This window comes from Vicugna pacos, chromosome 5 (genome assembly GCF_048564905.1).
Source record: "Vicugna pacos chromosome 5, VicPac4, whole genome shotgun sequence".
NCBI lineage: Eukaryota > Metazoa > Chordata > Mammalia > Artiodactyla > Camelidae > Vicugna > Vicugna pacos.
This window is the reverse complement of record NC_132991.1, coordinates 10,371,626-10,443,714: the sequence shown is the minus strand read 5'-3', so window position 1 is coordinate 10,443,714 and position 72,089 is coordinate 10,371,626.

Genomic DNA, 72,089 nt, shown 5'->3' with positions numbered 1-72,089 from the left:
ATATTGAGAGTATCAGGCAACTTGTTAGTTTTTATCTGGACTGGGGAGAGGGAAGGGAAGTCCTGTCCGGGAGAGCATTTGCTATAGTAAAAACATAAAATCAATCGTATGGTTCTAATTTAATTTTAATTCACATTTTTATACTTGGAGTTCCTTAGAAGGGCTGACATGTCGCTGTGAAAATCTATAAGGGCTGAATTGTCCTCGAATTAGAAGATTTTTAAAGGAAGTTCTTTGCCACTGGGTTGCAATTTGTTAAAACAAACAATAGCATAACCACGGGTGCAATTGGACGCCGGGATATTACTGGACTCAGTGAAAATCAAGTAATCTTTTCTCGGTTCTATTCTCTCCCATTCTAAGCTCCCCAGCAATGTCAGAACATGACAAATTGCAGGATGAATCTAAGAGCAGTGCCTTCAAAAATACAATAGTTATACAAGCCATCTATTGTTAATGAAGAATATAATGCAATTTGCCTGTCTGTAATACAATTATGCAAATCAAAGGAGGAACTATCCCGAAATCTCTTTACATTCCGATTAAAATGAGATAATTTATCAAACAGAATATTACTGATTATGTTTATGTGTTGCACATTAATCCTGTTACAATAAGGTATCCTTCTCTCTAATGTAATGGATTTGTGCAATCTAACAGAAAATGACTTTTATACTACCCACAATTATAAAAATATTCAAAGCATATCCATCCCGGTGTAATAGCACATGTCTGCAACTGTGCAATAAACCTATTAAAACAAGCAGAGATTGTGAATGTAACCTTCATCCCAGCAAAGATGACAGTGCCTTCAATTCTATTGTGCTCATTAAATGAACAACTCCATAGGTAATAAATATTAGGAGTGAATCAGTTTAACCTTTTTTCTTTTTCTTTTTCTTTTTTTAATCAATGGCATTAAAGTCCCCCCTCCCCTCCCTATCTGGATTGAAATCATTCATAAATGAGTTACTCCTGTTCCGCTCTTGTTTTCACAGTCAGGACATTGACACGATACATCATGTCCTATGTTTCTGTGTTCGTGTGTATTGGGAAACACGGATGCTTTGGACGGAATATGACTTGCACCGCAGCTATCCAGAGGGGCACATGAATCTCCGTTCTAACATGTACGTCAGAGCCAAAAACTAATGAGGAGTATTGTCAGGAAAAACAAGAGCCCAAATAATTGGCTAAGATCTCACTTGCGCTTCTCTTGCCAAGGATAATCATTTTTACGTTTAAACCAATCTCTTCCACCTTGAGGAGAGTCATTAGCATCTGACAGTGAGCGATAATGTGCTTAAATTTCACACCTCTTGGCCTTGTTTGTATTGTCAACATTTCCCATATGCATACCTCCACACCAGGCAGACAGGTCGACTTAAACAAATGTTTATCTTTTGTGGTAAAATTGTAAACCCCAGTGTATTGCAAGTTCTCAAATTGTTTTCCATGCCTTTAAATACCTTGAAGCTAGTTTTGCTTCAGATTATGCCTGAAGTATTATTTTTCCCGTAATGCCTGGGGTTCCCTTCCCCATTTGATTGGATTGACCTGCCAGATCCAGAAAACAGAAAAACCCTGTGAACAGTAGCCATTTTTTCACTTCTAAACAGTTGAGTGTGCACTGATATTCACATACATGAACACAAAGTACAGTGGCCAAGTCCATTAGCCCTTATCTCAATTAGCCAGCATTTTTTGCAACTATAAGAGTATTTGCTCTCTTGGAGATTTGTATGAGGAAGGAAGGGATGGAAGGAAGTAAGAAAGAAAGGAGGAGGGGATGGAAGGAAGGGAGGAAGGAGGAAAGGAAGGAAGGATGTCACTCATTGTTTAATAAACAGTGGTTTCATAGAATCTCTTGTCACCCAGTTTTTGAATGGCTTTTCCATGGAGATTATTTAGAAGTGAAATCTTGGCTGCTAGCCACCATTCCCACAGGGCAGAATCCTTACAGCAAAGGAGTGGCAGAGTTGGAACACGGCTGGCAGTGGCTAGTGGGTATGCTGACCACTTCATGGCTGACCAGTTGGTTTGGAGAGCTGTTGACTTTTCCCCTCTGCTCAAGTGTAGACTGTCCGAAGAAAAGGCATTCGGTGAAGAAAGAATGCGTATCACCCTTGGGCTTTCTGGACAGACTTTCCATCCCTGATCAGGATGTGTAGCAAAGGAGCATCTTTCACTCAGTAAGATTCCCTACGCTAGAGCAAAGCTTTGACCATCAAAAATGGGGGCATTAGAAATGTAGCCGTAACAGTGGGAGTGGGAAGTCTGAGGAGACAGCACATATGGAAGAGATCAATCTCCCCGCTGCTGGCCCAGAAGGAGACCACGCCTCCCTTTCAGACCCGAATGCATTTGAGGGTGTACTTAAAGCTTGGGGTTGGAAGACGATGGCAGTGAAAGTCAGGGTTTTGATGGGTGATCTAGGCTCATCAGAGCTGTGCCGGGGTGTCTGACGGTGTTGTAGGCACTGGGACAGGGATTCCTAGACGTGACGATGAGCTGGAGAGAATGGATGATTATCTTTTAGGGTCATCGAAACCGGGCTGAGAACAAACACATGTTTGGTGGGAGATAGAATGATGACATTCCAGACAAGATGAACAATTGTGAAGAGATCATTTTTGTGTTCCATGAATGTGAGCTGAGTGCCGACTGTGTGTTGGGCAACATTTGGTAGGTATTAGCGAACAAATAAACATATCTACCTTCACGAAGATTACAATTTTAGAAAGCGAAACAGAAAGTAAATAAGTAAACCAGGTAGTATGTTATTAGGTGACAAATGCTGGATAAAAAAAAGTAGAGCAGCGTGAGAGAGATCAGTCAAGAGTGTAGGGGAGTAAGATTTGGAATTTTAAAAAGAAATTAGACTTTTGTTGTCAAACTTAAACAAAACTTTAAATAAAGCATTTTGCCTGGCTGAGGACTCTGTTGCTGTGAGACTAGGCAAACAATTAGCATGTCCAGAAAAAAGTGTGAATTTTGACACACAAGTCTTTTAGTGGCCTTTGTTAACGGGCAACATCCTAGAGTTTACATCTGAAATTAAAATATAAGAAGAAAATCTTTTTTTTTTCTAAATTGATGTACAGTCAGTTTACAATGTTGTGCCAATTTCTGGTGTACAGCATAATGTTTCAGTCATACATGTACATTCATACATTCATTTTCACATTCTTCTTCATTATAGGTTATTATAAGGTATTGAGTATAGTTCCCTGTGCTGTACAGTAGGACCTTGTTGTTTATCTATTTTATATACAATAGATATAATGTATCTGCAAATCTCAGACTCCCAATTTATCCTTCCTCATCCCCTCCCTGCTGGGTAACCATAAATTTGTTTTCTATGTCTGTGAGTCTGTCTCTGTTTTGTAAATAAGTTCATTTGTGTCATTTTTTAAAGACTCCAAATGTAAATGACATCATGTGATATCTTTCTTTCTCTTTTTGGCTTACTTCACTAAGAATGACAATCTCCAGGTCCAACCATGTTGCTGCAAATGGCATTATTTTGTTCTTTTTTATGGCTGAGTAGTATTCCGTCGTAAGAAGAAAATCTTGATTCATTTTTTACTAGTTATTCTCTTCTGCTTTGGACATTAATCAATAGTTTAAATTGGAATAAAATATCCATAATTGGTTTTAGCCTGATTAGACTTAGCTAAGGCAATTTAGCTAGAATTCTTTAGAGGGAAAACGGTTTAGGGAGCTCAGAAGAAAACTTTAGAGACTGTGTATGCACATGTATGTGTTCAGTTTCTTGGTGGAATTTTCCATCTCAGCTGAGGATGTTGACTTTACCCTGTGCTCCTGAACCAGACCAATTATCCAAATATGTATATCACTGATGACCAATCACATTGGACCCAGGGTATAGCCCCGAAGCTGCAGTGGGCCACCCGGATGCACCCAGATCTGGGTTTGCGATAAGGGCACTGATTTCTTACATTGCTGGGAGGACTGGCAGTGCTAAAAGTCACAGCCTCTTCTGGGGCCAGCCCTCTTCGGTGGTTGGTCAGCCAATGGGGATCCTAAATGCCTGGTTCCCTTGCCTCAAGGAAGGATAGCTCTGAAAGGCCCTCTGGGCTCCAGAGCTCCCTGTGGGTCGGTTCAGTTTGGGACTCTCTGATAGTTGAAGCCCTCCCTCTGCCCAACTCTGCTTCCTTCACTCCCCCGTCAGCCTCATGCCTGCAAATTGCCTTCTCAAGGTCTGTTTCCCAGGGTACTTGCTCAGTTCTGTATGGAGAGATCAAGTGGAGAATCAACAGTTTATAGTGGTGTGACCTTGTTCTTACACGCAATTCAATTAAATTTCCATCAATGTCCCATCTTCGGCTCTCTCTCCAGGATGCAGTTTCACTCTCTTCTTTTAAACCACATGATCGCTTCGGCTCCCTGGGTTTTAACCTCTGCTCCTACTAATTCTGGCTTTTCCTCTGCAAACCCCATCCAGTCGAGCCTCAGTTACCAGGACCCAAGCCTGAGGGCCTGCCTTTCCTTCTCCTCTGACCCTGAGCATCTCACTTCAGGAACTCCCTTCTCTTACAGGTCACACAGCACTCTCTTCATCCAGGCGTGAGGCTCTTGCAGGCTGGAGGAGGAAAACACTGCAAGATTAGGACACAATGACCATACAATTATGGGCTCTTCCCAACAGCAACGGGGTCATTTCCTTATAGACTCTGGCTGGTTTTATGTGTACATACGGCCATCAAAGCATAACGTCCTCTAAGGGAAAGTGCGACAATTGTGGCTTTCAATAGTGTTTTCACGATGATGGGTTTGGATTTGAACTCCTGGCTCAGAGGGTCATAACTGACTTAAAAACACACTTTGATTTTTCTGTAAACTATCCCCTTCTTGGTATAATATTACCCAGGAGGTTTGCAGGCACCATTTTTCTTGTTGTGTTATTTATTCTGAGGGAAACCCCACCCCCTCTGTAAGTGACTGTCGGTGCCCCTTAATAGCTCAGGAATTTTTTTTCAGTGCCTGTCTGTCTAAAATTATCCATGGCTCCTGCACGGGTGGGGAAAGTTAGTGTCTCTAAAGAGTTATAAATCCTGTGTCCCCACTGAGCCCATTGTTTTTGGTCCAAAACTGTATGAATTGCAGCCCCAAGATTTTTCTTTATTCTTTGTTATGAAATAGGTAACCAGATCTCGCTGAATGGAAATTCTCCTTCGAAGACTTTCTGGCATCCAGCTCTGCTTTAAACTCTTGCAAACCTTATTTTGGAAAAATGGTCATTTATAATATCAACATTTCTAGCTCATGTTTTAAAGACGGTTACAGGCGTTTGGAGTAACCACATGCCAAAGCTGTCTACTTCTAATCTAACAACCCCCTAGGTTGAAACCAGAGCGAAACTTAGAGACAGGAGGCCAAGAGCTGAAAAACTCTTGGGGGATATTTATAATCCCCAAATTCAACCAAAATTGTTTCCACTCAAAATTAATACTTGGAAACAGATTTTGAAGCCCAAATTTAGTCTCTGCCTTTAGTTTCTTGGTTTGTCGTGGAGCCAACTGTTTGAAATAAATGTATTTGAAACTGATTGAACATTAAAATGATTGTCTGTTACATCTAAAAGACAAATAACCCTAAATATTTAGAGAGATAACCCCCTTTATCCCAGAGCTCTCCTAGTCAAGGACGAAGGGTTGGATAAAGTCCACAGTGAGAAAGGGTGGTTACCAAGCGTGTGGACGCACTTCTCTTTACACGTGTGATTCCTCCGTAGCCCGACTAAGAGTCTGTTTGGTGAATGTAGTTGCAGCTCATATTTATGAAGGGAATGCGATACGCTGGAGAGCATCTTGGCCTTGGAGTTAAAAAGTCTAGGTTTTAAGCACTGCTTTATCAGTTCCAAGCTGTGTGATTGTAACAAATCATTTAGGTGCTTGGAATCTCAGTTTCTCTCTATGTAAAATGAAGCCAGCCAGCCCTGCTCTGCCTCTCTTTTAGAGTGGTTACAGGCTCAAATGAAGAAATATGTGTAAAAGTGCGTTATCACTCTTACAAATGGCTGGTGTTACTCTGTGGTTCTGTATTTTTGTTTGTTTTGTTTTGCTCTGTTTTCTCGTTTCCCAATGTTTGCCATCTCAAATCAGAGTATCAAGTAGACCTTATCAGAGTCTCAAATCAGACCTTATTTAACTAGTAAGTTGCTTTGGAAAAAAGCATAGATATAAAGGAAATGGACTTGACATAGTTGATCCCCTAGATGGACATTAATTTGGGCATTGTGACCTGAATATCTAGAGGGACCTTTTTTTTTTTTAACCCCCAGAGTTTGAAAGCTGTTTCCTGGCCACTCATCATAATTGATCTGAAAAGTCCTATATTTTAGTTATTCATTTGTTTCTGTATTCATGCATTGCACATTCTTGTTAGAATTCAGATTCTTTTTCAGAGGGTATGGAGGAAAGATTCTGAATTTCTAACAATCTCTCAATGCCACCTCTACAGCTGGTTGCAGATAATACTGTGAGTAGCAAGGTGTTAAGGCATTATTCTAGTAATATTGGTGAGAGATGATGGTGGCTTGGACCTTGGAGGTGGCGATGGGCACAGAGAGAAGTGGGCAGATTTGAGATGTAATTTGGAGGCAGAATTAACAGCAGAGTTGATGGAGGACATACATATAAGTGAGGGTTAAGGAAGAAAGAATGAAAGGTTATTTAGAGCTCTAGCTTGAATAACTGAATGGGTGTTAACTGTCACTTATTAAAGTGCACAAAACGGGTGGTACAGGGTTTTTTTGGTGGGAGCAGGAAGAATGAGGAGCCCTGCTTTGGACATATTAGAGAGAGAATGCCTATGAGACAGTCCTATAGACTTGCCAAGTAGGGAGCTGCATATATGAGTTTGGAGCTCAGAGTCAGTCTCTAGGCTTGAGCATCATTTTGTGAGTCAGAAACACACACAGAGTATTGAAAACCACGGGACTAAATGTGCTAATCTACAGAGAGAGTGCAAAAAGTGAAGCGAATATGGCCCAGAATTGAGCTGAATGCAATGTAGGTGTGTATATCATACCTAGGAAAGCTCTAGATAAACTATAGGTCAGGGGTCAAAATCTTAAAAGCCCACCAATGCCAGGCGTGTCAGATAAATGAGAGAAGAGGGCTGGCTATCAGGCAATAGGGTGTAGTGAGGACTGTGGATTCCAGGGATGAGTAAGACTCACGTAAATGGGTAGCTACTACCCACTCTTCTGGCTGATTGGTGCCAAGCAGTAGGGCTAGATCCACCTCAAAAGAGGGCAGAAATCCAGATAGCTTATGGCAAACCCTTCATATATTGGCAACCAAGCCAATGTTTTCAAGTACTATGTTGGCCTAACACAATACGTCAGTGGGATGGACCTAGCCCATGAGCTCCTGGTTCGCAGCCTCTGACATAGACCAGATTCAACATTAGCTGTTTTGATGACTTTGTGGGGGAGGGGAGTGGCCCAAGAGGTCTAGAACATGGAGGAATTTCTAATTGTCCTGAGATACAAAGTTGAATCACAGTCACCGACTGGCAGAGTCAGTGAGTGACTGAGGCTGAGCACAGAGCATCGCACCAGAGCTTTGTAGCTCTCTACTCATCACAATGCATAATCCTTGGGATGCAGAAAAAGCAGACTCAGTGCTTTTGTGATGAATAGTTGCCTGTAGTTTCAGTTTAAGCTGTCAAGTGGTGAACATTTGGTGGAGACTATGTATAGGCAACATGTGGTTCTAGTTGGAAATGTAATTCAGGAAAAAGCCAACAGCCTAGATAGAATTTCCACAGCCACAAATTTGAAGGTTTGGGAAGGTCTCTAGATGTTTCTTCGGCGAATACTCAGGAAGATTACTGAATATGAAATAGAGATAAAGTGTGGCTTAATTGAACACTGGGACAAATGAAGGAATCAGGCAGGAAACTATTTGCTTCCTAACAACAGCACAAATCTCCTCTAAACTCTGTGCTCCAGTGAAAAGAATGACATTCTCTGGAAGAGGAGGCTTGTATTTGGTGATGAGATGCCTGTCTGTTCATATGTACGTAAAACTTTACTCCTGTAGGTCACAGTAGTCTTGCAATTAAGGGTGTGGGTAATCAACTCAGCTTGTTTTGATCCCATTGGTTCTTTATTCCCTCTTCCAAGTTCTCCAAGTATGTCACACACCGGTGCACAGACAGCTCCTCTAGTTAGCATCAGTACTCCTGTTCTTTGCTTCTCAATATGGTGGTTCCAGCCTGTGATTTAATGGCCAACACCTTTGGCAAAATGACGAAGAGTGAGCTTGCCTTTGGCAAGAGGAGGCCAGTGCAAATCACTTCTGCCCATTTCCTTAAGGAGAACTTATTCTCTCGGCCACGTTTTCCTCATCTGCAAACAAAAATAATAATACAAGTTTCACTGGGACGAGAGTGCCCAGTGTAGTGACTGGCATTCAGTAGGTATTCAAACAGATTTTCTCCTCCCATTGTCCCCTGTTAATTTTCAAATTTTAACCAAATCTCAAAGCCTTGGAATCTAAATTGTACATCTTCAAACCCTCCCTCATTTGGTCTGGGAAGCCAAGGGTAGGCTAGAGATTGACCTATGTCCTGCTCCAATATCCCAGGATTCTCTAGATGGGAATGCACATTGAGTGTGTGTGTGTGTGTGTGTGTGTGTGTGTGTGTGTGTGTGTGTTTTCCTGGAAACCTTGACCCTTGCTACACTTAATAAATCAATTAGTAAGCATGGCCCATTTATTCTACAAACTTTTACTTACTTACCATATGCTCAGTGTAAGATATGATCTTGGCCCATGAGGGTCTAGCCCTCCAATGGGGAAGATCTGACTTGTAAACAAAACGTGCCATGAAGCATTGCAAATATATACTGAGTGGCAGATGTTGGAGGCAGATCACCCTCACATCTGGAAAAAATATGGCTTGCAACATTCTCTGAACGGTGTCTTCCCCCCAAACTCTGCAAAAGTACTCAGCATTCTGGGCACGCAGGGCATGATGGTGTCCCTGTGTTGCCTTCAAACTTGTTGAGCTCATCTTCCTTCCAGCTTGGCGAGTCCCTCTCCTCCTGTAACTACAAGGCAGGAGATTCTGGAGATCATTAGGTCCAGTCTCTCCACGGTCACCTCTGTGACCTCTATGGGAATCTGGTCTCAAAGTGGGACCAAGCCACCCCCGTAAGAAGGAATCAGGGCTGGGGACGTGGTACCATTTGGCGAACTGACTTTTCTCGTGATGGTTCCTGAGGGAAACACCGCTCTCCCAGCTGACAGGGCTGGGAATGAATGGCCTGCAGACTCCTGTTTTCACACAGTACATCAGGTCTAAGTGAAAGGTTTGTGCTGCTGCCAAGAGCAGAAAATGATGGCTCGGCGTCACTGTTGGAGGAGAGGATGCTTTAAAGCAGACCCTGGCTCCCAGAGAGCTTTTCAGGCTGAGACGCTCACCCAGGGCCTCCCAAGACATCTGGCCTGCGAAGCCCACCCAGTGTCACTCCTTCCAGACAATCTCAAGGCTGGGGGATGCCTCGCGTGCTTCAGACATCTGGGATGTTACTCAGATCCTTGCTTGCTACCTCTTCGTGAAGAGAAATGTGGTCTAGAAATGAAGATGAAATAAAAATACAAGCTGGTCATTTATCCAAGCAAGCATAGCATGGGCTACTTTTTCTTTGGAGCTTCCAGGATCTTAATACAATTGACTATTGTCTGACCTGGTCATTAAACAGGTTACCCTGGCTTGTGTCATGGTGCAGCAGCCAAGGGGGCAAATGCTCAGCATTCCCTTCTGGACCAGAGCCTGCATCCTGGACCGCTCTGTTTTGCCAGGCTTGAGCTCTCCTCCAGACCTGCTGCTACTTGTCTTGGGTTCTAGGACCCACACTTGGCCCTTGCTTTTCACTCTCCATTCTGCTAGCCCTGGTGCAAGCTTTGTTTTCTTCCTTGGATGTCCTTCATCTCCAGGTCTCTTTTGCTCATTGGCTGTCTTCCTTTCTAGCCTCCTCCAGTGGTATTTTCCTTTCCTGACAGGGCCTCAGGATTTCCTTGTCATCTGCCTGGACTAGCTTGTTGAGGTTGCCTCATTTTTCTAGATCTTTTTCTTTCCTCCTCCTTGAGTAATATTATGGATATGTCTTTATTTCTAGGTTCAACAGACCCTAAATTAGACTACTAAGATCTTGGACAGCAACTAGGCAGGCATGTGGGAGTGGTGGGGATTGGGGCAAATTTAAGGGCACATTAACTCCAGAAATTGTTGCCTTCTGGAATACTTTCCCTGTGATGCCAGTGTTTCAGATTTTCAAAAAAAAAAAATCAGAAATCTGAATTTTTCATTAAAGTATTGTATTAAGTTAATATTTATACATGCTAAAAAAAACTCCTATTAGTGTTAAAGATTTATGATAAAAACATAGTGCAATTCTGCCCCACTCTTCCCTACCACTATTTTTAATTTATCAATTTTCAACATTATCTGCCAACCTCTAACTTTTTTATGGTAGTTACATGAACTTCCTTTCTTATCATCATAATACTATTATGTCCTCATTGCTGGTTAAATCAATCATCAAAATTTATATCATTATCACTGTACAAAAACCAATGGGTTAAGTAGTTTACTATGATTATACTTCCTTTTCCAAACAATTTTTATTCTTTTCTTCCTTGGAATTAGTTATTGCCTTATAATTCAGTTTCAACTATTGCCTTATAATTTAATTTCTTTGGTTTTCTATGTATTTTTTGAGGCTAATTCTTTTCTCATTTCTCCCCAAAGGTTCCAACAGCTCTCAAATACCCATCAATATTTTTATATTTTGTATTTTTTCATATTTACAAAAGTGTTGATTCCACTTTTTGTTTGAAGAACTATATACTCTCCTGCTCCCCATTCATATGAATTACTCTCTAGCTCTGCAATAGAACTGTCATCTTGAGATTTCCCTTTGTGACTTTAAAGTTACACCCTTGTATGCTTTCTTCATTTAGTCCCTATTTTTTTTTTCTGGAGTACAGACTCCAGTAACTTTTCCAGAAAGGGTGCATGAGAAGTACATTTTTCATCCTTACTTCTCTAAAAATGCCTTTATTCTAGCTATTCACTTGAATATTTTGACTAGGCATAGAATTCCAAGTTGAAAATTCAAGATAATTTCCTTCTGAATATTGAAGGCATTGCTCCATTGTCTTTGCATTTCAGTTTCCAGCCTTCATTATGTGATTTGGTATTTTGTTTTCCTATAGACTTTTGGTATCTTATCTTCATCCAAGATATTCTGAAAGTTCAGTTATGAGTCATGGTTATCTTACATTCACTGCGTTTTGTACCAGATGAGCCCTTTCAATTTGGAGACTAGCTCTCTTTACTTCTGGGGCATTTTCTTAATTTCTTTGATAATTTTCTTTCGTCTGGTTTATTTGTTCTGTTCTTCGAGAACTTCTATAATTTGAATACTGGACCTCTTGGACTAAATCTCAAACTTTCTTTGCTCCATTTTCCCTTTATCTCTTTGTTCTACTCTCTGCACAATTCCCTCGTCTCTATGCCAGTTTTGTACTGGCATCAGCTTGGTTATTGATCTATGTTAGTGATTTATATTTTCTAGAATCTTCTACCATAAGTGGCCCCACAGTGTTGATTTTCTACTGTGTCAACTTGGCTAGCTTGGAACTGCATTTCCCCCCAGGTCAACTTCTCAGTATGGACTGGAGTTTTGGCTTGCACAGAGAGAAGTTTGTGCACGATTTGGGAAGTCAACAGAAAGCAGCAGCCATCACTGCTGGAGGCCATCATGGTTAGAGCTGATGAGTGCTGAGACACAGACAGAAGCGCCAGAAGGTTCCAACTTTTCTTCTTTCCCACTCAACATGCTCTTCCCCTCCCTGATCCAGCTCTTTTCCCTAGTGCTGGCTCTGCCACAGTGACTTCAAGCCCCAGCCAGATGCTTGGCTAAAAGTTGACTGCAGCAGGGGCTATAAAGAAGAAGTGGTTTCCATGGGCTTCGACCCAGCAACACTTCACAGCTTCACTCCAGTAGCTGATTGTGCCTGACGTCTCAAACTCGTCCCCCTGCACCTGTGCTTCATGAGGGCTGGTTATGGCTGTTTCCAGATCCTCTGCTTTCCCTTTCAAGATCTTACTTCCCCAGCTCTTTCCACAATGTGTAAAGTCCAAATTCCTACAAAAATACTCTCATTCCACAGTATTCATAGTAGGTCAGCTTCTCTGTGCGAACCCTGACTAATAGAACGTTTTACTGAATTTTTCACTTTGGCTAGTCTAGGTTCAGTTTCCAGGTGTGCTTTCCTATTCTGTTTCCTTGCTGTCATTGCTGTTTCGGTACAGTGCCTGTACTGGGTTGAAGAGTGTCCCCACCAAGTTCGGCTCTACGTGGAATCTCAGAAGAGAAGCTCATTTGTAAATATCATCTTTGCAGATGTAATTAGCTAAGTTAAGATGAGGCCATATTGGATCAGAGTGGGTCCCAAATCTAACAACTGGTGTTTTTAGAAGAAGGCCACCTGAAGATGCAGAGAGAGACAAAAGGGGGAAGGTCATATTACAGCAGAGACAGAGATTTGAGTGACGCAGCTACAAACCAAGTGATACCAAGGACTGTCAGGAACCACCAGAAGCTAGGGGACTGGCATGGACCATATTCCTCCTCACAGCTGACAAAAGAACCAGCCCTACTGACATCTTCATTTCAGACTTCTGGCTCCTGAACTGTGAGATAATAGATGTCTATGTTTCAAACCACCCAATTTGTGATAATTTCTTGGTAGCAGCCTTGAAAAACTAATATGGTGTCTTTTCTTGTTTCAGACTATTGATTACATTTTCAAGTTTACTTTTGATTCCTTTCTTCTGTTGCGTGTGTATGTGTGTGTGTTTGGCTCTTATTTTTTGGTCTCTGATTTTTCATGGTGAGTGATTTCCTCAAATTACTGGGGATCTTTGGCTGTTCACATTTAGGAATGGGGCACTGAATGTTAGCTGGAAGCTCTATGCATTAAGTGAGACATGTTAGCTGGTGGGCTTCTCTGTAGAGCAGTTAAGTAGTGAGCCACCATTTTCACTGAGGGGGAACCCTTAATGTCCGCCTATCAACATGGTATTTCCATGAGACCACTCAGTTTACCTCAAGAATTATCCCCAAACCTCCTACTGGTAATCATAAGCAAGCTTTTGGGATTTTTAAGTGGAAAGCATGGAGAGAAATTTCATCAGCCCTATGTCCCCATGTCTCCTACACCAAACTTGGCTTGTGTCTCCAAGTCTGGAGATTCTCAGATTCGATTTCCCCAAAGAGAAAGCCACAGTGCCCTGTGGAGGCCAAGGCTCTTTACAAGGAGAGGGAGCTAGTTGTCAGGTTCCTTAGGTGTCTGCAAGGAGGACCTCCAACTCACCCATATACAGGTATCCAACCAATTATGTGGCTTTTGGCCTTACACCTCATGTCTTCTTTATGAGGTCTCATGTTCAGAAGCTCTGAGCCTTTCTAAGGGTGTTCAGGACAAACTGGGTCACGATTAATGAATATAATCCTCCGCAGGTCCCCAAGGCTAGCTTCCTCCACTCAAAGTCCATTGTCACTCTTCCAACTGCCTCTAAAGAGATTTCAGATTGAAATTTCTTGTCTGCTATTGTCTCTTCTCCATGTCTTTTGGCCTTTGTAGCCCAAAACCTTAAAACGTTTTCTTTTGCTGTGATTTTTAACGTGTGGGAGAGAAACCAAATATTTATGGGTCAGTTCATCATGTTAACTGAAAGTACCCTTTCAATTTTCAAACAATAGCTCACATCTTTAAATCAAAATGTAACTCAAACAAAGAACAGTTAGGGCCCTATTTGGCCTGTCGACATTTTGGTCTCTGCCAAGGGCTTCCTTTGGAGACAAAAGTGGAGACAAAAGCAGAGACAGTGGTCTAAAGCTGCCATGACAAAGACAACTGGAGCTGCTAATATCAGTAAAGCCCTGGACGGAGGGGCTGATGTGCCAGTCTGCAGGAGAAAGAGGGACGATGGGTGCGTCTCTGTCCAGGACCTGACACCAGCAGACCTAGGACTTAACCTGCCAAGAAAGTGAGGGAGTTCTGGGCCCAGGAGTGCTGGACAGGCCTCTTGGCAAGAGGTTTTACAGGGCTGTATCAGTTGTCTATCTCTGTATTACAAATTATTCCAAAATTTAGTAACTTAAAGCAACAACCATGAATCATCTCAGAGTCTGCGGGCCAGGAATTCAGAAGCAATTTAGCTGAGTGGCTCTGGCTCAGACCAGCAATCACCCAGGGCTGTGGTCATCAGAAGGCTTTCTTGGGGGAGTTGGAGGGTCCACTTCCAAGCACACTCGATAGGGCTGCTTGTGTGAGAAACGAGTTCCTCTCTGGCTGTTGGCTGGAGGCCTCAGTTTCTCACCTGTGAGCCTGTCTCTGTGATGTGACAGCCGGTTTCTTTATGATGATCCAGGAAAGCAAGCAGGAGCTGCAGTACCTTTTATGACCTAGTCTCCAAAGTCGAACATTGTCACTTCTGATTCATTTGTCAGAAATGAGTCACTAAGCTCAGATTATTCACGAGGAAGGAAATTAGACTTCACTTTTGAAGGGAGGAAAACAGAAAAGAATTTGTGGACATTTCAAAACTACCACATGGGCCTATTTGGATACCTTTTGTTTTTAAACGTCTTCTCTTTCCCACACTCACTTTATATTGATGGGATATGTGTTTTCTGCTTAGAAGTCATCATTAACTTTAAGAGATGGAAACAAACTCATGGTAAGCAGATTTTCTTATTTAATCCTTAAACAACGATCTTTTCAAAACTCCCAGTGGGGGGCCCTGTCCTCGGTCACAAAACTCATTTGTTCCTTTGACAAGAATGTTGTGATTGCATGGGATATTTCAGGCTCTGTGCTGGGTGCCGGAGTACAGGGCTGAACAAGACCTTGTGTCTGAGCTCATCTATGTCATGTTCTCACAGGGTTTCCATTCTTGGGGTGGGTGGGTTCCTGGGGGCACTTCAAGACGTGTGCGCAAGATCCTGCAGCCGATAAGCCACTAGAACTGCCCTCTTCAAAAGAGGAGTCATGGAGGCAAGGACTGAGGGAAAGGGGGCAAGGGGGAAGGGGTTTCTTCTTGGTTGCCCAACGCTGCTAAGAGCCAAGGAGAGGAGGTAGAGATGGGAGGAGAATCTGCAGCCAGGGGGGAGGCTGTGCATCTCTCTGAGTGCCCACTGGGTTGAGGCTCCCTGAAGCAGAGAGACCAGGGCCCTGACTCCACTGCCTTCAGTCCAAGGAGCCAGCAATCTGGGTGTCCTGGGAGGGAGCAACTGCCAGATGTCTGAGGACAAGGGTGTCCTTCCGCCTTCCCCACACCACCTGTGCAGACAGCTGTCCCTTCTGCCTCCCCTGGGATCTGGCCTGGCCTTTTTCTGGCTGATACCTTGAAGGACTAAGCATCCTGTGACCTGGGGTGTCAGACAACAACCCAAGGTCAGTCCACATGCTAACATTCAGGGAGAAGCTCAAGACATATTTGGAAAGAAAACCTGCGTTGTATCAGGGCTTCAGAACTTGGACTCAAGCAGAAGGGAGCGGTTTTGAAAGCCAGAAGTGGAAGGGAGGAAGGACACTTGAATTTCCAGATGGGGTGGGCTAATTCTGGTGCTGCTGGAGCCTGGGTGGCTGTCGGGAGCTTTTCTGCTCTGATGCGGTTGTAATTACAGCATCTGAAAGCTTGCGTGACATTGCTAATTTTAGAGAAAATGGGACACTGATATCTGTACGAACAGTCGGGCTCAGGTTGCTGATTAGGGCTCCCACGTATCGTGGAATCAAACCCAGAAATAGTATAGGCATTAGGAAATATTATTAGAAGAATGTTTGTAACGATGGAAATGAAAAATGTAAATGCCAACCCTTTAGAGAGGTTTAAAGAGATTAATTGGAATAAAACAACTGGAAGTCAAATTGGTTATGGAACTGTGCTTCAAAATGATGAATTCTATTTGAAGTCTGTTTTCCTTTGGCACATTCTTTTTTGGCTAAAATGTAAAAATAAATTAGTAAAACATAGCTGTGTAAGTGAGCTTCTCAAATCCGTGAGGGGCTATATAATATGTGATACGCTGACCAAGTATTTCCCATTTGTTATAGGAAAATAAATTTTAAAAAGAGAGAGAAAGCTGTAATTGGAAGAGTGAAGGGTAGACATACAGGTAAACTTGTGGGCAGAAAGTGAGAGACAGGAATTGGTTATCGAAGATCAACTGGAGATACTTTCATTTGGAAACAGGAACAATGGAATGGTTTTAAAACCACAGCTAGAAATAGTTTAAACAGGAATAGGGCAAAGAGACCAAAAAGATGAAATGCCGTAGTTGGAAATAGGAAGTGAACAATGTTTGGACACACGGCGAATAATGCAAAGGTTTATTTGCTTGTTTTGACTAAGACAGAGAACAATTCGCATGCAAAGTGCTGAAATTAATCATTATTCTTAAGCATAATAGCCTGAAACAAATTTGACAAAAAAATGTGTGACATCACATAGAAGCAGGCTAAAATCGGATCAAGTTCTCTGACACTTTATTGTTTTTTTACAGTTTCATAGTCTTTTTCAGTTTTTATAGTTTTATAGTTTATACAGTTGACTTCCAAGAGGGCTGAAAAAAATATGAACTTTGAAGCCAAGCAGAGCTGGGTCTGCTCTGTGTGACTGCGCACACTTTACAGAGGAACCGTGAGCCTGGTTCCTCTGAGTTAATTAGTAATAGTGTTAACCTTTCAGGATTGCCATGATTAATGAGGCCACGTGCGTACAGCATCTTGGCACATATCACACCCCTGCAAGTGCCTCTTCTTTCCCTTTAGTTGAACAGAAACTCTTTAAAGAAGGGGATCTACCATGTGCTGTGATGCCATCACCTTAACCACCTGGACCACAAGCCTCACCTCTAATCCCTCAGGTTGATGCCTCGAGTATGGTCCTGAAGGATCACAGTTTTCCTGAATGGTCTGGGGACTCAGGAAAATTTTACATGGAATCCTGAAAAAATGTTTTGGGTTCCATGCAGAATGTATTAAAGGGAAATCACTGAAGCAGTTAGGCTAAAATAGAAGTATGTGTTTACTACCTGTGATTCTTAGACAATAAATCAAAGTCACTGATTAGGTCATATTAATCATATTTTAGGCAGAGGGTACAGCTCAAGTGGTAGAGCACATGCTTAGCATGCACGAGGTCCTAAGTTCAATCCCCAGTACCTCCTCTAAAAATAAATAAACTTAACTACTTTCCCCAGCCAAAAAATATTAATTAGTCATATTTTATAAAATATTTGCAGACAGCCTGGCTCCAGGCCTTGCTAGCTGTGTGACCTTGGGAAAGTCACTTACTCTTTTCTCTTACTCTCTGTTTTCTCAGCTCTAAAATGGGAATCATAATAGAACCCACCATGAGACGATGTATTGAAGAATGCCTAGTGGAGTGCCTGGCACAGATCAGGCACTGAATCAATACCAGATCAAGTTAAACAATGAAACAAGTGAACAAATAAAATCCTCGTCCCTTTTTAAGTGTAAAGGGTAAGCAGGGTCTGTGCCCGAAACTCCTGGCACTTTGGTGACTGCTGGCTCTCAGCCCTGGCCATATAATTAATCACAGCACAGTGCACTCTCGATTATCTGCACTAGTGAAGGGCAGAGGCGTGGATAATACAAAACAAGGGGCAATCAAAAAGTCATTTATAACTTTGGCTTTGGAATCAAGTCAGAGAAAGACACACACCGTGCACGCATGTGCAGGCACACACACACACGCACACACACACACATTCACACATTTTCTCTCCTGGCAAATGCTTCCCAGTTGAAATTGCTGTCAGCCCCTGGAGGCTTTCTAGGGACAGATTGTAGGGGAAGCCACATTTGGCACTTAACAGAGGAGATCAAGGATATGTAAAGCACTTTTAAGATATTTTAAAATACACAGGATATACGAATGTAAGTGTTATTACTGTTATTAATAAGAGGCAACTTGCAGATTTTTGACAGTTGACCAAAGGCATAAATCAGAATCCAGGAGGCAGGGTGTTGTCATTCATGACTACCTGTGACAAACCGCATGCTGTCAGCTGCCCCACGCCACCCAAATGACATAAAATTTCGAGCTGACTGAAGACAGAATATGATTCACTCTTCTAATCCTCAGAGGCATTTAGCAGATTGCTGTCACATAGTAAGAGTTCAGAAAGCATTCAAAGTGCAAACTGATGTCTTTCAGGGAGATATCTGTTGTGGCAAGGGTTGCCTGTAAACCTGAGAGGGATCCTTCAGAGAATGCTCAGAACAGCCCCATTCTTCTGGGCTGGTTTTCAGCTTTACCTTCTTAAGGCTCATGGCGCCTTCTGGAGAGGTTCCTCTAGTTCTTTTGCTGAAATACTTGTCAGAGATGGTGAGGATGGAATGGGTTAGAGACCAAGAAGGGGATGGAGAAAGACGTCTCACATCTGTAACGTTAAAGAATTTTCAGACTCTCCCAGGCTAATTTCCCACATCTCATCAAAACGTCATTCATCTCCTGCGGGTCAAGTCTTGTGCTCAATACCAGGAGGACAGACAGGCGCCCATTGTGTTACAATTGCTCACACGTCTGTCTCACCTCCTGCGCTCAGCCCTTCCGGGGCAAGAACTGCGAGCCGTCCATCCCTAGCACTCAGTACCATACTTAACACTGCACTCAGTACTCGATGCATGAAAGGATAAAGCAATGAATGAACGAGGGAGGGAGATTTAGGGTCTTTCTCAAGGCACCCAGTGCAAGGTGGCGTGTCAATAAATGTTTGCAAAGCCATTCACACAGTGCTGTTATCAGAGGATGCTGAGAGGAAGTCTTCATTGCTTTGTGGGAGCTGCACAAGGCTCACAGAGGAGAAAATGCACGATGGGGGGCTTGCAAAAGGCTGGGGTTTAGCCAGGCAAAGGAAGAAGAGGAAGGCTTCTCATAAAGGAGGCACAGCCGGTGCTGATGTGGGGCGTGTTGAGGTAGATCTTTAGAGGAGGATTAGGAGCAGAGGGTGGGAGGTTGAGCAGGAACCAGAGAGCCATTTAGCCCCTGATTCTTACCTATATATCACCGTAGATTCCTTTATTGAAGGCTGGTTGCTCAAACATGTTTCCTGCTCCTCTCCTAAGTTTTACATAACTAATCTTTTCAAGGACAGTCTTTTATGCCTTTCTTTTTTTTTTTTTTTTCCTGTGCCAACCAGAACAGGTCAGGGCAAGGAACACAGTCAAGTTGTTTGGCTGGACTCCTGGCTCCCCTCAGGAGTGGGTCATCTATACCTCGGGCTGTGCTTTTTTAGCTACCAGTTTGACAAGATTTTGACTATCAGCTTATGCCCTTTGTCTCTTTCTCTCACTCATCCGTCCAACCATCCAACCATCCAACCATGCACCCATAAGAACAGCAGTCACACAGATTACCTATTAAAAATATATATATGTTCATTAGTCAGTAGAGAAGATAGCAAAGCTGGGGTCTCCTAAGATGTGACTTGCACTGGGCTCCTGTAAAGGTTTAACTGCTCGATTTTCTGCTCTTTCCTTGATTTTTACCCCCCCCCCCCGCCTCTTTGAATAAATAAAGATGTTGACATCAGGTCAGTCTTCTGTGAAGATCCCACTCGTCGATGCCAGATAGCTAAACGTTTCATCCAGAGATGTCATCTTCCTGGGCAGCCACCAGGGTGGGAGAGAGGAAGAGGGCGTGCAGGAAGTTGAACCCTTCTGTTTATCCGAGACCTGCCTGACATCTGAGGCGTCCCCCGTCTCGCCGTTGGGTTGTGAGGCTTTCTTAATATCCGCCCTCGACACTAAATATTTAACGCTGGGCATCCAGAGGCCGGGAGGGAGGGAGTGGCAAAGTCCACGGCTGTGTTGAAGGGTTTGCCTCCCACAATGGGAGGGATTGGAATAGAAAAGACTCAGGCACGACATAAATATTTCCTATTATGGAGAAACTAAAGTCACAATGGAATCTGTCATGCTTGTGATATGAGAGATGGACAATATTTCGGGGCTGCTGCCATGCTGGCACCTGAATGGAGTTTATATTTTGTTTATGGAGCTGAAGCCGAAGCCTTTTATTTTTTTTTGGCCCAGCCTGTGTAATTCTTCTTCATGGGAGCTCGAAATGGCTACGGAGCAGCTCAATATTCCATTTATTTTATTTATAAAAGAAATTCAAAGGCTGAAAAGATGAAGTAATTGACTTACTGGGATGACAGTTAAACCCACTAAATTTAATCTTATCCTCTCAAGTACAACATATCGCGCTTACAAATTATCGCCAGGCACCAGGCAGCCCCGCGCTCCTCACCTAATGCAAATGGCAGGAGGCCTCTGTTATTGTATTATCTGACTTTACTATCAGCATTAATCCGGCTTAGCTCACTTAATGATGCCACTTGTGGCACGCTGAAGGCAGCGGAGAAGTCTATAAACTACTTCCATTAAAATGCAAATCGGGCCCCGCCGAGAAAATAAGTGACACAAAAAAGTGGGAGAATTGGGCCCTGCGCAGCCGGGCCGCCGCCGCCCGCGTGATCCGAGGATAATGACTGATGCTGCGATTATCCGGGCCCGCGGCGGCCCCGAGAAAGGGAGCCAGCCTTGCACGGAGCGCCACAAAAGTGCTCCAACAAGCCGGGCCGTTTAATTTCTGAAGAGATTTCTATTTTTTTTGTTGTCAGGAAATGAACAAATACTTATCAATGTAGAAACTGCTATCTCCCATCTCGCTGCCAGGTTTTTTATCCTGATATTATTTCACCCCGTAAGACAGGAAATGAAAATCTTCTCTGCCTTTCTCATCGCCCCTGTATCTTCAAATCCGCGGCTCCCAGACTTGCCTGCCCGGCTCGGTCTCCCCCTCCCCGGTAAACAGAAGAGAAAACTTTTGTGGGCTAAGGATGGAGAAATTCCAAGGCCAAGGATTTTCCAGCCCCGACTTGGATTTCAGGGACAGCAGGAAGCTCCCTTCTGTCCGGGGCAGGGAGAGAGGCTGGGCTGGGGGAGGGCTGGGAACCGTGGCGCTCGAGGGTAACATCTGTTTTACTTAAGCAGCCTGATTCAGTTTGGGGATGAAAAAGTACTCCCTTTCAGCATGAGGAATTGTGGGCCCTGGGTCTCGTATTGATTCAGGACAAGGCCTCATAAAACACGAGCAGGTGACTTCATTTCATATTTTGATTCCTGCGTTTAAGCAGTTTCTCTCAACTTCTCCTGTGTCGGCTCAGGGATCGTGGCATCTCCACTTTGATGTTGGGAGGAATGCAAGGGCCAGCCCGGCTCGGTCCCCCTCCACTCTTGAGGGTGGCGGTGGAGCCCAAGGGGGATGTGTTTCTCACAGTCTCCCAGCAGCTGGCCCATCCTCGGTGGTCAGGCTCTCAGATCGGCCAGGATTTATGGTCCTCGCAGAGGGATCGATGCTACATTTTAAATATTACAATGCTTTTGAGCGAGACAATATTACAACAAAAACATTTTATCCTCTCATGGGACCCAATTAAAATTGATTTCGGCCCTCTCGTTGGTGGGATCCCTGCCACTCTGTGGTTGCTACATCAGAGGACGCGAGTGAGCTCACGGGGCTGGCTGGTCCTGCCTGGGAGGCCTGGGGACTGAAGAATACGGATGCAGTTTGTGAGGGATTCAGGGGACCCTGGGAGGGCTGTGGAAACTGGCTCTTGACCAAGGGGCCTTCTTCTCAGCCCCACTCACTCTTTCTGGATGAGAAATAATCTCAGGGGAAAGCAGGCTAGAGTGGGGAGAAGCAAGAGCCTGGCTGTGTGGGAGAGGCCGAGGTTACAGTGAAGCCTTTGGACAGGGCCACAGAGCATCCTTCATGCATTCCTCCATCTTCTCTACACGTCCACTATGTGTTTCCATGTTTCCTTGTAACGGCCCATGCCTGCGGCTGCTTCCTTTCCTTGATGGACAAGGTCCTTCCCAAGGGCAGGAGCTGTTTCTGTTTGTTTTCTTAGGCTCTGGCCTCTGCAGTGGATGTGTCCAGGGAGGGTTTGTTGAATGACTAAAAGAACGAAGGGAGGATCAGTGTTACTCTTTTACACCCATCCCTGCCTACACTCAAGAATTGCCTATGAGCTGATGAAGCACATCCATGGATTGCCCTCACACAGCAAGAAAGATCCTCTCAGGCTTTCTTGGTCTACTTGAACTTTTTCCAGCCCCACAGAATGCAAGGATGGAGTCACACCTAAGTTTGTTCCCTGGTTTCTTCACTTCATAGCTGTGTATCTCGAGAGTTTCTGAATTGTTCCAAGCCTCTGCTTTCTCATCCCTTAATTGGGAAAGGGAACATCTGCCGCATCGCACTGCTGAGAGCCTGCTAAGATGCTGCGTGTTCATGTTCTCAGAGGAAGCATCAAAGGTGACGCTTCGTCTGTGAGCTGAGTGCAGTGTGTATAGCAACAGTGGGTCATTGGCTGCCTGCTATCAATTCGTAAGAGAAAAAAAACGAATGCAAATCATTTCAATTTAAAATTCTAGATTGCATAGATTTTTTTTCTTCTCTTAAAACGTTGGCACGTGTCTTTTGTAAGCAATTCCTGTATAATGGAACTTGAATGTGTCCAAATTTCATGGTGTTGACCTGCTCATCATTATTCCGCAGGTATTTTTAGCATGCTCACCCTGTGCCAGGCACTGAGCTGGGTGATGGGATACAGCAAGAAAGAGAAGATCAGGGCACCCATGGAGTTTGTATTCTAGGGGACAGGCAGAAAGAAAGAAAGAAAGAAAGAAAGAGAGAGAAAAAGAAAGAAGAAAGAAAGAAAAAAAGAAAGAAAGGAAGAAAGAAAGAGGCAAATAAATTGCAAATTGTGACAAATGTCATGAAAGAAATGGAGAGGGTGATGTGATGGGGAATAGTCCACAAAAATACTATTATTTCTGGATAACTGACCTTCTGAACAAACGTGAGAGCAGGCGTGTGTGTGACATCTGGCTATCACCTAAAACAGCTGGTTCCAGTTATCTATTGCTGAGTAACAAAGCACCCCCAAACTTAATGGCATCAAAGATCAGCAACATTTATTTTGCTCACAGATCAACAGTTTGGGCGGGGCTCAGTGAGGATGGCTCCTCTACTCAGCATGGGCTGAGGGCATCAAAGGCTGGGCTGGGCCATCTGGAAGCTCTCCCATTTGCAGGTGCGGAGGCTCCTGCAGGCTGTCAGCTGGGACCTCAGCTGGGGCTGGGGCTGGGGCTGCACATGGCCTTTTCACAGGGCTGCTTGGCTTCTTCAGTCTGGGAACTGGGTTCCCAGGGCAGGCATCCCAAGAGAAAGAATCCAGTAGAAAGCTGTAGTGCTTCTTATGACCCAGCCCTTGAAGTCCCACTCTGTCACTTTGCTGCATTCTGTTGATTAGAGGTTAGTCCCTGAGGTAGACCCATATTCAGTGGCATAGAAATAGACCCTGTCTTTCCATAGGAGGGGTGTCAAGACATCGGTGGACATATTTCTAAATCAGCCGTCTCCTCAGTGGAAGAGGTTTGAAGCATGAGTTGGGAAGATGCTCTCAAGTGCACTGTAACACCCTTTCCCCTCCCAACAGGCTTTCCTCCTTCTGATCTTTCTAGTCTTGCCACCCTACCTCAGCCAGGAAGGGTTTAAATCTTCCTCTGATTGATTGTTTTTTGTTTGGTGACTCTCTCCTCTCCTTATCCAGTCAAAACCCTTGTGTATCTGGCCTCAGCCTCCTTCTCTACGTTATTTCCTAAACCAATGAGCAGAGGCTGAATCTAAGGATGTGACCACTGAGCTGGGTTGGAGCAGTTATTTTTACCTGAATGAGTCGCATCGTGTGTTTTTTGTCTGATACTTTCTCTGTCAGGTTCCTCCCCAACACCCGAATTCTATTTACTCATTCTTCAAATCTCAGCCCAATTCTGCCTCTTTAGAAGGTCTTCCTGGACCAAACCTGGTGAACAATTGGGATAGCAGCATTTATTGAGTCCCCTCTGGATGTTAGCAAGTTCATCGCAAGCTTTGCATTTATTTTCCATTAATCCTCCCAGTAACGTTGCAAGTTACTGTTGGTTCACTTAGCAGATGAGGAAGTAATGGCAAAGAGGTTTAACTTGAGGCTACCCAGCTAGTATGAGGTGCATTGAGGATACAAATTGTCTAACTGCCCTGAGTTCGAGATCTTCCTACTATGATATCTACAAAAATCAATGCTATCTCTACAAGGTAGAGAGTGACATGTAGATAAGTCATAAAGGAGAAGTCCCAGGTGGTTCAGAGGTGAGTGATCTCTCTCCCTCTCCGGGAAGGAGCTAGTTGGGAACCCCCTGGTCAAAGATACGGTCACTATAGCAAAAAACAGATCTATTTCAGATTGAAAGTTTTTGTTCATCTTTAGCTGCCTGAGGCTCAAGGCCAGCCACACTCTTCAGAATTATTAGCATGATTTCTTTGGCCTCCCAGTTACCTACAGGGAAGTCATGCCTTAAGGCCTGAGAGCGTTGAGGGGGAGAGAGATTAACAGACTAGGATTTAGGCAGCCTGGCTGTTTGTTCCACCTCTGCAATTTTGAAATAAAGTTTTGTTGGGCTGGATAAAACCATATGGTCACAAATTCTCCCCTTTCCTGTATATATGCTCTTTTCCAATGGGTCTTTGATGTTTCCCCCATGAAAAAAGGAGGGGGCTTGAATAAGGACTGACCTTGTGACTTGCTTTGACCAATAGGAAGCAGTGACATGATGGAAATTTTGAGATTAGGACTTAAGTGATCCTGCAGCATCTGCTTCTGCTTCCTATGACTCTACTCCAATCTGCCGTGCCAGGAAGAAGCTGGGGTGAAAGACCAAGCAGAGAGAGACGCCCAGCCATCTCTGCTCCCTCAACTGTCCTGGCTGCGCCCAGCCCCCATCTGACTGCTGCTGTGGGGGAGCAAACTGCCCAGCCAATGCACAGAACCTTGGGGAAAGGTAAATTGTTAGTTTCAGTCACTAGGTTTCGACGTGACTGCTTGCACAGCAACAGGTAACTGATACCCATGGGTGAGAGTCCACCAGGGAAAGGGAATTTGAAGATCTTTTGGAAAATAGATGTAGAAAGGGTCTTTGGCTATAGGGATTGAATAGAATGGGATGAGACAGAGAAGGCTCATTATTGCTAGGAAGTTAATAAAGTTGGAAGAAAACAGGCACATGAAAAATGCTTAGGCCAAGGGCTAGCAACCAAGCACTGACTAAAATGAGAGTCAGAGCATCACAAAATTCCAGGGCTGGGAGGACTCCCCAGAACCGTGCGATCCAGGGATGACAAATGGGTTTCATCATTCATCAGCTCCAGTTGATTAGTACTGGCTGCCTGGAATGCTGGGTTGAGAATTCTGAGGCTTTGTCTGTTTTCAACAAAAAAGAGGGCTGTGATCGACTAGTAATGTCTGGGTGAGTACAGGTCTTACTCCAGGTGCTCTACTGTGCAAAGCTCTTTCCCGCCTCCACACCCTTACCCATCCTGCACGGTCTACCCCACTTCCAATCCATGGTTTTTCTAGCTGGCCCATCCTTCAAGATTCATCTTTAATACCCCTTCCTTGGAGAGTCCTTCCCTGCCTAAAGTCGACCCCTCCCAGTTAATGTCTCTTCATTGCTCTTGTCATAATGTGTCATTACATATTTCTGTGTGTGTGTATGTGTGCGTTTAATTATCCTCCCTCATCTCCTCTTACAATACATTTTTGTACCAGCACACTTCCTGAGGGCAGGGCTGTGTCTGTTCTTTCCCAGCTGTTTCCCTGGCACCTGGCACAGTACTGGGGCGGAGTAGGTGCTCAGGACTATTTGTTGAAATGGTGATTGAGAAGTGATACAGATACCAAGTGTGGACAGCCTACATTGATCGAATTTCCTCCTCCACCATGGAGTGGTTAGGTCACACCACTTACTCACACGGTCTGTCAAACTGCAAACTTCTAGTCCGGTGCTCCTTCCAAATCACCAGGTGTACGACGCTGGGACTGTAAGAGATTATAAGCTCCAGGAGGAATGGGGCTGAGTCTGTGCCATGAGACTGAGACTGTGTTGGTGCAATTCAAACTCATAATCAAGCTAGTCGTGTGGAAAAATAGTGATCAATTTACATAAAAATAATGCTCTTGAAATTTGTGGCTTTAAGCTGATATTTGGCCAGGCTGGGATGGAAGCCATTGGGTGGTACCAGGTTGCGGATGGGAGCAGGCTGTTCTTTCTTGGGCTTTGTCTCTGTCCCCATCAAAGGGACACATTTTGTATGTTCTGGAGTTAAACTGATGTGTGGTTGTAGCACCCTATATCCCGAAGGGGAATGTAGTAAATATAATAAGAAATTTTCAAGGCACCAAAAATCTTTTAGATATTAACACTTTGCAAATAAGAAAATTAATAAATGAGAGCTAAAGACAAGGAAAGACACTTTGTCTCATTCTCAAAATTAGAAACAATGAAAATAAATTAACTGACATGCTTAAAGCAATCGCCCTATTTGACGTAGGAAACCTGTGTTCACCTGGATCTTCTATGGAGGGCGGACACATCTTCATTCTTTGCAAAACCTTGTCTTGTGAGGAATGACCAGTGTTTCCCTGAGGTGAGTCACCTGCTCATTGGGCTACAGAACTGGCCAAAGAAAGCAACCCCCGCTCGCATGTAAATTGAACATATTTTACGACACTGGGCAAATTTTATGGCAGCTGGATTGACAATGACCATTTGTGGGCTTTAAGTAGTGGGAGGACACATTAAAATCATTTTATTTTTTCTCAGTTAAAACCCTTTCTTCTCTCTTGAGGATAAGTGTTCTCTCTTCAGCCCTACCTTCTCAGACAGGGGTTGGCAAATTTTTCTGTAAGCGTCTGATTGTTTAATATTTCAAGCTTTGCCGGCCACAAGATCACTGTTGGCACCTCTTTCCCGTAGAGGTGTCAGCGCAGGAAAAGACAGCGTGCCGAGGAATGGGTGTAGCTGTGTTTGGATGAACCCTTTATTTACAAACACAGGCCAGCTGGATTTGGTCTGCAGGCTGTCCTTTGTCAATACCTGCTTTATCAAAAGGGAGTCGAGCCATCCTTCTTTTTTCAGCTCTGAAAGATGAATATTTCAGTTGCTGATTTCCAAAAACTGCCTCTAGCCTCCTAATATGTATTGAATACAAGCAGCAAAGATGAGCTGAGTTTCTGTGATTTTTCAAGTTATTAAAACAAAAAGACTAAGTTGATCGTGCCTCTAAAATGGAAGAATGGTGTCTAATTTAAGAAACTGTTTAAAAAATTCAAACAATGAATACTTTCCAAATTCTACTTCTATGCAGCAACCATCCTGAACTGGAAATTCTCAAGTAGAATAGCTATTATTTCCCACTGATGAAGCACAACTGGGCTGCAGATATTTGCATTTCTTTTTTTTTTCACACAAGATACACCAGTACGCTAACCTCTGATTCTTCTTACCAAATTCCATTTAATTTGTCATTAATTAGTAAATTGTTATGTGAAATGCTGCAAAGCATCTTGGGTGAAACAGCCCGTCTGATGATTATTCTTCTAGAAGCTATCTGAAATTGTTACTACTGAGCAATTTCCATGAAAATAGAAGGGTCTTTGGAGCCGTTCTTTTAAAATAAGAATAAAACGAACCAAGTCGGGGAGGACAAATAAAGGCAATAATAAATCAAGGACAAAAGACAGGAAACTAGTCCCTAAAAAAGTACCTGGGAAGAGACTGTATTAGCTTCCTTTTGCAAAGAGTAGCTGCTTCTTGACTTTCCTTTGAAGGTGAAGTAAAAGCAGTACAAGCAAAAAACAGGTTTGAAAGTAAATCTACCCAAGTCCAGCCTGCAGCTGCCTGAAGAATTGTCCTGCCTCTGAAAGCCTCTACTGAGGCGGGGGTGGGGGAGTCTCGGCAGAGTGTAGTCAAGTTCAAGTTCCTTCCTTTCCTCTGTTACATCCATCATATTATGTATTTGCATTATTTTGCCAATTTTCACTGCTATCATTGCTGACCTTTCTTTCTTTCTTTCCTTCCTTCCTGTCCTTCCTTCCTGTTCTTTCTTTTTTCTTTTCTTTCTTTCTTTCTTTCTTTCTTTCTTTCTTTCTTTCTTTCTTTCTTTCTTTCTTTCTTTCTTTCTTTCTTTCTTTCTTTCTCTCTTTCTTCTCTCTCTCTCTCTGTCTCTGTCTCTCTCTGTCTCTGTCTCTCTCTCCCCCACCCTCTCTGTCTGTCTGTCTGTCTCTCTGTCTGTCCCCCTCTCTCTCTTTCTCTCTCTAGGCCTGCTTGCTTGCTTCCCTGTATTTCCTTCTCTCCTTTTCTCTCACTTAAAGCCCAGCTGAACACATCCTCCGGATGGACAGGATTTTGCCTTCAAGTTGTTCCCAGTGTTTAATTCCTCCTACTGCCACCTCCATAACCAAGTCCAAATGAAAGGGAGCCTCTTTGACCCTCTGCCCTCCCTTTCCTGCCTTCTCTTCTCCTGGGTTTCAATGGTTGATTGAACGGTGTGTTAGGTTCACTGAACTTGGTCTTGGCTTCAGTTCCACTCAGAGACAAAGTCAGCTTCCAGGCCAATTTCCATATGAAAGCAGCTGAGGTCTCTTTCCTCAGTTTGGAATTCCAGGCAGCACCCTGAGCTCTGATTTCTCAGACTCAAAGTCTTTGCCCAACTTTCTCCCACCCCCACATCCCAGCCCACCCCTAATCTCCTCCCATTCCCGTCTCCCTGGCTGCCGGATTTCCAGTTTGTCCAGTGCACTCCTGTGGTCCCGAGAAAGCATCTGTGAACTCAGCTCCAGAACAACTGGCTTTACGTTTCTCTGAGGCTGATGGTGTAAGAGAGGGATTTGTTCATTAGCACGCTAGATGGGCAGTGGAGGTGGGAGGTCCCACATAGGATGGGGAGGGAGGGAGGGAGGGGCCAATGCTCCTTAAGGCTGAGTCTACGAAGATCACAATTCCCATTGCCAGCTATTTAGGAACAAATATAGCCCCATTAAAGAATTTCTCTGGTTGTAAATTTGGAATCTTAGGCAAACTGTGTCCAAAATTTCTACTTTACTTCCCAGATGCGGTTTTGCCAAACTGAAAAATGATGACAAAAAGGGTGTTGCGCCTCTCCAGGGCATTTCTTGTGTAAGCAGATGGTTTGTTTGGACTCCTGAAATGCCATTAGCAAAAATACTATCTCCAAGCCGGAAGGAACGCAGGAAGCTTGTCTCTATTTGAGAGACACAGAGATATGTATGGGTTCACAAATGAGAACACTACCTTTAGGTCCTCATCCATTTCAAATCAGCATTGTTTCAGAAGTTGCTGGTGGCCAAATCAGCCCTTATTTATTTGCTGGCTTGTGTTAATATCAACACCTTAATGTTGCCACTCAAAGGTCTGTCCAGCATTAATACCTGATCACATTTCCGTCATGTTCCTGAACAATGCTTTGCTTCTTCCTTTTGTTGAATGTAAGGTGCTGTGATTTCTAGGTTTCTCGTGGTGGAGCAAATACTGTCATTGTTTTCATTGCATCTCCTAAACTATGTCACTTTTATAAGGGTGTGTGCAATCATCTGGAAGACTATAAATATGGCTATAATTTGGAGACCACAAGATTGTCACAGAGTCCCTGCCATGGGGATGAGGAACTTCATGCCCATATGCATGAAGAGAATGTGTGTGCATGTGTGTGCATACGCATGCATGTGTACATCTGTGGGTTTTCCAGGGTGCTCATACATACAAGCGATGCACATGTGTGCATGTGTATGTTTTCAACTATGTGTGCACAAGCATACTTGTGTCTGTACATGTAAGTGTGTGAGATGCGTACACACCTGGGATATGCATGCCGATGCGCAAATGAATGTACAGACCCAAGTTTGCATGAGTAAGTAGGTCTGTGTGTCAGGGAGGCCATTCAATAAGAATCCCGGTATCTTCCGAGCAGCCAAAGGCTCTCAAGGCTCCTTGTTAATAGTCACATTCCAGGCAGGCTCCAGACCTCAGCCTCTGCCTTGAGGTGTAGTATGCTCCCTCTCCTGAAAGGAGAAATTTTTGAAATGCAGAATGTCTGCTGCTGTGAGCCCAAACTCACTAAGTTGTGTTGGCCAGGTCCCAGAGAAACAGCCCAGACATCACTGGAGATGTGGACCCTAAGCAAAAACATATGTGCATGCCTCTGCCTTGGAATCCAATGGCCTTTAAGAAAATGGATCTATCTCTGTGGAAGAGTGGAGGAGGGAAAAAAGGCACTGGCCCCACCGTTAGCAGGGAAGGTGCCTGGTATCATTTATTATGCTGACCAGGTACTTTCTCTATGGATTGTAATAAAATAATGGCCCCTTGTTTGCCTTGTTTTATCATGCAGACTCTATTGTCCTGCAGCTGGCCTTGGTAATGAATTCACACGTAGACGAGTGACAACAAGGGAGAAGGGTTTAAGTATTATGATAGTGCGAGTATTGATCACAGAATAGATTAAGAGACAGCTAGGAGGAATTTCTTCGTGGGATCAAATTCTCTCCTCCTCCCTCACCCCCACCCCGAGATAGCCAGCAGCAGTGGACAACCCACATTTGTCAATACAACAATTTTAACTCTTGAGCAAAAAGCCTCCCATCCCAGAAGTTTTGCATCTAACAAATCACCATGTTTTGCCCTTAAATTTATCCTGTGGCAATATTTTGGCAGGATTGTTGGACTGCGGGATGAGAATTTGCAAGAAAGGATTTCCCACCCCCAACTGCTGTGCACCGAGCAGCATTGTCCAGGGAGAGATGGTGGTGATTAATTATGCCCAGTTCTCTAGAACCCATTCTCCACTTCCCCCTCTCCCTTTCCACCCTGCCCCTTCACCCAGGCTTCTGTGACAGGGAGAATGATTTACTGACTAGTTGAGAATAACAGATATCAGATCTCAGGTCCAATCTAGTTTAATGTCTTTTCAGTAAACAGGTCTGGCCTTGCCTTGGGCCCTAACACCATTGCTTTTTCATGGCCTTTATCCTAGACAGTGTGTCTCAGCTTCCACATCTTGTTTGCTTGGTCCCTAACCCCTTGAGTTACTCTGAGGCCAGGCTCAGGGTCTTCAGACTCTGCTGAGACTCAGTTCTGGGGCTTGCAACCCCAGTGCTGACCTCTGGTTTCCCTTCTTGACTGCAATTCTCACCTGCCTTTCTGGTTATTCTGCTTTGGGGTTCTCTGTGGAAGCACTTTGCGTGATCCCACCCCGCATCCTTGCCGGGGTCTCATTAGTTCCAGGGATGGAGCCCTCACTCCTGGCCAACTCCAGCTGTTTTCTGCGAATTACGACAGGAATAAGATTTAATAGGAACTAAAGAGGAAGAGGATCAAGGCTTACTGAGCGTCTATGCCATGCCAAGTGCTGTGCAAGGGAACTTTATATACGTTACCTGATACTCACAACAAGATGGGCAGTATTGTGGCTCCCAATTAAACTTTGCAGAACCTGGATCAAAGAGAGCTGACATCACTTGCCCAAGGTTACTTAGCACAGCTAGTGAGTGGAAGAACTCGGGTTTAAACCCACGTCTAACTTTTTTCAGTTATCATACTCTTTCCAATGATCTGTATCCCAATCACAGCAGCATTTGCTGAGCCTTTGGATCAGCCAGGCTCCCTGCCAAACCGGTTGTCTGTATTGTTTTTCTACGCTTAAAAAAATTGAGATATAATTCACAGATCATAAAATTCACCCTTTTTGCGTTTAAGGTACAACACAGGGTTTTGAGTATATTTTCAAGTTTGTGCAGCTATCACCACTGCCTAATTCCACAATATTTTCATCTCCCCCTGAAGAAACCCCATACTCCTTAGCAGTCACGCTCCATTCCTCCCTCTCTCCCTGGTCTCTGACAACCACTAATCTGCTTTGTTTCTCCATGGATTTGCTCATTGTAAACATTTCATACAATTGAAAGCATACAGTATGTGGCATATTTTTCCCATCTTTGCATCTGGTCTCTTGCACTCAGCATAATGTTTTCAAGGTTCGTCCAGGTTGTTGCATGTATCAGTACTTTGTTCATTTCTATGGCTGAATCATATTCCCCTGTGGGGATAGACTACTTTTTGTTTTTTGAAGATGACCTTCACAGTTACCCTGTGAGGTAGGTGCAATGACCATCTCCATAGGTAAACATAGGTAAAGCCATAGAGAGATTCAACGACTTGCTTTAGATCCTATTCGGGGAAAAGTCTGCAAAATGAATCATTTTCCATGAGTACCTTCAGTTTACATTGATTATTGTCCATCCGTAGCAGATGACGAACCAGACCTGTAACAACCATGTGACACGAATACAATGCGTGGTACATCAGGGTGTCACACAGGTGGTCCCCACCCAGAGCCCGCCCTCGTCTCCGTCTCAGGATTCTACTCCACAATCTCCCGTCAGGAGGCATCCCGGGCTCACCCCAGGCCCTGAGCCCTGCAGTTTTGCAGCACAGCCTGGGACCACGGTCTGAGAGGAGGGTCGATGAAGAGAAGAAGCATTCTTCCAACAGGACGTTTGGTTCTGCTTCTCAGAGGCCATGTGTGTCTGTGTGTCTCCTCACAGCTTCCGCCTCAGTCAGAGCTGAGGGCATTGCAGCTTCTCCTTGCCTGGTAAGGATTCCAAGGGCCGTGTTATTTTTAGAGAATAAAAGGATAAGACCTAAAAACAGATTGTATATTACAGAAGGAAATAAACACCCTTTCAGTCCACAAAATTCTACTGCATGGCAACCTCTACACGCTCCGGGCTGTCTTTATGATAATAAAATCCTGACTAATCGCCCATGGCAGAGCCTGACCTCCAGGGGTTTTTACCCAGAATAGGGAGCTATGATGTGCATGAAAAAAGTCACTGCCATAGCCGGCTGTGCACGCGGGGTCACGTGCTGGCGTGGGAGGTGGATGTGCTGGGGAGAGGAAGGTCACGTGGGCTGGAGCAGGCAGGGAAGACTCCCTGCTCTGGAGGGAGAGGATGTGGACTGGGGGCCTGGAGGGCCTTCAAGGAGGACTGGAATTTAGACAAACATCCAGAAGAGGACAGAGGAAGGGAACACTTCCCAAGGCAAGACACAGAGCTAGATATGAGCTGGGTGGGATTGGAAGGTAAACCTGTCTGGCTGGTGTTGAAAGGATGTTGGGATGGAGCTGAAGAAGGAGACAGGTGTGAGACTGTGGCAGGACAGAGAATTTGGATTTTATTTGGTAAGCAAACAAAAATCAGGGCGGGGAAACAGAGGCAGGGTTAACATGAATATGGTGCAGTCAGCTGGCAGGACAGGAAGTGTTAAGTAGCTGGGGATAAGTTTCCCAACTTTCTTGTTCCTTGAAAACTAATGGCAGAGAGTCAAGGCTTAGACCCAGCGGAGAGGGGAGTGCTTAGAGTGGCGTGTTCACAGGCCCCTGGAGGCTAGTAGGAGCATAATGCAGGTAAGAAGCAATGTGGGCTAGTGCAATGAAGGAAACCAGAGTGAGTATTCCAAATGTGTCCACACAGTAGAACGTCGCTACCTTGAATTGCCCAATTTGGTTGGCAAATCAAAGAGGTGGGCTCAGGAGCAGAGAATGAAAAATTGAGCTAGCATCTGGGATCATGCCTACACCTGAATTTAACTAATATGTCAATCATTCAGCTCAAAATCTGGTTGATTCTGAAGGTCTAGTTTTAAAATGTAGAAACTTCATTCTTTTCTTTTTATTGACGTATAGCTGATTTACAATATTGTGTTAATTTCTGATGTACAGCATAGTGATTTAATTATACAGACATATATTCTTTTTCATTAAAAGTTATTACAAATTACTGAGTGTAGTTCCCTGAGCTATATAGTAGGACCTTGCTGTTTGTCTATTTTATATACAGTAGTTTGTATCTGCTAATACCAAACTCCCAATTTATCCCTCTTCCCTTCCCCCTTTGGTAACCATAAGTTTGTTTTCTATGTCTGTGAGTCTGTTTCTATTTTGTAAATAAGTTTATTTGTGTCAATTTTTAAGATTCTGTATATAAGTGATATCATACGATACATGTCTTTCTCTGACTTACTTCACTAAGTATAATAATTTCTAGGTCCATCCATGTTGCTGCAAATGGCATTATTTTATTCTTTTTTATGGCTGAGTAGTATTCCATTATATACACATGTGTATATATTTATGTCTATATATATATATATATATACACACCACATCTTCTTTATCCAGTCATCTGTTGATGGACATTTAGATTATTTTCATGTCTTGGCTATTGTAAACAGTGTTGCTATGAACACTGAGGTCCATGTATCTTTTTGAATTGAAGTTTTCTCTGGATATACTCAGGAATGGGATTGCTAGATCATACGGTAACTCTATTTTTAGTTTTTTAAAGGAAACTCCATACTGTTTTTCATAGTGGCTACACCAAATTACATCCCCGCCAACAGTGTAGGAGTGTTCCCCTTTCTCCACACCCTCCCTACGATTTGCTATTTGTGGACTTTTCAATGATGGCTATTCTGACCCATGTGAGATGATACCTCATTGTAGTTTTGATTTGCATTTCTCTGATAACTAGCTATGTTGAGCATCTTTTCATGTGCCTGTTGGTCATCTGTGCGTCTTTACTGGAGAAGTGTCTGTTTAGGTCTTATGACCATCTTTTGATTGAGTTGTTTATTTTTGTGATATTGAACTGTATGAGCTGTTCATATATTCTGGAATTTAAGACTTGTCAGCCACATCCTTTGCAAATATTGAGAGACTTCATTCTGATGAGAGCTATTATTTATTGAACTCTAAAGTTTAGGGTATGTTATATCACATAAGGAGACTGCTCAGAGAGGTTGAGTGACTTGCCCAATGTCAAACAGCTAGCAAATTACAAGGTTAGGGTTCAGCCCTTGTGCAACGGCACCAGAACCCATGCTTGGTCACTCACTCAGCTTATATCCACGTAGGTTCTCAGGCATTGTGTTGACAGAGAGGCATCTGTGCATATTTTCAATCTAGTCAGCCTGACTTGTGACTTTTTAATCCACCCACGAGGAATACAGCCCAGCCTGGTTATGTTTCCTGCCATAGCCTGAAATGTAGATTCTGAACACAAAGCCAGATTCAAAAGCTTGGGAGATTGGTGTCTCTTCTCAAGGCTTTAAATAGTAATTCAATAAATGTTCTCTGTTCATATCTATGAATTTTTATGCCCCAGTCACATGACTGAATTTTCCTGCAATTGCTCAGCTATCGAGTGCTAGCATTTGTCCCTCTGTTTAAGAAGTTACTCATTCTGTTGGAAGATTTCATCTTTTAAACAGAAATATACTGTTATTTCACAGCTTTGTGTATCTCCTGGCCTCTTAGTTCATAATATTTGTTGGGGGAGCGAAAACGAGTGTGCGCACATGCTTGTGTATGTAACGTGTGTGTGTGCACACAGCCTCAACCTCACTGGAAGAGAGGGAGCACGTTAGGGGATGGGCAATGGTCTGGCATAGGGCCTCTCTTGTTGGTCTGGTGAGGTCCAGCTGTAAGGGTCTGAACTGCAGGGCTGGGGTACGAGGGTGGGGGGTCCTCCCCTGACTTTTCCACCTGGGATTCTGGCACCGACACTGACATTCCAAACATCCTCTCTGAGGGCACTGCCTGGGGTATGAGGCTGCTCCCATCAAGCCAGAAAATTTCATCCATATGTTTCTAATTCATTTACACTCATAAAAATGTGATTTTTAAGAGCAACATGACACGCAATAAGCTTTCTAGGCCCTCTCTCCTGCTCTGTGTCTCTGCTCGGAGGAGCAGACAGATTGGTTTTGCCAAGAGAAAACGAATTCAGACTGCAGGATCCTCAACCCCAGAGGCAGGAACGCCAGCGAGGCTCACACAGATGGTCCTTGGCCAGCGTAAGGTGACTCCCGACAACAAACACCATCGGGCTGAAACTGCCCGAGCTCCGGCTTCTGCCCTTCCCCGGGGAGCACTGGTCCAAAAACCCGATGATAATGATGGGTTTTTCCCTTGTTATTTTTATTTTCTCAATTTCTCATCCTTTCATTTGCTCTTGTAACCCTAGGAGCATTGATTCTCCTGCTCTGCTTACGGCTCGAAATATCTGCCTCTCCTCTTGCATCTTTGTTCCTTCAGATGAACTCACCACGAGCCAATTCATTGACTCTCTTTGGTTTTTGTTTTTATTAACTAAGACATTGCAAATTGCCTGAAAATAGCGGAACTCTGTTTCATTCTCAAATCCAAACTACCTTTTAGGCCATTTGGCTCCAGAACTGTGTTTCTTGGCCTCTAATGAGTTTACCTAGCTCTGCCATCATGCTATGCTATACCAGTCTGTTTTTGCCTGGTTTTCCTCTCTGCTGCTGCTAGAGATGGTGGGTAGGGTCTGTTTCTATTCCAAGTGATGGAGAACAGCTAAATGCTTCTGCTCCCAATTAAGGGAAGGATAGGAGTTTTGGAAAACCCCACAGATTGGTAAATTATTCCTGACCCTACCACTTCCTAGTTGTCTGTCCTTGGGTCTCAGTTTCCTCCTCTGTATAGTGAAAATGACAAAACTCATGTCACAGAGCAGCTGTAAGGATGTAATAAAGCCGTGCTGTGTTTGTGCCTGTATCCACATGGCCTAGAACAGGGCCTGGCACATAGGAGGGGCCATTTCAGGTTGGTGAGACTCAATGTCCTTCAGCCAAAGACCACCAGGGACAAGTTAAGAAAGTTGGGTTAATTACTGCTTGTGATGAGAGAGAACACAGACCCTTGGAATTGTGGAACATCTCAGTGAGGAGCTGTTTGAAGGAACCTACTATAGGATTTGGGCTTTAGTTGAATGATTTGGCGGAGAGCAGAGATAGTAGGGGCTTGATGCAGTCAGAAAATGAGGGTAATTCTGTAATTGGCTATCTTGACAGACCTGATCTCTAAGGATGGGAAACTAGACTAAAGATAAAGCTATAACTGGTAAGTAGCAGCAGCCACCCATTCTGCCCAGAGACGGGAATGCTGGGTGGGTCGTGAGTGGCACCATGACCCCGTCTTTGTCTTTGCTTAGATGCAGTTATGATTTGGCCTTGTTTGGTCTCATTTCATCACCATCTCACAGTCGCCTTGTCTGAGGTTGGCGTTCTGTGAGTTGTTTACATCTGGTGGGGGAACAACAATGTTTAGCTGTGAGTGCCAGGTCAACTTCTCAGTGTCAGGGGCTGTTTTTTTTTTCCTCCCTTGCTTGCTATCTTCCTCCTTTTTCTCTCTCAGAGGGACAGCAGGCTTGCCAGTGTTTCTGCAAGAAAGTCGAATTAGGGATGAGTAGCCCCAATGTTCTGTGTGAGCAGTTCAGAGGAGAGAAAGTAAAGGCACTGGGGAGGGGACTGAATATTATCTGAATTCTTGTCCTGGATAAGTGGGGGGTGAGGGGCTCCTGGAGCTGGGGCTGGACATACAGAGGAGGAGGTCATCCCCGGAGGCTGCAGAACATGGAACAGTCAGGTGGCTGGAGGCAAAGCCAAACACAGTGTGCACACAGTGGATCCAAGCTAAACGGGGAGGCCAAGCACAAACGTGAGAACGAGTACAGGAAACCAGAGAAACAGTAGACGTGAGATGAAGTAAGAGGCTCAGACATCAGAACTTGAAAAATCTTTATAAAACCCCAGAGTGGAGGGGCAAGGAGTATATGAGATGTCTTATTCCTCACCTGCTCATATAGCACAATTTGTAGAGACTGGACCAGTTCACATAAATATGGCATATTAGGAAACCATGGAGGGAAGCATTTGCCTGAAGTTGGGAAGGTGGGACATGACCAGACTACTGATATTCTTATAGTCAGTCTCCCTGTCATCTCCTCTCCCACCCCAAATACACTTATCTGTTAGGATTAATGAATTATGATGGTTAGACTTCGGAGAGGCTATGCTGATGTTCCTGGAAGACTGGTATTGCCTAGAAATCTCTCCCACCCTGAGCCACAAAGGTGACTTGCCTCCATCTTTAGCAAGTCCTAGGGTCTGCTGGCAAACTCCTTTACATGAAATGTTTATGGCCCCTAAATTCAGACGTTGAAACCTAACCCCCAGTGTGATGGTATTCAGATGCTGAGGGTGGAGCCCGCATGAGCAGTTTTAGTGATTACAGAAGAGACCCCGGCAAGACCCCCTTGCCCCTTCTGCTGTGTGAGGACAAAGGGAGAAGATGGCCATGTGTGAACCGGGAAGCCGGCTCTCACCAGGCACTGAACTTGCCAGCAACTTGACCTTGGACTTCCCAGCCTCCAGGACTGAGAGGCATAAATATCAGTTGGTTATAAGTCACCCAGTCCATGGTATTTTAGTACAGCAGCCTGAACAGACTCAGAAACAACCCTACCATGTACACAAAGATGCAGTGCTTTCTGCTCCATGTGCCTCATAATATACCTCCTGGCTGGTATGCCTGCAACTTCTCTTAGCAAAGTCAATGCCAGGAGCTGCCCTTTCCTTGGCTGGGCTCTAGGCAGTGCTCTGGGCAGAGAGGACAATGAGTAGACAACTCCTGGCTCTGACAGGAGCCTTTTAATTCCTCTACCAGTTTTCTAGGTTCTTTTCTAGATTCTTTGTCTTATTTCAGACAAATTAGCCTCCTTGATTTTCTGGATTCTTACTACTAGACAACCTGGGATTCTGTGTGCTTAATTCTTCAAGTCTTTTTTGCCCATCGGATTTCTTACCTACCAGGAGGAAACTGGCCATTGGTCCCAAATCCTTGGGTTGCAGTGACTACAAGCTTCCAGGTCCAGCCTCCACCCGGCTCAGCTCCATGCCTTCCCTAGTTTAGGCCCTGGTTCTCTTCCTTCAGTCCCTAACACATCAACACCCTCTTTTTGGCAGGCTCTTTTTGGCTGTAAGGCCTGCCATTCAAAATGAGGATGGTGGGAATAATATATCCAGTAGAGAATAATCTGGACTGGAGAATCACCTGGTAAATACTGAGGAAGATCTGTTGATGGAGAGATCGGTTCTGCTGGATGTTTGCATGGTTTGATGAAGGAAACTGTCCGTGTTCTCAAACGGGTTGTACTGATGTGGTGGTGCTGGAGTGGGTCCGCACTGCTGCCCGGGAGCTCCAGGTAGTGTAATTTCCTGCTTCTCCTTTGAATAGGAGGTGCATAGCTCTGTTTGGCCCACGGTCTGCAGAGCTGTGGAGTCATTTTCACCCCTTTGAACTCAACCCACCATCTGTCCTGCAAATTTTCAGCCTGGCCCCACTTCCATGCTCTCATTCAATTACCCCAAATGAACAGTCCCCAGCTTCATTCATTCTGATCTCTTTTCACTTTTCCCCTATCTCGTCCAGGTTCCTAATTTTCCCTTTACTCTCAGCATAAGATACTGGATTCTATATCACAAAGACAAGAGAGGAGCCAATGGGTGGGACGTCTCCCTCTGTGCTCCCCCACCACATAAACATTCCTGCATTGTACTCACCCATCTCTTCTTCTCCAGTGAAAATATAAGAGGTGACCTTCTTTCTATTTAAGGCTACCTTTCCTCTGCTTCCCAAATGACCATTTTTTCATTTAATTTCCCCCAAATTATTCAATTTTCTTAACACCATTTATTAAATTTGTCCACTCTTTCCCCAATGACTTATAATGTCAACCTTATCATATACTAAACTCCATGTATTTAGAGAGTTTAGACTCTTTATTTTGTTTGATTGTCGAAGATGAACAAAGCTGGAGACTAGTTAGAGCAGTAAGGACGGTTTTAATCAGGAATATACTATTTCAGTAGAGAGAACAATCCAGCATGAACTGAGCTCAACTTCAGTTTATACAGAGGCGACGGGGTGTTTTTAAGGGAGATGGATGGAATAAAGTTCCAGGTGTGTGGGACTCAGTAGAGTCAGGGAAGTGAAAAATCACAAAATAGAGGAAGAAGGCTATGTCCACATGAAACCCTCTGGGTTTGCTAGCTGGTATTTTTGAAGTTTAGCTCCTCCCTGCCCACAAGGGCTGGGCGAAGGGGCTCTAGCTTCAGGTGTTGGCTAGAACAAACAGTAGAGTCTTGGATTTTAGCAGCCTGGGATTTTCTTAGGCAGGTACTCTAAGGGGGGCTAAGGTCATCCCAGGGATGTGGCTTTGAGATGTTAAATGACTTGAACAAAATGTTAAACACATTTTGTTCAAGTCATTATAGGCCAAGGTTGAGGTTTAATGGAGAAGAGGGCTCAGAGGGGTCCGGCTAGAGTTGGGCAAGATGAGTCTTTCTCACTATGCTTTCCTTGTCTATTCTTGTTTCAGTGCCATAGGGTTTTAACCACTATAGCTTTATATTGCACTTTACACATAATGGAAATAATTAGTATGTGTTTGTTTCTTTTTAAGTCTTGTATTCTTACCAGAATGTAATTTTCACAAAGTGGAAATGTTGTCAGCTTTGCATGCTATTGGGTTACCAGCACACAGTAGGGGTCCAGTAGCTCTTTGTTCACGAAATGAAATTCCTGTGCTTTTAATCTCTCCCTCTCAATTGCTTCCTTCTTATCAACATCGAAACAAATTCTTTTATTAAACACACACACACACAACTCTCCCTGTACCCCATGCTGCCTCCACCGATGCTCCATCCTTTTCTGTTTTTTCAGTGATACTTTGTTTCATAATGTTGTCTACCCTAGATCCTCAGCTCACTCACTGCCCACATCCTACAGTCTGACTTCTGCCTCCATCACTTCGTGGACGTTCTCCTGCTCTGAGCACCTGGGATCTCCGTTCCTAGACTATTCCATGCCCCCAAATCTCAGCCTAAGCAAGATGCCTCCTCTGAGCTTCAAAATCATGTACCCGCTTTTGACAAACTATTTCAGTTGCTTCCTCCAGCTGTGTACAACAGAGCTTACGATCCTCCCTTTCTTTTCCTAACTTGCTCCTCTTCCCATGCCCCCATCTCAGGGGATGACATTGCCATGGATCTGATAATTCCGATGCCAGACCCAAGACAGCCTCGATAGCTCCTACTTCCTCACCTTCCAATTTCCAACATCCAGCTAGTCATTCAGCACTTCCTAAATACACCTGTCGTGGATTCTCTTTTGCTAGTTCAGGTCACCATCACTGTTTGCCTGGATGATCACAGAAGTTCCCAGCCTTCTTGCCTCTCTGAGCCTCATTCTCCATTCCACAGCCAGAGTGAGCTGTTGAAATGAAACTTCACTCCTGTATTCCCACTTTAAGACCACCGCTGGCCCCGACTGACTATGGAACAAAATTCGAACTCCAAAGCATGAGTTCGTCCCTCTGATCTCTTTAATAGCTACGTAAATACACACGTCATTCTGAGGCTGAGTTTCTTCATTTGTAAAATGGGAAGGATAATGCATGCCCTTCCTGTTTTGTACTGAGGGTGAAGTGTCATCAGATACATACAGTGTAAAGTGCTCTATGAAGTACAGGATGTTAATTCACTGCTCAATGCATCTCTGTTGAGTGGATGAATGAATTGCTTCTGTCACTCTGTTCCCCAATCAGACCCACTGGATGGGGAGGGGAAGCAAAGCAGTAGGAGAGACAATTTCTAGCTCCTTAATTTGAAGGGGCTGCTGCTTCACAATCTGGGACCAGCATGTTTAGTGCTGACTGTCCTTCTCCTCAAGTGTCTTTATTGTATCCATCCGTAAATCCAGCTGTGGAAGAACCACTTCAAATAAACTCTCTTCAGCATACATCACCACCCCCTGAGGAGGGTATGTTCTGTGAAGTTAAGGAAATAAATATAAATTTTTATAAAAGAGGAGAAAAAGAGAAGACTTTCACTTCTGTTCAGAATGATCACTGCAGCTGTCTACATGACTTAGAAAATTCCTCTCACATCTCTCGATGGATTCTCCATTGTCAGAATCCCCTTTCTCCCTGGCTGACAGACTGGTTTCTGGTGCCAACAATATTTGATGTCAAAAGGCAAAGGGAGGTGACACCAGGATCTCTTACTACACATTAATCTCTTCATTATTTCTGACATAGATATTATAACGTCATCACAGATTTAATAGAGGATAATGGTAATACAATTCTAATGCATTAGGTGTGATCTGAGGTGACTACAGTCTAAACTTTTAATATAAAATAGATATTCTGAATGTGAAGGTAAATGAGCTTGAACACAGACTCATACAATGGCTATCACAAAGGCATTGCCTTCACAATAGGGAGTGAGAAATGAACTTTTCATTACTGGATATGATTGACATCTTTTTGTGTCCATTCATGCCTGCAAAAATCCCAGTGTCACAGCAGAGAACGTGAAGAATTTCTCCGCAGCTGTGATGGAGACTTTAAGGCACAAAGTTAGGAAGGTTTGAAGTCAATTATTTTCAAAAATGCAGAGCGAAATGAAATAATTTTACACCTTGCTGTTAGTCAAGATGTTTCCTTCTGAGGAATTTTTTTTTCACCCAGTGGTGTCTAAATGACATATATGTTTTCAATAGCCACAGGTGGTAGGTGTCTGTTCCAAGGATTTTCCTTTAAATGTTTCCAGCAGGCCCCCACAAAACTAAAGAAATAGGAGAAAAATCACTGCTCAGTCCTTCAGCTCCAAGATGTTCTGGTTTCTTAGAACTAACTTATCTTTCCTCTTTTTCCCCGCCTTTTCTTTCTTGTTATCTTTTATGTGGATTTTGCATCTGGACTTCCCCTCTTTTCCCCATGTCCCCAAAGATTAGAAACACAGTTCCATTAATCTTTAACTTGATACTTACTCCCTTGAGCTGATTTTTTTTTTCAAAATTAGCTGACCACAAAATCTCTCTGACCACAGTTAAAAGAGACACAGCACCCTCTTTCCACTGCTGGGTCCTTAGGGGCCCCTCCCAGGTGGGTCTAGAGCACTGCCCAGACCGTGCTTGTCCTGCAAAGGATTAAGTGACAGGTCATGAGGATAGGCTCATGAGGCCCATTCTATGGATGGGAAACTGGGGCTTGGAAAGGTCCTATGAGTGGACCATTCTAATTTCCCAAGTCAATACTCTGATTCACAGGAGATTAGGAAGAAGAATTGGCATGGAGATAATTTCCTATATGTTTCATAACCAAAATGTTTCAAAACACATTAGAATGGATTCATGCAGTTGGTGGGAGTTTCCTTAAACTTTGGCTGGAAGAATTTCTTCCTTTAGAATTGCATTTCTCTAGAGTTTCTCCTAACCCTAACAAGGGAAAACTATTGAAACTTTACAGGAAAATTTACTGCTGTAATGGAAAAAAAAAAAAGAAGAAAGGAAGAAAGGAAGCAAGGAAGGAAGGAAGGAAGGAAGAAAGAAAGAAAGGAAGGAAGAAAGAAAGAAAGAAAGAACAAAACAATCTATATGAAAAAGAATATGAGAACAAATATATGTAGGTATATGTATGACTGAACTGTCATGCTGTACACCAGAAATTGATACAAGATTATAAACTGACCATACTTAAATTAAAAAAAAAAGACAAAACAAAACCTAGCAAAAACCTCTTAATTATGAAATATAATACTGTATCTTGCAAAACCAAGTTCTCTCTAGCAGATTTATAATAGGTCACTTTCTCACCTAAGTTTACAAAAAAAGTAAAGAGCATTCGGGTTTGTAAATCAAAATTTCCTGGGGTGCTAGTGGATTTGGCTTATCTTTCTCTGAAGGTATTGGATTCAAATAAGAAGTCATGAAAAGAGTCAACTAATTTTGTAAAATTGAACTGGTGAATCCACACTGTGAAGACATACTTTGTTGTAGAAATTGCCCTATCACACTGGTTACTTGAGGCACGTTGTTAACAAAACATTAGGGAGGGAAAGAAGTGGAGACATTTAGGTCCTAAGGAGCAGAAGCACAAGGAGTGAAGACTTAGTAGAAGGATAAAAGAGCTGTAGCTGGCCAGGCAGCACTGTTACTATTATGGTGATTATCATATATGGAGCTCTTATTAGTGTCAAGTGATTTCTATGTATTATTTTTGGCTTCTCACAATAACACCACAATGTTGCTTTTATTATTCCCATATTTCAGGCAAAGAAAGAGAGCTGGAGTAATTTTCCAAAGGTTAAGAAGTTTTTGTGGCAGGCAGCTTCTGACATGCCTCCTGGTGCACAAGTCCTTGGCAACTTCATCCACCTGATTATGGACTGGACCAATAACTTTCTCCTAAGGAACATAACATGGCAAAAGTGACGGGCTATCACTTCAGATTAGGTTATAAAAGACTGTGATTTTCACCTTCTCTCTCTGGTACTTTCTCTTGCCTTCCTTTTGTTAGCTCTGATGAAGCTACTGTCATGTTGTGAAACACTCTGTGGAGAAGCCCCTATGATAAGGAAGGGAGGGAAGTCTCTAGCTAACAGCGCATGAGAAATTGAGGCCTCAGTCCAACAACCACAAGGAATAGAACTCATTCCACAACCTCAGGAGTGAACTCGAAAGTGGATTCCCCAGTTGAGCCTTTAGATGAGGCCACAGCCCCAGCCAGCACCTTGACTGCAGCCTGTGAGAGATCCTGCCAGGGGCACCCAGCTAAGTTGTGCCAGGTTCCTGACCCACATAAACTGTAGGATAATAAATGTATGTCATTTTTATCTTTTGTGTTTGGGGCCAGTTTGTTACACAGCAATAGATAACTAATGTAGTTACAAAGTGACAAAGCTAGAATTTGAACTGAGAACTTACCTGACCTCTAAATCCATCTTTTTTCTACCCTATTCTTAGGTCATCCCCTACATTTGCTGAGCACTTTCTACGTGCTGGCCATCATATTAGACATTGGGAATCCACAGGCACAGTTCCCTGTGGAAAGAAGCCTAGGTAAATAAATCTTCATGAGGAGTTAGGATTTGAACTTGGCCTTGCCTCAAATGGAAAGTCAATGAAGAAGAGGCCAAGCATGAGGAGCAGTGTGAGAATAGATACAATAAAGGCCAGAAATAGCTTGGCCTATAAGAAGTAGACCAGCCAGAGTGGAGGGTCAGAGTGGAGGATTCTCATCTGGGGCTTAAGAAAAAATGGTTCCAATGTAAAACCTTATGTGGATATATGTTTAGGATACAACTAAAAAGGACCTGGACTATTTCATTATATATATGTATACTAGCATTAAAAAAAATAAAAGTAATATCACTATAGAAAAGAATCTGGGGTGTAATCTCCCAAGATCTCTTTGAATTGGTATCAACTGATTTCCATGGTACATTGTTAAATGAATAAAGCAAAGTCCACGATAGAAGAATTCTAGCTATTTAATAAGAAACACTGAAAGAATAAATCAGAAAGTAACCAGAATAAAGGTTATCTTTGGGACAGGGTAGAGGAGCGAGAAATAGAGGGTAGAGAATGGGAACTAGACCACTTCAAATGTGCATTTCTGTATAGTTCTGCTTTTTAATTTTACAAATGTCTTGAATTAAGGAAAAGTAAACATTAAAGTTAAAAATTAAGGAAACAAATCAATCTAATGGTACCTAAAAATTACAGAAAAGAATGATCCCAAAGGATATTTGAACACTGTCCTCTGAGAATGCATAGAGTATATATTCTAAGAACAAATAGTATTGACTCTATTCAGTATTTGCATATTAGAAGTAATACTGACGCTATGTTTTCAAAGACTATTTAATAGATACCATAGGGTAAAGCAAGTAATTTATGTCAGTGTTATCAGGAAGTAAGATTTTCCATGTTAGAGAGAAGAAATGTGGTATGATACCATGTGCCTGGTTCACTTTTTCCACTTTTTAAACTAAACCTGGAATCAGACATTTCTCCAAGAAGCTCTGATTCCTCATAGTGGAAAGTGGTATTTAAAAAAATGTAATCTAGGCACCGAGAATTCTTTACAAATAATGGTCTCACGTGTGTTCTTTTTTTTGCCCCAGGCTTTGAATGCAGCGGTTTTGGACTAGCTTTACCTCCAGCTCACAAGTAGGAGATGAGTTTGGAGGGGGTGAGTGCTGTCAGGTGGTAAAGGGCATTAAATGCATCTTGTATACATGTGGACGTGATCAGTGGAGGGGAACAGTTGAAGGTTACTGGGACTGAAGTGCCTGTTGTCGATGGCAACAAAGAATAATGCTCAGTCTGATATACTTTACGTACGTAAGCTATGTCTTCTGAATTTAATTATTTAATTATGGACACTGTATTCATAATTTCTCATTTGCCAGTGTTCCATAACCCAGTTATAGAATGAACACAAAACCTCTTACATGAATTTGCAAAGCTTGGTATTATTGTTTGTTATGCAGTGTACCTACTTGAGCTACTGGGCTTAGCCCAGCATTATTTTAGTTTCATCTTCTTATAAAATTATTACCACAAGTTTAATCAAATATATATTGACCTTTAAATATGTAGGTAAAAGCTCTGCTAGGCAGCTCAACAGCTGTACTAATGCAGAATGTCTCCACATTTACTTCTTAGGAAATGTGCTGCCTTTGTTGTTACTCTCTATAAATCACAGAAAGAATACATCTTGAAAAAAAGAATAATTGGTACAGTATAGAATATTAATGATTGAGAAAATAATAGTCTTCAAATCCTTACTCTAATTTCCTAGAGGTTTTTGATTTTCCCATTGGTTAGCAACACAATTCTAAATCACAGATCAGAAATTTTTTGATTTACAGACTTCCTTGTTTGGATGAAGAGAAATTTAACTCATCTACATATAATAACTTTATCTTTCTTTCTATGTGTCTTCTGAATTTGTTGGTTAAATTGCTGTTTTAAGTTGTACTGGTAACTTTTAAAATGTGATATATTGAAGCCTCTACTTTTGGTTCTATCTGTTTTAGACACTCTTGATACATCATTATTCAGAATTAAACTGCATCTGTGTTACTTTCCATTTTTCTCCCCGATCCACTTCCTAACCTCCATCAGTTTTTTTTTTAAATATCATCAAGGTTTTGGCATTGATATTCTGTTCTATAATTACAATTGTGTGTTAAGTGCTTTTTCCATAGTTCTATTATAAATATCAAAAAGCAATAAATAAAACTTATATCATAATATATAAATATATTTTACTATAGAACTAAATAGTGTGATTAGATCCATAGAGAAAAGAAAAGTAATTTCTTTTTTTTAATTGAAGTATAGTTGATTTACAATATTGTGTTAGTTTCAGGTATACAGTAAAGTGTTCAGTTATTTTTATATATATATATATTTAGATTATTTATATAATTATATATAAATAACTTTATATATAATGATATATATACTCTTATATATAATAATATATATATATATATACTCTTTCAGATTATTTTCCATTATAAGTTATTACAAGATATAGTTCCCTGTGCTATACAATAGGTCCTTATTGTTTATCTATTTTGCACATAGTAGTTTGTATCTGCTAATCCCAAACTCCCAATTTATCTCTCTTCTCACCTTCTTCTTTGGTACCATAAGTTTGTTTTCTATGTCTGTGAGTCTATTTCTGTTTTGTAAATAAGTTCATTTGTGCCTTTTTTTGATTCCACATATAAGTGATATCATGATATTTGTCCTTCTCTATCTGACTTACTTCACTTAGTATGATAATCTCTAGGTCCATCCATGTTGCAGCAAATGGCCTTATTACATTCCTTTTTATGGCTGAATAGTATTCCATTGTGTGCATACACACACATACACACACACACACACATCTTCTATATGCAATCATCTTTTGATGGACATTTAAATTGTTTCCATGTCTTGGCTATTGTATATAGTGCTGCTATGAACATTGGGGTGCATGTATCTTTTTGAGTTACAGTTTTCTCTGGAAACATGCCCAGAAGTAGGATTGCTGGATCATATGCCAATTCTATTTTTAGTTTTTTAAGGAACCTCCATACTGTTCTCCATAGTTGCTGCACTAATTTCCATTTCTACTAACAGTGTATGAAGAGTCTTTTTTCTCCACACCCTCTCCAGCATTTATTATTTGTAGACTTTTTGTTGATTGCCATTCTGACTGGTGTGAAGTGATACTTCATTGTAGTTTTGATTTGCTTTTCTCTAATTATTAGCAATGTTGAGCATCTTTTCATGTGCCTGTTGGTCATCTGTGTGGCTTCTTTGGAGAACTGTCTATTTAGGTCTCCTGCCTATTTTTTGATTGGGTTGTACGTTTTTTGTGATATTGAGCTGTATGAGCTGTTAGTATATTTTGAAAATTAATCCCTTATTGGTTACATGGTTTGCAAATATTTTCTTCCATTCGGCAGGTTATCTAAAAGTAATTTCATACCATCAAAAATGTGCTGCTTATAAGAGAATATTCCAAGTGTCAAGGCCAATGGTATTCTCTTTTTTTAATATACCATAAAGTGCTTAAATTAATGCCACAATTTAATGTGCTCTGTCTATGATTCATGCCTTTCTTGTGCTTTCTCATTTTTACTGGAGTTTATATGTATTTTTCCTCTTTGAGAAGAAAGCTGTACCAGTTTAGCATGGTACTTTGATCTTTCAGCTTCTACTTAAATCATAATTTTTGTTGAATAAAATATATTTCTTTTGAAAAAACTTTCCTTGGGACCCTCCAACTGCTGTTCTAATTCACATCATGTAGGTATTGCTTTCACTGCTCTCCATAGCAGTTTCCTTGTTTCTTACAGCCCATGACTTCTTATTTCCTAGATTCCTTTTCCATGTACTGAAGAACATCCTCATGTAATTTTTTTTTTCATAAATGCTGTGTGGTAGATAAAACTCGATGGCCTTGTATGATTGAGAATATCTATCCTCACTCTTTTTTGATAGTTTTTCCGGGTATAGAATTATAGTTTCAATGTCATTTTCATTGAGAACATTGAAGGAATTGCTCCATTGTCTTCTGGCATCCAGTCGATCTTGACTCAATATTTTTCTCTAGTTCTGAAAAATTCGTCTTTTACTTTTTCATTGATTATTTGCTCCCCTCCATGTTCCTTTTCCTTTTCCACCTGGAATACCTAGTTGGTAGATGTTGATCTCTTGGATTATCCCTCTATGTTTCTTACCTTTTTAAAATTGCAGATTTCTATTTCTTTGTTCTGTTACTGTACTTTTTTAGTGGCTTTCCCTGATAAATTCTTGTAACACTTTGGATTTGTTTTTATTTAGACCATCTTTTTTTTTTTTTCCAGTGGTGCTTTCACGAGGTTTTTTTTTTTTTTTTAATTGAAGTATAGTTAGTTCACAAGGTTATGTTAGTTTCTGGTGAACAGCATAGTGATTTAGTTATATGTATATATTCCTTTTACATCATCTTATTTTTAATTTCTAATATTTATTTGAAAAAATATCTTATTGCTCTTATTTAGTTGTAGCACACTGTTGTTTTGTAAATTTCTTTCAGCATGTTATTCTTTTTTTTAACTTATGTATTTTTTGTTTATTGATTTATCCATTCATTTTGTAAGGCTAGTCACTGTGATACCAAAGCCAGATAAAAGCATCACAAGAAAAGAAAATTACAAATCAATGTCCCTCATGAATATATATTTATAATCATTTTACAATGTTGTGTCAAATTCCAGTATGGAGAACAATTTTTCAGTTATACATGAACATATATATATTCATTGTCACATTTTTTTTCTCTGTGAGCTACCGTAAGATCTTGTATATATTTCCCTGGGCTATACAGTATGATCTTGTGTATCTATTCTACATTTTGAAATCCCATCTATCCCTTCCCACCCCCCGCCCCCTTGGCAATCGCAAGTTTGTATTCTATGTCTATGAGTCTGTTTCTGTTTTGTATTTATGCTTACAATAGCCAAGACATGGAAACGGCCTAAATGTCCATCATCATATGACTGGATAAAGAAGATGTGGTATATTTATACAATGGAATAGTATTCAGCCATAAAAACTGACAACATAATGCCATTTGAAGCAACATGGATGCTCCTGGAGAATGTCATTCTAAGTGATGTAAACCAGAAAGAGAAAGAAAAATACCATATGAGATCACTCATATGTGGAATCAAGAAAGAAAGAAAGAAAGAAAGAAAGAAAGAAAGAAAGAAAGAAAGAAAGAAAGAAAGAAAGAAAGAAAGAAAGAAAAGAAAGAAAGAAAACAGCATGTTATTCTTAAAATCTCCTTTTCCTCTGAAGCTAGGTATTTGCTGGTCCTTCCCATCTGTGTTGCTGATTTCCTCAAATATCTGCTGATCCTTGGTTATCTTTTCGTATTTGTGAATTACGCACAGAGGTGTGTAGTAAAAGACTGGATGATTACGGTGTAGGTGAGAAAAGACGGGACCATCAAAGGAAGGGGAAGAATTGAGAAGTGTATCAGAGTTGAACGGAGGAGAAGGGCCCCGGTGAATTCTTCCTCCCTTAACTGGAGTTCAGTTGTGATGCTCTGATTATCCCAGAGCCAAAGCTGATCTGTTTTGCTAGAAATAATATGGCCAAGGCAATAGACTTTGTAAAGTGTCAAGACTTGGGACAGACAGAGAAATAAAAAAGACAAAGAAATAAAAAAAGACAAAGCCCGCTGGTTAAAAAAGGCAGAGAGTGTCCTGTCTGCTGATGTGCTGTGAAGTTCCGCTCCGAGGGCAGCGGCCTCGGCATCTCCAGCTGTCTGGTGCGTTTATGCCTTAACTCTGAAAATGTGAAATTGTGTTCTCTCGTCAGGGGAAAACCTTCCTGACAGTTGCGAGTGCTCGGCGGGAGTGTTTGGAGCAGGGCTGTGCAGGCGCGGCGATTAGGCCAAGCGCTTTGCTGGCTGACAGTCTGCCACCCCGGGCTTAATCCCCGCCCCAGCAGCTCCGCAGGAGGAAGCGCTGGACGGACAGAGGGAAGGCCCTCGGCAGACGGCAGCCTTCTCCTTACTCCAGAGCCCGCTTTAAGAAAGGGGTCCTGCCACGGGGCGAAAAAGCCACATTCTCCCCGGGGCTGAAATGCGCAAGAAGATTCGCTCACATTTCAGTAGAGAAATGGTGATCCCATCGTAATCCCCCTTCCCCTCCCCCTCATTTCAGCACTCAGAACTTTAGCATGTGGCTGGATGACGTGGTTTCCAGATGTCCACGACATTCACACGAAGGACTGGAAGTGAATAATTGGAGCTATTTGGGTTGCACCCACCATCACAGGCTCTGTCCTAGAGTGCCATCTGCTACTTTTGTCATTAACATCCATGTGTATAAAATAATAGAGTACTTGTCAAGCACTGTGTTAAAATCCCCTTTCACGCTAATTAGAAGATTTTAGGTAAACTAAACTTTCTGGACTTCACATGTTCTATCTGTAAAATGGGGATAATAGTTGTATCAAGTTTGTGGTCTGTTGTGTGGGTTAAATGCTTATTTCTACATGCCTGGTACATACTGCACATTCAATAAATATTGATTGAAGAAATGAATAAAAAACAAAGTCTTAATTTTCATTCAATCCCTTAGAGTAGGGTTCCTCAACTTTGGCACTACTGACATTTTTGACTGGATAATTCTTTGCTATAGCACGGGCTGGGGGTGAGGGCTGGCCTGTGCATGGTGGAACAGTTAGCAGCATTCCTGACCACTACCCATTAGATGCTGTAACAACCCCCGCCGCCCCTCCCTGCAAATTGTTTTAACCAAACATGTCTTTAGACATTGCCAAATACTCCCTGGGGAGGGGTGCAAAGTAGCCCCACTGAAAACCACAGCCTTAGGTGAAACCTATTCTGCCTTGGACCCCATAGAGGAGAAATCTGTAAATAGTAAACAGTTTAGTCAGTAGTCAATACTTTAGACTTTGAGGGGGCCACACCTTCTCTGTTGCAGCCACTCACACCTGCCACTGTAGCACAAAGGCAGCCCTGTACAACACGTAGGTACGTGAATATTACTGTGCTCCACCAAAATTTTATTTACAAACCAGGTTGGCCCTTGGCCCATTGTTTGCTGTCCCCTGCCAATGCAGAATGCACAGCAGTGCAGCATCCTCATCAGACATGCCCCACTGATACTGTGTCGAATGTGTGCCCAAACCTGGCCTTACGCAGAGGCAGAGGGGCTTTGCCCACAAGGAGTCTACGAGAAAGGGTCCTGTACAGCCCTCTGTCTCATAGGCTAGGTGTGGTGCCTACAGTGTCACAAGGGAAGGGTCATCTCGTGGAGAGCCAAACAGGGCTTTGACCAGAATCCTTTTCATGAGTGCGTGTTCCTAGAAGACGGCTAGACAATAAAGCTGTTTTCAAAGAGTACCATGTGAGTGAATTCCTCCATTCAGAGGGATTCTTGATCCTCTGTAGCCACAGAATCTGGAAAGATAAGGGGATGAGGCAGCAGAACAGACTTGGAAAGAAGGCATAAGTGTGTAGAATTGTGCAGCAGGAGCCTTGAACACAAACTTGGCTGATTTCTCAAACCTACCAATGAAGAACATGTCCATTTTGGATTAAAGAGGAAATGACACAAAAGACAACTCTATTATTTGGCAAGGGTATAATTAGGCTTAGAAATGGACCTTTATTAATAAGGAGCCCTGAAATCCTTCTGTAAATAATACCCTGCAACCTGGTGTCAGTGCCTGCAGGTTAACGCATGTCCCTTGTTATCATGGTGATGCTCTACACATCTGTCTCAATGGAACACAAACATCAACCTGGACAGATAAACTCTCACAGTGTCACAGGTAGAAACCTTGCCAAGTGCAAGCAAAGGAGTGATAGATGGAAAGCAAGGTGTTGGAGGTACATTTGTTTGAGACCCACTGCCTTAGTTCATTTAGCTCATATCTACCTCTTGTTAAACCACGAAACACTGAAACATATCTCCGACATGAGGGTACAATTTCTTTTTTAAATTACTGTTCTAACTTCCAGTGCACATGGGGAAGTCAACGGTGTGTAAGCAGTAGTCATGGGAGAAATCAAGAGAAGCTCTTTTAGGGGCTGACTTGGCTATTAGTTCCCATTTGCCTATCTGCTCTATCCCTTTATTTCTGCCTCAAACTTGATGGTAATGGCTGGAGTTTTTGCAGCCCCCTTATAATCAGGAGTCAGGTTTGCTAGTGACAATTTAAAGTTGTCATTAAGTCTTGGTTAGCCTATTCTTGGATCTATCCTTAAAAGAATAAAAAAACAAATTTCTTCAAGAAGTTATTTTGGGAGTCTTTGCTGTAACAACTGCAGTAGCTTAAAGACCACAAATTATTATTTTCCAGTAACATAGAATCTGTTTCCCTTACCTTTTTAATTTTATTTTTATTTAAAAATTTTTTTGTACAAATTATTTTTATCTGTGCATTTTGGGGTGAGGTAATTAGGTTTATTTATTTATTTTTAGAGGAGGTACTGGGGATTGAACCAAGGACCTCATGCATGTTGAGCCTATGCTCTATCACTTGAGCTAAACCTCCTCCTCTCCCTTACCTTTAAATCTGGGCTAGACCTATGGCCTGTTTTGCTTAACAGAATGTGGTAATAGTGTATGTTCTGGGATTGGGCTCTAAGGGAGCTACAGCTTCCACTCTTGCCTCTTAGAATAACCCTTCTCGGAACCTGGCTGCCATGATGTCACAAGTCTAAGCTGCATGGTGATGTCGCATGGAGGAAAATTGAGACATTCTGTTAAACAGCCCAGCTCAACTCCCTGCTGGTACCCAGCACTGACATTCGGCTAAGGAACTGAGTCTTCTAGGATGTTCCAACCCAGTCAAGTCCATGTAACTGCAGCCTTTCCTAATACCACACTGAGCCAAAGAAACACTCAGCTGAGCCCAGTCTTCCATATGACACCACAAAAGCATCAGATATGTGAGTGAGTCCTCTCAGATGATCTCAGTGAGTCCCCTCAGCCCATCAAATCACCAGATAACTCCAGCCCCAGCCGACACTGCCTGGAGCAGAAGGACCACCTGGCTAAGCCAAATCAACTCTCAGACTCATGAGAGATAATAAATGCTTGTTTTTTAAAATTTATTTGTTTTTAAGGCTCACCAATATGGTGACTGAAAATAGAATGAAGATCGCAGCCTTGTGCAAGTATGAAATCTAGAAAACATCAAAAAACTTCAAGTTTCAAGCATACATTAATAATATACATGTGTGGGGCCCTACTTCTTGGCCTAATGGCATATTCTGAAAGTCCTTGAACTAAGAAATAAACATAGAAACTGGCCTAGGAGTGGCAAATCTTTAGATCTCTGGGCTAATCAACAGTGAAACCATATTGCAGTTCTGCTAACATGATCCTGAGAACACATGACACCGCTCCATCCCCTGAAGATCATTCCTGTTGTTGAACGGATGGATGAGAATTACAAAGCAGTCAAAGAAATATAATGGATGACTTGCAGTGCCTACAGTGAATGAACAAAGGTCACAGGCAAAAGTGAGAGGCAATAGGGAAAGAAGAAAGGGACTTTAAAATTAATGTTTAAAATATTTAAAAACTTAAGAAAGGATTAGATCTACAAGGTAATAAGACGATATTAGTTTTTAAAAAGAGGAGGAATAATTGAACAAAAATCTGAATTGAAATTCTATAAATGAAAAATAAAATAATTGAAATTTAACACCTCAATGGATGTACTAAACAGTAGGCTGCATATATTTGACATAAACATACAGAGGATTACTGAATTTGAAGCTAGACCTGAGAAATTACTTAAAATGCAGCACAAATTGCTAAAAAGATGTAAAGTAGAATGAAAAAGTTAAAAGACACAGGGGCTTTACTGAGACTTTCCAACACTGGTCTAAAGGGAATTCTAGGAAGGGAATATAAAGTGAATGTGGTGGGTTGTATAATTTGCCCAGAAATAAATATCTAAGTCCCTGAGTTGAGAAATTATCAAGTTCCTAATAATAGCATTTGCTGCAAAACTGAATTGTTGATTGAGGAAAAAAAATGTGCCATTGACTTTATTAGAAAAGAGAGCTCATTTTCATAACCGATCTTTCACAATTTCCACTAATGATGAAGCTCGATCTGGAGCCTGTTTTTCTTCTTCATTTTCCCTGGGCCTTTTCCTCATACCTGTGCCTTTCCACACTGTGTTTCCCTTCTCAGGAATGCCTGATCCCATCTCAGTGCTTAGCAGAGCTCTACACCTCCTAGCCACCTGCTCTGTATCGACCTACTCTAAAATTTTATGGCACTGATGTCTGTTCACTTAATGGGGTCTTAGTCCATTGGCTTTTTAATAAACTCTTTGGGAACTCCTTCTGGTTGGAGGCCTCAGTTTCTATTTTTCTGGGCTCCCCAGTGACTTAATTTGTTCTTAGTAAATTTTGGTTCATTCCTTGATGGATAACCCTCTAAAGATTTGTGAGAACAGGTTTGGGGAAAATCAAAGGGACAACAATGGGAAAGTGTGTTGAAAGCTTTTACAAGAACATGATCTTACCATTGCTGCACCTCTATAAAAATAATGAATACCAAGCTATTACTCCCATACACCATTACTACTTCTACTACTGCCATTTTAGTCCTACTGTTACTGCTAATGTCTAACAGAGGCCTCAAAGTGAAACACAGAAGACTTGAGAAGAATTTTCCAATGAAACTGTGGAGCAAGAGGACTACTGAGTGGTAGAGGGGAGCAGGGAAAGGGGAGAATTCTGAACAGGCAGGAGAAAAGTGGAAGAGTAGGACTGGAGGAGAAAGCATACGGTAAGAAGGAAAGAAAGGAGGTCTGAGATTCACTACCTGATGGGGTAGAATGCTGAGAATAAAAAAAATAAATGAAATGAGATAATCATACAAATGGTGTAATACAATTTAATCCCATGTGAGGAAAGACATTTAAGCCTCTCGGTCTTGTATAAGATGCAGAGATCACTTGCCCAAGAGCAAGCCTAATGAATGGCTCAGAGAAGCAGAGTTATCGAGTCCATGCACCACTTCCTTGGAGATGTAGCTTCATTCTTTCAGTGGTCCAGGTTCAATGGAATAATTGGGAACTATCTTAGAGATTGTGGAGACCAAGAGCTTCTTAGGGTAAAGCCTCACATCGATCCGGCTTGCATGGGAGTTAGAGCTTTGTGAATTTGGTAGTTTGGGCTCAGCCAAGAGCTGAGTAGTTTGACTTTTCCCCCAGAATGACAAAGGCAGAGAAGTACCTGGATCAACATCACCAAAACCACCAGCAGATTTGTCATAACCTTCAGTCTTCAATCAACTGCCTAACTGGGTTCATTTCCACAGCCTTTATTTAAATAATTAACTTATTTTACCATTTTAAAATACCTTTAATTCCAAATTTGTCTAATATCCTAGCTGAAGTTCCTATTATTTTATTCCTCCAAAGTCAGATCATACTTTTCTTCATTGATTTATTAAATGAGCTTCCTACATTGTGTATGATGGCTCTTGATTCAAAATGTCCTTCTGAACACATCAATCTGTCTAGTTGCTGACTTTCAACTTCTTGGCTCAATCAATCACAAAGCACCCTAATCCTTCTTGGCTTGTCCTGAATTACATGTGATACCAGTCCAACTTTATCTTTAATAAGCTAACCTAGCAATTTGCATACAACAAACAAACCAGGTCTTCCAATGATTATTTATAGGTACCAAAGCCATAAATCAATCTAGGAATAACCTGCTACTAAAGGCCTTCTGGCCAGATGAGGGGCAGAACCCAATAAAGAAATTAATTTCTTCTCTCCTTTACAACTATACAGTTTCATATGCCATCTACAATTAACTGTTAGATTTAGATCAGGAATGAATCTCATGGTATGGTTTTGGATGGTTTGGAACCTTTGATTATTTTGAGCATGTGATCATAATTTCTGATGTTTCTCTGTTCTACTTGAATGGCCCAACTGTGAGTATGCATGTGGAATGGTACAAATCAGAGAACTAGGAGACCTGGATTCTTTTCTCGGCTCTGACATATAATACCCATTAGCTTTCAGGTAATATGCTACTATTCTCCCAATTTCCCCACTCTAAATTGAGAAGGAAGGGGCCCATGAGCAAGTTCCAACTGGTCCATGAACTCTTGAAATGACATGCAACATTTGTAATGTTGTGCATTTTTTCTTCCTTTTAGAGAAATGTATATAGCTTTAATGAGAATTTATTTCTGACTTTAAAAGATTAAGAAATACCAGATTATATTCCACTCCTTTTTCAGTAACTACATAATGTAATTTGATTATGATTTTATTTTCTCAAGGGAGAATTCTATTTTTCAGAAAGTTAGAGTTTTATGCACTCAACTGTGCTATCTGTATTGAATGCACCTACAAATCAGGCATGTGAAGAAAGATGGACTTTTGATAAACTATCCTGAGATAATTGGTCATTCATATGGAGAAAATTAAATCCTTACCTCACACCATACACAAAGGCCAAATTCTGGTTATTAAAAACCTAAAACTAAAAAGTCAAAATTAAAAACTTTGAGAAGACATGAGAGAATATCCTGTAGTGAAGCATTTCTAAAATAAGATAAAATTATATGTCATAGAGGAAAACATGAATAAATTTTATCTGTGTTTATAATATGCTATAGTTGCAAATTTCTGTATGGTCAAAGACTTCTAAACAAATTTTAAAAACAGACCACAAACTAGAACAATGTATTTCAAAAACCTATAACTCACAAAGTATTAATATTTTAAATAAAATTTCCTTTCTTTACATAAATGAGAGAAAGATCAAAATATAGAAAATGGGAAAAAGATGAGGAGGTAATAAAAGGTAGCCAGACATGATGAATGGCCTCTACTATTCACATTCTTTCAGACTCTAACATGTCCTGCTCTTTACTTTAAAATTTATTCTATGCCATTTGTCATGGTTATCTATTTCATCTAAACAACTCTTGTTAAATTTCTTGACACAAGCACTATGTTTTAAACTTTTAAATATACCCATCAGACAGCCTATAGCACATCACTTGATACACAGGAGAAACTCAGTAAATATCATATATAGTTTTTAACATTTAAATATTTATGAAATTGAGATGCACATTACAATTTATGGCTTTTGACACCATCAGCCAAGTAGCATTCAAGACATAATTGTCTTTAACTGCACAAGCATGAACTTGGTTATCACTCTTCATCGCTATCATCACTTCAATTGAGAAGTGTTGGCAGTACATTTATTGAGTTTAATTGTAATTTAAATATATTTTAAAAGGTTATACTATGATTTGACACTGATACAAAATGTTATAGTGAAGGCAGAAGATATGGAAAGAAAGTAGTGGAGCAAAAAACAAACACTTTTGGCAAATGGCCACAATTCCACATTTTCTGCAATGTGAAGACCAAGTACTTTATAAGGGCGCAAAAAAGAAGGGATCCATAAGTATATGAAGCTGTGAATAATTCTGTCCTTGAGATATGTGCAAAAGAATCGCCTATCATAGTCCAAACAATGCAACCCAAGGTAAGAAGAACTGTCAAGTCTCAAAAGAAAATTCTCTTTTTTTTTTAACATTTTTTATTGATTTATAATCATTTTACAATGTTGTGTCAAATTCCAGTGTAGAGCACAATTTTTCAATTATACATGAACATATATATGTGTGTGTGTGTGTGTGTGTGTGTGTATTCATTGTCACATTCCTTTCTCTGTGAGCTACCATAAGATCTTGTATATATTTCCCTGTGCTATAGAGTATAATCTTGTTTATCTATTCTACAATTTTGAAATCCCAGTCTATCTCTTTCCAACCCCCACCCCCTTGGAAACCACAAGTCTGTATTCTATGTCTATGAGTCTATTTGTGTTCTGTATTTAAGCTTTGCTTGTTTGTTTGTTTGTTTTTTAGATTCCACATATGAGTGATCTCATATGGTATTTTTTTTTCTGAAGAGAATGGAAACACTAATTTGAAAAAGAAATGTGCACTTCTATGTTCATTGCAGCATTATTTACAATAGCCAAGATATAGAAATAATTTAAGTATCCATTGATAGATGAATAGATAAAGATGTGGTGTATGTGTATGTGATGGAATATTCTCAGCCATGAAAAATAATAAAATCTTGACATTTGCAACAACATGGATAGACCTATCATGCAAGTCAGACAGAGAAAAACAAGTACAGTATGACTTCACTTATGCATGAAATCTAAAAAAACATACCAAATGAACAAACATAACAAAACAGAAATAGACTCATAGATATAGAGAGCAAACTGGTAGTTGCCAGAGAGAAGAGGGGTTGGGGGTGAGTGAAATAGGCAAGGGAGATTAAGAGGTAAAATTTTTCCTTTATAAAGTAAGTAAGTCATGGGGCTGTATTGTACAGCATAGGGAGTACAGTCAATAATATTGTAATAACTTTGTATATTGACAGTAACTAGACCAATCACAGTAATCATTTTTTAATACATAAAAATATTGTATCATTATGTTGTACACTTGAAACTAATATAATATTTTAAGTCAATTGGACTTAAATTAATAAAAGAAAATAATCTTAAGGAAGTGTCTGTAAGCAGAGATGTCTGTATTAGAATGAATTAGGGATGTGACTTGGAAACTTAGGATAAACTCAATAAAATATTTAGAAAATTTACAGTTTTTAAGGAGGTTATATAAAATTGTGTGAAAATATTGGCAGCTTAGACTAAAGGAGACAGAGCAATTCATAAAGAAAAGAAGCTTATGGATTTTCAATTTTCTGAAAGCAGACTGAAAGAGCTACTTTGATGTAAATATGAGCTATTTCTTGTGAGGGTGCAGCCAAGAACCCAGATGAATTAGAGAACCAAACCCAAGGGACAGACCTGGTAACTAATCAAGGAATATCCTCTGCCTCATGTTGGAGAATTGACAACGTGTACTCAGTTGGATTTCAGAATTACTAAGAATTAGTTGATGTTATGTGTCCTTCGTATGTATAATTGTGGTAAAATATACGTAACATAAAATTTACCATTTAGCCATTTTAAGCGTATAATCCAGTGGCATTAAATCTATTCACACGGTTGTGCAACCGTCAACACTATTCATCTTCAAAACCATCTCCTTATCCCAAACTGAAATTCTGTATTCAGTAAAGAATAGCTCCCTTTTCCCTGTCTCCATCCAGCCCCTGATAGTCAATAGTCTACTTTTTGTGTCTACGAATTTGGCTGTTTTAGTACTTTATATAAATGGAATCAAACAATATTTGTCCTTTGTATCTGGCTTATTTCACTTGACATAATGTTTTCAAGGTTCATCCATGTTGTAGCTCATATCAGAATTTTATTTCTTTTTAAGGCTGAAGAGCATTCCACCATATGTATATACTTAATTTTGCATATACATTCATCCTTTGATAGACATTGAGTTGTTTTCATCTTTTGGCTATGTGAATACCGTTGCTGTGAAAATTGATATGTAAATATCTGTTTGAGTCTCTGCTTCACAATTCTTTGTATAGATACCTAAAAGTGGAATTGCTTGATAATATGATAATCCCATGTTTAACTTTTTGGCAAACTGCCATACTATTTTCTGCAGTGACTGTACCACATATTTGTGAGTTTTCTAGTTTTTATTCTGCTATTGATTTTGTTTCGTTCCATTGTGATCAGAAAAGATACATTGTATAGTTACAACCTTCAAAATTTAGTAAGGTTTGTTTTGTGACCTAATATGTGATCTATCCTGGAGAATGTTCCATGTATATTTGAGAAAAATGTGTATTCTGTTGATGGATATAGTGTTCTGAATATGTCCATTAGGTTCAGTTGGCTTGAAGTGTTCTCAAGTCCTCTATTTCTTTTTTGATCTTCTGTCTAGTTTCTCTATCAAATTGAAAGAGGGGTATTGAAATCTCCAGCTATTATTGTAGACCTGCATATTTTCCCCTTCAATTTTGCCAGTGTTTGCTTCAAATTTTTAGAGCTCATAGATTTGACACATGCATGTTTATAATTATATTTTCTTGGTGTATTGACACTTTTATCAATATATACTGTTCTTTTTTGTCCATTTAATAGTTTTTGACTTAAAATTTATTTTATCTAAAATTAATATAGTCATCCCAGTCCTCTTTCAGTGACTATATCATAAAATATACTTTGCCATCATTTCATTTCTAATTTACTTGTGTCTGTAGATTTAACATGAGTCTCTTATAGACAGCATATATTTGGATCTTTTTTGTTTTTCAAACCTACACTGCCAATCTATGCCTTTTGATTGGAGGCTTGAATCCATTTATATTTAAAGTAATCACTGATAAAGTGTGACTTATGCTTGTTATTTTGTTATTTGTTTTCTGTATGTCTGATAGCTTTTTTGTCCTCATTTTCTCCATTACTGCTTTCTTTTCTCTTTAGTTGATTTTTATAATGTCACATTTTAATTTTCTTCTCATTCTCTTTGTGTATATTCCCCCTTTCTCTCTCTATATATATATACACACACACATACACACCAATATATATATTTGGTGGTTATCATGGCAACTACATATGATGTCCTAGGTTATGATAATATAATTTAAATTGACATCAGCTTAACTTTAATTGTATACGAAAACTCGACTCCTATATGGCTCCTCGCTTTACCACTTATATTATTGATGTTACAAATTTATGTCCACTGTCATAGATTTATAATTTTTTGCATTTATCTTTTAAACCCTGAAGAATATAAAAAGTGGAGTTACAAAACAAAATTACAATAATGCCAATTTTCATATTTGCTTGTGTATTTACCTTGACTGAAAATCATTGTATCTTCATATGACTTTGAGGTACTGCATAGTATCTTTTTTCTTCAAATTGAAGGATTCCTTTAGCATTTTTCACTGTCAGGTCTAATGTTAATGAAGTTTCTTAGTTTTTATCTATCTGGGAATGTCTTAATTTTTACCCTTTGAGTTTCTCTCAAAACTGAAGGACAGTTTTGCTTTACATTGCTTTACATAATTTGCTTTTTTCTTCTTTCAGCATATGTCATCCCACTGCCTTCTGGTCTTCAAGATTTCTTCTGATAAATCAGCTGTTAATATTATTGAGGATCTCTTGTATTTGACAAACCGCTTCTCTCTGGCTGCTTTTAAGATTCTTAATTTTCTTTGTCTTTTGACAGTTTGATTATAAAGTGGCTTGATGTAGGTTTCTAGAAGTTATTCTACTTTGAGCTTATTGAGCTTCTTTTACTTGTAGATTCATGTATTTAATCAAATTTAGGACTTTTGGATTATTATTTCTTCACATAACCTCTCTTCCCCCTTTCCTCTCTCTCTGCTTCTTCTTCTTCTGAAATTCCCATAATGCTTAAGTTGTTCTTCTTGATAGTGTCCCACATGCCCCTTTAGGTCTATTCATTTCTCTTTGTTCTTTTATCTTTTGGTTCTCCAGACTTGATCATTTTAATTTTCCTGTTTTATGTTTTCTTATTCTTTCTTCTGCCTGTTCTAATCTGCTACTGAACCACTCTAGTTATATTGCAATTCAGTTATCACCTTTTTTCAGCTCCAGAATCTGGTTCTTTTTAATAATTTCTATCTCGTTGTTGATATCCTCACTGTGTTTATACATTGTTTTACTGAATTAATTAGTTCTTTGTGCTTTTCTTCAGCTCTCTGAACATATTTAAGACTACTGTTTTAAAGTATTTGTTGAGTAAGTCTGATGTCTGTGCTTCTTCAGGGATGATAATTACCAGATGATAATTACCAATGAATTTTGTTTTGTTTTGGTTTTGAGTGGACCCTGATTTGATATTTTGTTATATGCCTTGTGATTTTTTGTTGAAAAATGGGCATCTATAAAAAAATTGCTACTTCTCCCATTTTTTGCAGACTGATTTTGTGCCTAGGAAGTTATTAATTAAGTAGCTGGGCATGCCCTGCCCTGAGCCTAGGAATAAGACTGAGGTAAGAGCTTAAGGTCTTCTCAGTTCTTTTCTGAGCGTGCATCTTGCCTGGGCTTACATGTGGCTTTCTCAATTCCCTTTATACACATTTGTTTTTGAATGCCCTAGTTTCCCGAATCGTCTCACCCCGATTCTCCTTGGGGCCTTGCATGGTCTATTGTATGTCTCCATACACAATTTCTTGCCCAGGTATATGTGGTTTTATAGTCCCTTTGTGCTTTCACAAGCAGGGACCCATTATTCTTTTCCATCCAAAATCTAAATTAGACAATATAAAGATCAGTTCTTAAGGCAGCTTCCAGACAGGTTAGAAAATTAAATATGAACTACTCTGCTCCCTCCATTTCAAGGGTAGAAATTGGGGATTACACTATTACTTTCTTCAGACCAAGACCACACATGCAGAGAAAAGGTGAGGGAAGTTTGAGTAATAACAACACAGAGTTTCCTACCATTTTGAAAATGGATTTTATTGGGCATTTGTTTGGTTGCTGCAGATGTTTCACTCTTTTCTGAAGCTCCTATAAGGCTAGTTTAACCAGTTTTTGTTTTATTTTACTTTAATTTGTTTATTAAGATAAATATTTCCATGGGGAAAACAAAGGCTTGGAAGTTCCTAGTTTGCCATTTTGCTGGCATTACTTCATTTTTCCCATTTTTGAATGAAAGTTTCTAGTGTAGTTATTCAATCTATGTCTTACCACTGCATGTTGAACATTTGAAGGCAGGTAACTTTTTTTCAGTCTGTAAATCTCCAGACCAGGAGTGTTGTACTCAGGATGGGTACAGGTCAATGATAGGGAGCATGCTTAGCATGCACAAGATCCTGGGTTCAACCCCCACTACATCCACTTAAAAAAATAATAAAATAAAATAAACCTATTTTTTAAAAAAAAGATCCTTGTACCGAGGAGCCTCATACACATCAAGATCTGATGCAAATGATGGGATTTAAAGTTCAAGCTGGTGCCACTTTCAACTTCTAACTTAGCCATCATATAAAGAATCTTAGGTTGAGTCACTGAATTGTGATAGACCACATGGAGAGACAGACTTCATAGAAGAGCACCAAGGCTCCCCAGCTTAACCTCAGCTAAGTGCCATCTCATGCATGATACCATGAGCATGAGCAAAGAGCCACCCAGCTGAACCCAACTAACACCACATAGTAGCCTTCCCTGAGCCCTATCCAAAATTGCAGAATCATAAGCTAACAAAAATGGTTGTTGTTTTAAGTCACATTTTCTATGGGGGAGGGGTTGTTGAGGGAGAATGGTTATAAAGAATTGCCATATTATTTGTCTGAGATAACTATTTAATATATTTTTGTGAATGTATTTAATCCAAGCTACAAGGAATTATAGAAACTAGCCCTTATTTAATATGAGACTCATATATGTCATGTCCTTTTCTTGTTAAATCTACATGCTAGAAAGAAAAGGGCATATGTTTTGGGGGTACAGATTATGAATATTAAATTCTATTTCTGCCATTTATAAGCTCTGAGGTCATATTAAGTGATTTCACCTTTCTGAGCTAAGGTTTACTGTTCTGTAAAATTAAGATAATAATTCTGACAGGTCTTTGGGAGTATGAGATGTGCTAATATGTGGAGTTGGGCCCATATTGTGCACAGCCTACACAATTGCACATGATGATGCTGTTATGAAAAACATAAAGCATAATTCCTGGCGCACAGCAGGCATGTGAACAACGGTCATGGTAAAGCAGCCCTCTCCTGTTATAAAAGGGGTATTCTTAGACATTGAAATGCAATCAGACTTCAGAGGAAGGAAGATAGATAGATAGATATTTAGGTTATTAAGTTAATTAAATTAATAACAAGTTTAACTTGTAAAAGAACTGGAACAGTGCTTGTGCACATAGTGAGCATTAAACAAATGCTAGCTAATATTATTGTAGTTGTTGCTGTTATTATTTGGACAGGTGTCTTCACCTAACATCCCTTCTGGTCACACCTGGAAGAAAGTGTTTCCGTCAGGTCTCGCTTTAGGTCCTGGTGCTCTCATGCTGGTAAACCATCTTTGGGACTTACTTCTCTCCCCCAGAGGAAAGTAGTCACACCACAGTTTGTATCCCACACCCAAAAGATGTATCTATTTCATCCCAACATCTTCAATTAGTCATGAGCCCTCTCTACCTTAGAAATGTTTGGTCTTTGCACTAACTTTATGGCTTTATTATTATTACTGTTATCTGAAGCACATAGACTTGAAGAAATGTTTGATTGCTAAAATTAAGATGCTCCTAAGAATGTCCTTTTTCTTCCCTTCTCTTTCCCTATTTTTACTAACTTGGTAACCTACCATATTTCAAGGAGTAGTTGGAAAACAAAATAGTTTCCAGTTTGCTTTACATTAATTTAGTCGCTTACTTTTTATTTCTGGCATTTTTTAGCATTAATTTTGTGCTAACATGTGATTTTTGACTTGGAGGGTTTTGTCTACAGCCTTCAGGACATCCTTTACTTTATTTCTTTGCTCTAAGGTTTACTTTTTTGCTCTAGGGTTGGAGTCCCACATATCTTAAGTCTCCCACCAAAGAACCTTCTGCTAAGCAACCTGGATCCCTTTAGCGCAGTGATAGCCTCAGACCGTTTGTATTTCTGACCAAGTTTTCAGGCTTGCTGACAAAATTCATGATCTCATGCCATATAACAAGTCACCCTAATGCTTAGTAACTTGGAACAACAATAATTGTTATTTCTCAGTTTCTGCAGATTAGACATCCAGGAGCAGCATGATGAGGCTGTTAGGACTTGGGATTGCTCATGAGAGTACAGTCAGGTGCCAGCCGGGGCTGTCATTATATGAAGGCTTAATGGGCTGGAGGCACCTCTTCTGAGGTGGCTCACTAACCTGGTTGGCAAGTGATAGTGGTCGTGGGCAGGAAGCTTCAGTTCCTTTCCATGTGGTCTTTCCAGGATCTCTTCAATCTCCTAAAAGCATGGTGATTGGCTTCTCTCAGAGCAAAAGATCTGGGAGAGCAAGTCAGAAGCTTCAATGTCTGTTGTGACCTAGCCTAGGAAGTCAAACCATCACTTCCCCCATATTCTATGTGTCACACCAGCAGGCCTCTATGGAGACTATGCAAAGGAGAGAATACTAAAAGGTACTAATTATTGGAGGCCATACCGAAGATTAACAACCACACTAACACCATGCTTCATTGAGATTTCAAGAGTGGGTCCAAATCTAAAATTCTGATCAGTGCAGCTATTAACTCTACATCCCAGGAAAAAGGGTCTCCTGTACTTTATGAAAGTACCTTCCTCCTTAACTTTCTTCAGAGCTGTCTCCTAACTAGTGGTTCTAAAGTTGAGCATTTTACTTATGCAACCCTTTTTTTAAAAACTTTTTTTATTGAGTAATAGTCATTTTACAGTGTTGTGTCAAATTCCAGTGTACAGCACAATTTTTCAGTTATTCATGAACATATATATATTCATTGTCACGTTTTTTTTTCTCTGTGAGCTACCACAAGATCTTATATATATGTATTCTGCTATACAGAATAATATTGTTTATCTATTCTACATTTTAAAATCCCAGTCTGTCCCTTCCCACCCCCCACCCCCTTGGCAACCACAAGTTTGTATTCTATGTCTATGAGTCTGTTTCTGATTTGTATTTATTTATTTATTTATTTATTTATTTATTTATTTATTTATTTAGATTTCACATATGAGTGATCTCATATGGTATTTTTTTTTTCTCTTCTGGCTTACTTCACTTAGAATGACATTCTCCAGGAACATCCATGATGCTGCAAATGGCATTATGTTGTTAGTTTTTGTGGCTGAATAGTATTCCATTGTATAAATATACCACTTCTTCTTTATCCAGTCACCTGTTGATGGACATTTAGGCTGTTTCCATGTCTTGGCTATTGTAAATAATGCTGCTATGAACATTGGGGTACAGGTGTCATTTTGAAGTAGGGTTCCTTCTGGATATATGCCCAGGAGTGGGATTCCTGGGTCATATGGTAAGTCTATTCCTAGTCTTTTGAGGAATCTCCATACTGTTTCCCACAGTGGCTTTCCTTATTTCCCTCTCCCGCTCTTAATGATTTAGATGTCTTCTTGTATAATTTTGTGTTTATTCTATTTGTAATTCATGGTAGTTATCACCTTTCCAGTTATGAGTTTCTCATTTTTGTAGCATCCTGCTGCTTTTCTATTTAGGGTAGATTTGTCAATATTTCTTTTAGCATGGGTTTAGTGTTGCTAAATTCTTTCAGTTTTTGCTTGTCTGTGACGTTCTTTATCTCTCCTTCTATTCTAAAGGATAGCCTTGCTGGATAGAGTATCCTAGGCTGCATCTTTTTTTCATTCAGGACTTTGAATATATCTTGCCACTCCCTTCTGGCCTGTAGTGTTTGTGTAGAGAAATCAGCTGAGAGCCTTATGGGGCTTCCCTTGTAACTCACTTTTGTTTTTCTCTTGCTGCCTTTAGGATCATTTCTTTATCCTTGACTCTGGCTGTCTTGATTATGATATGTTGTGGTGTGGATCTTTTTGGGTTCTTCCTGTTTGGGACCTTCTGGGCCTCCTGTACTTGGATATCTATTCCTTCTTTAGGTTTGGGAAGTTTCCAGTCATGATTTCTTCAAATACCTTTTCAATCCCCTTTGTTTTTTCTTCCTCTTCTGGAATCCCTATTATGCATAGATTGGCATGCTTTATGTTATCCCATAGGTCCCTTATGTTGTTTTCATTTGTTTTTATTTGTTTATCTCTCAGTTGTTCTGATTGGGTGCTTTCAGTTGTCCTGTCTTCTAGGTCACTTATTCGTTCCTCTGCACTATCTAGCCTGCTTGGCACAGCCTTTAGGTCAGCTTTCATCTCAGCAAATGTATTTACTAATTCTACTTGGTTCTTCTTTATAGCTTCTATTTCATTTTTGACATATTTTATATCTCTAAACCCTATTTCTTTTAGTTCCTTCAGTACTTTGATCACTCCTTTTTTGAAATCTTGATCTAGTAGGCCATCAATGTCTATTTCCTTGATCATGCTTTCAGGGGATTTCCCTTGATCTTTTAATTGGGAGTGGTTCCTCTGCTTCTTCATATTGCTCATATCTCTCTGGCACTGTGGCTGGTGGGTAGGTGGATCACTCCCCCTCCCGATGCCGCAGTCAGATGCTGCACTCAGGGGAGGCAGGTGGGCGGATTGTGCCCCCTCCCTGCACCATGGTCAGGTGCTGTGTTCCTGCCAGGAAGACAGGTGGTCACCCGCCCTCTCCCTGCACTGGTTGCTGCACTGCTCTGTGCAGCTGCCAGCTCCGCCTCAGGTCAGCACTCCATAGGCAAGCTCAGGGAAGACCACGGAACAGCCCCGCCCCTGCTCTGTGTCAAATCTCAGCTCCTTGTTTGTCTTGGTGGCGTGAGTTCTCTGAGGTGCCAGGGCAGAAAGATCCTATCTGCCTCAGGTTGTAAAACAAGTCTCAGTCCTGCCTAGGAGGTTGCGGAGCTCCCAGGTGCAGATTCAGGTCTCTGCCCCGCCCCCACTAGGGTGCTGAGCTCAGGAGGAGATGGCGGCTGTGGCTATGCCCCACCTCTCTTCTTGCAAGACGCACCAGTAATGGCGCCACGGGTCTGAAGAGAAAAAGGCTATGGTGCCCCTTCCCCCCAGGGCACACCAGCATTGTTGCTTTGCTTTTTTTGCAATTTATGGGGGACCAAGGTTGTTCTGCTCCATATCCCCTCCCAGCCATGACACACAGCACCCTGCAGTCCCCCGCGGCTGCCTCAGTGCAGCCGCCACAGTCCTCCGCCTGGTTTGGGCAGCCTATCCCAGCCCACAGCTGCCAGCTCACTTCTCCAGCTGGGTGTTGGGAGGAACCTTTGTGCCCGTTTAACTTAGTTCTGTCAGTCAAGGGGTGCTCCATACAGATCTGAGCCTCGGAGGCTCCCCCTCCGTCCCACTGGCCTCTCCATTGGAGGGGGGAGACCCAATGAAAGAGTGCTATTCCTCCTTTGCCACTCCCTCCCCATGGGACTGGTACAGCACTGTTTTGTTTTTCCTTCTTTCTTTTTTTTTTTTTTTAACATTTTTTATTGATTTATAATCATTTTACAATGTTGTGTCAAATTCCAGTGTTCAGCACAATTCTTCAGTCATTCATGGACATATACACACTCATTGTCACATTTTTTTCTCTGTGATTTATCATAACATTTTGTGAATATTTCCCTGTGCTATATAGTGTAGTCTTGTTTATCTATTCTACAATTTTGAAATCCCAGTCTATCCTTTCCCACCCTCTACCCCCCTGGTAACCACAAGTCTGTATTCTCTGTCCATGAGTCTTTAGATTCCACATATGAGTGACCTCATATGGTATTTTTCTTTCTCTTTCTGGCTTACTTCACTTAGAATGACATTCTCTAGGAGCATCCATGTTGCTGCAAATGGCATTATGTTGTCGGTTTTTATGGCTGAGTAGTATTCCATTGTATAAATATACCACATCTTCTTTATCCAGTCACCTGTTAATGGACATTTAGGCTGTTTCCATGTTTTGGCTATTGTAAATAGTGCTGCTATGAACATTGGAGTGCAGGTGTCATCCTGAAGTAGATTTCCTTCTGGATACAAGCCCAGGAGTGGGATTCCTGGGTCATATGGTAAGTCTATTCCTAGTCTTTTGAGGAATCTCCACACTGTTTTCCATAAATGTTTTTCCTTCTTTCTTTTTTCCTTTTCTCCTACCATATTTTTGGCATCTTTGTCTTTTGAAGAGGGCCATGTTCTGTCGGGGTTCAGCAGGTGCTCTGGTTGGCTAAGTGGGTCCGTAGATGTGAGTTTTGGTGTATTTGTGGGAGAGGGTGAACTACAAGCATCCTTCTACTCCGCCATCTTGCTTCTCTCTCCACTTATGCAACCCTTAATATCCTCCCTTATTTCAGAAAGAAGGAAGGGAGAAAGGAAAGGAAAGGAAAGAAAGAGGAACATAAATAAGGAAGAAGGGAGGAGAATCCTATCCAATGTTTTTGATCTTTGTTCTAAAAACATTCTGGAGTTCCAACTGTCATACTGAAGATAGTGTTTTCCAATATTTCACTTTGAAGGATCCGGCCCATTAATGATTTCCAAACTTACAAACTTACACTTCTTTCTCTACTGGTTGTATCAACTTGTTCCTTGGTGTTTTTTGACAGACACTCACACTGCCTTTATGATGTGAAAAGTGATCTCTTCACAAATACGGTCTTCTTTGTTTAGACCTTCTATGTATATACAGAGACAGAGAATATTTAGTATTTCCCATCAAACACACAGAATGTATAGCAATTAAATTTTTTGCTAGTGTCTTCCCTGCAGACACATTGCTTTGGAAAAAAAAGCATTTATTTGTATTTTAAAACAAAGATCTACATTGATGGTGCTGTCCACAATTTGGTTTTCCTTTTGCTAAACTGGGCAAGTTTTTCTCTAAACAGTGTAGACACAGGATTCCTCATAAAGCACATAGATGTTTTTAAGCCTGATAATCTAATGGATTCTTGTGTCTCAGCCAGGGTGTGAACCATGGTTTCTGTCAATTATAAATTAAGAGGAATTTGACAGGTTATTTAAATTATTTAAGATTCAATTTCCTCATCTATAAAATGGGATTAACAATAGAACTAACTTTATAAGAGTTATCCATTCACCACTGGTCCTTTTAGCCATACTCAGAACCTGGTTTTGAAATGGAATCTAAAATAGCAATCATCATCATGTTAATGTGTAAAGTGGAATAGTGTAGGAGAAAGTGCTTTGAAAAGCTTTGACTACTCTGACAATATTCTGAAAACACACCTATAAGTATTCTTTCTGCAGATGAATTCAAACAACTGCTACTCTGGGAAAACACCCAATTTGTCACACTAGTAGATATATCCAGTACAAAATAACATAGGTAAACCTCAGCATAGACATAACTCAGACTTTTTAAACATCAAATTCAATATTGACTAGAAATCAAGCTTCACTTTTGCAAGAAATATTAGGTCTCTGTCTTTGATATCTTCATAGATTCAGGGTTCTCTATGGCAGTGGGGTCTTCTTTTAATGGAACACTTCTGCCAATTAAAAAAATGGAGGGGCATGAATCTCAACAAGATAAGTATTTTTAATTTATAAAAATAAAATTTCCATGACAATAATATATTCTATACTTTAAGCATATACACGAAGAATAGAGAGTGTCATGTAATGAACAACAACAACAACAAAAAAAGCAGTTGCCATTTTTTTTCTCTGCGTATTTCAATGGATTATCTTGTCCACATAATGGGATGTACACATCCTACTTTGAAGATGGCTGCTGACTCTTAGTTGAACAAGAAAAAATGGCTAATTAAGGCAACAAAGAGATACTACTACACACCTATTAGAGTGGCTGAAACCCTAAACAATAAAAACATGAAATGCTGGTGAAAGACATAGAGCAAAGGAACTTTCATTCATTGCTGGTAGGAATGCAAAATGGTGAAGCCGCTTTGGAAAACAGTTTGACATTTTTTAACAAAACTAAAAATAGATTTATCATGGGATCAAGCAATCAGGTTCCCAAGTATTAACTCAAATGAGGTGAAAATTTATGTCCACATAAAAACATGCACATGAATATTTATAGCAACTTTGTACATCATTGCCAAAGCTTGGAAGCAACCACAATGTTCTTTGATAGGTGTGGATAGTCTGTGGTACATCTATACAATGGAATATTATTGAGCAATAAAAATAAATGAGCCATGAAAAGACATAGAGGAGATGACTGGATAAAGAAGTTATGGTATATTTATATAATGGAATACTACTCAGCCATAAAAAATAAAATAATGCCATTTGCAGCAACATGGATGGAACTGGAGATTGTCATTCTAAGTGAAGTAAGCCAGAAAGAGAAAGAAAAATACCATATGATATCACTTATATGTAGAATCTGAAAAAAAAGACAAATGAACTTATTTACAAAATAGAAACAGACTCACAGACTTAGAAAACAAACTTATGGTCACCAGGGGGTGGTAAGGGATAAATTAGGAGTTTGGGATTTGCAGATACTAACTACTGTATATAAAATAGATTAACAACAAGTTTCTACTGTATATCCAGTATCTTGTAGTAACCTATAGTGAAAAAGAATATTAAAAAGGAATATATGTATGTCTATGTATTAGTGGACTATTATGCTTTACACCAGAAACTGACACAACATT